The sequence below is a fragment of the Zea mays genome, chromosome 7 (genome assembly GCF_902167145.1).
Source record: "Zea mays cultivar B73 chromosome 7, Zm-B73-REFERENCE-NAM-5.0, whole genome shotgun sequence".
NCBI classification, from domain to species: domain Eukaryota; kingdom Viridiplantae; phylum Streptophyta; class Magnoliopsida; order Poales; family Poaceae; genus Zea; species Zea mays.
The window spans coordinates 166,758,523-166,830,611 of record NC_050102.1 but is presented as its reverse complement, the minus strand read 5'-3'; the positions used below and the strand labels follow the sequence as shown (position 1 = coordinate 166,830,611).

Below are 72,089 nucleotides of genomic sequence, written 5' to 3'. Positions count from 1 at the left end.
ACTCAAAGAAAACTAGCGCTAAAGGCTTATTTCCAGCAAATGTAATCTCGATTATATTTTTGATTTTCCCGTAATAGCAGGCTTCGTGTCCTTCCATGTCGGTTGCCCTAGTAACGACTCCACTATTTTGAGTGGCGGCCATAGGATGACTTGATTCGAAAATGCTTGAACGAAAGCGATATCCATTGACGTCGTAACGTCCATAGCTTTTGGCAGTTACGCTTCCAATAGATAACTGACGTAAGTCATCATTCAAATTCATTTCCTCCCCAAACTGTCAATCATGCCACAAAGCATTAGCAAATTCTGTAATATTAGTTAAATGAAATTAGCTCTCGGAGCCACATAATTAAGACTTACACGGTCCCGAAGCCACATAATGAAATTAGGTCGCCCATGCATACCATCGCGTCGCAATTTGTCTATGTCTCTCGCTGTTGGCCTACCGAGACACCTCATGTTTTGTTCATCAAACTCGCTGTCAAATATTATTGTATGACATGAGATATTTGATAACATAAACTAATTCACATATGAACAGTTTAAGAAAACAAGTCTTACACAAAGTATTTCTCCACCTCAGGCATATTTGTGAACATGTACAGTAAAGCAGACTTTCGTTCTTCCATACTGAGGTGATATGCCTTGGGTGGACCAACGGCTTTGCCGTTTGTCTGAAAAATCGAAAGATCACTACACGGAGGCATCTCTCGTTCATCATCATGGTACCTTTTCTTTCGAGCAAATACATTATGTTCTTCTGCAAAGTAACAACTTGTGAAGTGTGCTACCTCCTTTAGTTTAAATTGTTCCGCAATACATCCTTCAACTCTTGCCTTATTGCCCACCATTGCTCTAAGCTTCTTTAATGCTCTTTCTATATGAAACATCCACCTATATTGAACAGGACCACCGACCTTAGCCTCATATGGAAGATGTATAAAGAGATGCTGCATAGGATTGAAGAAACCCGGTGGAAATATTTTTTCCAATTTGCACAAAAGCACCGGTGCCTCTTTCTCCAGCTGTTCCATCACATCTCTTCTGATTTCTTTAGCACACAACTGTCTGTAGAAATAGCTAACTTCAGCTAACGTTTTCCACACAGCTTCGGAAATGTACCCACGAAACATTACAGGCATGAGCCTCTCCATAATTATGTGGAAGTCATGGCTCTTCAGTCCATTCATCTTCATTGTCTTCAAGTTCACAGATCTTCTAAAACCAGCGGCATAACCATCGGGGAATTTAATATCCTTCATCCACTTCATCACTTCTTTCCGTTGCTTAGATTTCAGACAATAGTCAGCTTTTGGTTTGCCTCCGTTTTCTCTAAGCACTTGGGTTGGACGATCACATATCACTGCTAAGTCCATGCGTGCCTTGTCATTGTCTTTCGTTTTATCAGGGAAATCCATGCATGTATTTATGAGGGCTTGGCAAAAGTTACTCTCTTGATGCATGACGTCGATGTTGTGCATCAAAATCAATGACTTAGCATAAGGAAGCTCCCACAAGCCACATATGTGAGTCCAGTTATGCTCCTCACCAAAACCTTGATACCTTTTCCCACTCTCGTCTAGGACAAGTTTCATATGCTCTTCTGTAATTTCTATCCCACTACGTCGCTTGGGCGGTCCCTTTGTTACAATGTTGCCCTTCCTAAATTCCTTTCTCTGCCTTCTGAAGGGGTGATTGAAGGGTAGAAAACATCTATGGCAATCAAAGTAACATATCTTGCCACCAGCACTAAGACGAAAACAATCTGTATCTTTAGCACAATAAGGACACGTCAATCTACCATGCACGCTCCATCCAGAGAAAATACCATACGCCATAAAATCATGAACCGAGAACAGATATGCAACACGAAGATTGAATTTCTGCTTCTTGAAGCAGTCATAGGCTTCCACACCTTGCCGTAGCTTCTTTAACTCTTCAATCAGTGGTTGAAGCATCACATTGAGGCGTACGCCAGGATGCTCAGGCCCAGGTATAACAAGACATAGGAACATAAACTCATATTTCATGCAAAGAGCAGGTGGAAGGTTGTACGGTATGGCAATGACAGGCCAACATGAATACGACGCAGCGGTCATATTGAACGGCGTGAAACCATCAGTTGCCAAGCCGATACGAACGTTTCTTGCATCGCTGGCAAAATCTGGATCAAATTTGTCAAGAGCCTTCCATGCATCACCATCTGACGGGTGCACCATTAACCCATCTTGTCTGTCCGTACAATCTTTATGCCACCTCATGTGCATAGCGGTCTTCCTCGAGAGAAACAAATGTTTCACTCTAGGAGTGAGAGGCATGTACCGAAGCTGTTTATGTGCAACCTTGGTTACCACCTTCTCCCCATCTTCATTTACAAGCTCCACGTACCTCGACTTCCCACATTTTAAGCATTTCTGTTCTCTGCCATGTTCCTTCCAAAAAAGCATACAGTTGTCTTGGCAAACATCAATCTTCTCATACTCCATACCAAGACCTTCAAGCAATTTTTTGGACTGGTACATGTCTTTGGGCATCTTGTGACCCGTAGGAAGAACCTCGCTAATCAAATCCACAAGCTCCTTGTAACAATTAATTGAAAATGCAAACTTGGACTTGATTGACATCAGTCGGGTCACGAATTCGAGCACGGTCACGTTAGTGTGCCCGTGAAGAGGCTCTTCTGACGCTTTAAGTAGGTTGAAGAACTTCTGAACCTCCGGTGTAGGTGAATCATGATGATCTGGTGCCAGTTCAGGCTGCAGATCCTCAAGCATCTGGTCCATCCTATCAACATCATCTTCACCGTCATCAACTTCTACTTCTGCTGCTCGTTCAGCATCTTCACCATGGAGATACCAGACCTTATAGCCTGGCACGAAACCATGCGAGCACAGGTGTAGTGTGACCTGCCTCTTGGTGTGGCTCGTCATATTTCTACATTTATTGCATGGACACCTAATATTATCTATTTGTGACAAAGCAGCTGCATGGTCCAGAAACATCTGCGTCTTGGCAAACCATTCACTTGTGTGACACCCACCCTTCTTGAAACCTTCATACATCCAATCACGTCTATCACCCATTATTGCGGCTGTGTGTACGAGTAAAGAGTGTGTGAGACAATATCACGTTTCTAAACGTAACACATACATCTATAGGTAAGTAGTAAAACTATATATATATACATAAATAACTATATATATACATAAAAACTATATATATATACATAAATATATAGTTATATACATAAATAACATTAAATTTATTCAATAAATAACATCAAATTCAACAATTTAAACCTTAATACAACCTAATATGATAAGTTAAATCTATTCAATAAATAACATCAAATTCAACAATTTAATAGAATAAGTTAAACTTATTATAATAATAGAATTAATACTTATACGTAACATCAAGGCACACATGTGATATTAAACTAACTCTATGCACACTCTAATCACATGTTATATTAAACTAACTCTAATTACACTCTAATCATACCCTAAACTAACTCTAATCACATGAAAGTTAACTCCCGTCGGCCATAAAAAACCGACGAAAATAAACATTTATACACACATTTAACAATATCACTCGCATTTATATTAAATAATTCAAACAATAATATACCTTAACGGTCCGGGGCGGCTGCGGCACTCCGCGGCGGCGGCGTTGGTGGCGGCGAGCAGCGGGCGATGCTTCGGGGGCGGGCGGCGCAACGGGGACGGGCTACAGACGGCGCTCCGGGGCCGGCGGCGCGGCGCACAGCGCTCCGGAGGCGGGGCGGGCGACGGTCGTTGCTCCGGGAGCGGGCAGCGCTCCGGGGGCGTGGGCGGGCGGCGGGCGGCGCTACGGGGGCGGAAGCGACGCGGCGGGCGGCGCTCCGGGGCGGTGGCGGTTGCGGGCGGCGCTCCCGTGGCGGTGGCGGCCGCCGGGCGCGCTCCTAGGCGGTGGCGGGCGCGCGGCCGGGTCGGTGGTGGGCGGCGGGCGGCGCCGGGGGCAGTGGTGGGCGGCGGGCGCGCGGCCGGGGCGGTGGTGGGCGGCGGCCGGCGTCGGGGGCGGCGTTTCTACGGCGGCGGCGAACGAGCAAGGCTTGGAGAAGAGAGAAAATGAGTCGCGCGGGTGACCGCCCGGCACATAAAGCATTAACTCCCGTCGGCTGGCGTCAGGGCCGACGGGAGTTAACTAATTCCCGTCGGCTGGCGGCTGAGCCGACGGGAGTTAAACTGAAGCCCGTCGGCCGGCGGCTGGGCCGACGGGAGTAACACTAAAGCCCGTGGGCTGGCTTTTAGCCGACGGGAGTTACTTAATTCCCGTCGGCCCGCGCAAAGGCCGACGGGAATTAATATAGCCGACGGGAATCTTCTTGATTCCTGTAGTGATCCTTCTCATTCAAGGCATCAATCAATTCATTGATTTTATCAATTTTATTTCTATCCAATCCCTTGAACAAGCTAGAGTAATCTATTTCCTCATCGCTAGACTCATCATCACTAGAAGAATCATAAGTATTACTGTCTCGAGTACATACCTTCTTCTCCTTTGCCATGAGGCATGTGTGACGCTCGTTTGGGAAGAGGGATGACTTGTTGAAGGCGGTGGCGGCGAGTCCTTCATTGTCAGAGTCGGAGAAGGAGCAATCCGAGTCCCACTCCTTTCCTAGATGTGCCTCGCCCTTGGCCTTCTTATAGTTCTTCTTCTTCTCCCTCTTGTTCCCTTGTTCCTGATCACTATCATTGTCGGGACAGTTAGCAATAAAATGACCAAGCTTACCACATTTGAAGCATGAGCGCTTCCCCTTTGTCTTGGTCTTGCTTGGCTGCCCCTTGCGACCTTTTAGCGTCGTCTTGAATCTCTTGATGATGAGAGCCATCTCTTCATCATTAAGTCCGGCCGCCTCAATTTGTGCCACCTTGCTAGGTAGCATCTCCTTGCTTCTTGTTGCCTTGAGAGCAAGAGGTTGAGGCTCATTGATTGGACCGTTTAGAGCGTCGTCGACATATCTCGCCTCCTGGATCATCATCCGCCCGCTTACGAATTTTCCGAGTACCTCCTCGGGCGACATCGTCGTGTACCTGGGATTCTCACGAATATTGTTTACGAGATGAGGATCAAGAACGGTAAAGGATCTTAGCATTAGGCGGACGACGTCGTGGTCCGTCCATCGCGTGCTTCCGTAGCTCCTTATTTTGTTGATAAGGGTCTTGAGCTGGTTGTAAGTTTGGGTTGGCTCCTCTCCCCTTATCATTGCGAATCGTCCAAGCTCGCCCTCCACCAACTCCATTTTAGTGAGCATGGTGATGTCGTTCCCCTCGTGAGAGATCTTGAGGGTGTCCCATATCTGCTTGGCATTGTCCAAGCCGCTCACCTTATTATACTCTTCCCTGCACAAAGATGCTAATAGAACAGTAGTAGCTTGTGCATTTCTATGGATTTGTTCATTTATAAGCATAGGGCTATCCGAGCTATCAAATTTCATTCCATTTTCTACAATCTCCCATATGCTTGGATGGAGAGAGAATAAGTGACTACGCATTTTGTGACTCCAAAATCCGTAGTCCTCCCCATCGAAGTGTGGAGGTTTGCCAAGAGGAATGGAAAGCAAATGCGAACTCGAACTATGTTGAATACGAGAATAATCAAATGAAAAGTTCGAATTGACCGTCTTCCTGTAGTCGTTGTCGTCGTCCTTTTGGGAAGAAGTAGACTCATCGCTGTCGTAGTAGACGATCTCCTTGATGCGTCTTGTCTTCTTCTTCCCATCTTTGCGCTTGTGGCCCGAGCCCGAGTCGTTGGACTTGTCATCCCTTGGCTCGTTGACGAAGGACTCCTTCTCCTTGTCGTTGATCACCATCCCCTTGCCTTTAGGATCCATCTCTTCGGGCGGTTAGTCCCTTTCTTGAAGAGAACGGCTCCGATACCAATTGAGAGAACCTAGAGGGGGGTGAATAGGTGATCCTGTGAAACTTAAACTTATAGCCACAAAAACTTGTTAAGTGTTAGCACAATAATCGCCAAGTGGCTAGAGAGAAGGTCTTGCACAATACGATAATCACAAAGAATTCAACGCAGAGAAGACACAGTGATTTATCCCGTGGTTCGGCCAAGTACAAAACTTGCCTACTCCACGTTGTGGCGTCCCAACGGACGAGAGTTGCACTCAACTCCTCTCAAGTGATCCAATGATCAACTTGAATACCACAGTGTTATGCTTTTCTTTTCTTATCCCGTTCGCGAGGAATCTCCACAACTTGGAGCCTCTCGCCCTTACACTTTTGATGTTCACAAAGAATCACGGAGTAAGGAAGGGAAGCAACACACACAAATCCACAGCAAAATGCGCACACACACGGCCAAGAATCGAGCTCAAAGACTATCTCAAAGTTCTCACTAGAACGGAGCTCGAATCACTTAGAATGACAAATGAATGCACAAAGACTGAGTGTGGATGATCAAGAATGCTCTAAGGTTGCTTGGTTTTCTCCTCCATGCGCCTAGGGGTCCCTTTTATAGCCCCAAGGCAGCTAGGAGTCGTTGAGAACAAATCTGGAAGGCCATCCTTGCCTTCTGTCGTCGGGCGCACCGGACAGTCCGGTGCACACCGGACACTGTCCGGTGCACGATTTCCTTCCTTAAATAGCGAAGCCGACCGTTGCAGATGCGGGAGCCGTTGGCGCACCGGACATGTCCGGTGCACACCGGACAGTCCGGTGCCCCCTTCCGACCGTTGGCTCGGCCACGTGTCCCGCGCAGATTGCGCGACCGACCGTTGGCCCGGCCGACCGTTGGCTCACCGGACAGTCCGGTGCACACCGGACAGTCCGGTGAATTTTAGCCGTACGTTGTCGGCGAATTCCCGAGAGCGGTCACTTCGCTCGAGCCAGCCTGGCGCACTGGACAGTCCGGTGCCCCAGACCGAAACAGCTTCTTGGTTGTACACAGCCAACTCTTCTCTTTTCTTCTTCTTTCTGTTTCTGATACTTAGACAAGTATATTAGTACACAAAACCAATGTACTAAGACTTAGAAACATACCTTTGCTCTTGATTTGCACTTTGTTCATCCATGAGCATAAATTCACATTTAAGCACTTGTGTTGGCACTCAATCACCAATATACTTAGAAATGGCCCAAGGGCACATTTCCCTTTCAAATCCTTAGGCATAAATGTGTAATGCGGGAGGTGAATTAAAGAATGAATAGGACAGAGATAGGTCAAGGGACACTTGCCTCCACCAACCGACTGCTGCTCAGGGGCTTCTCCTGCGAGTTCCTCGGGCTCTTCGACCGGATCGTTCTCTATGCGAGCGCAAACATACATACATCCACATATTTAATACAAAAGAACAGTACACCATACAATAGAATGCAATAAGTAAACAGACGTTCCACGCGGGCTCGCGAGTACGGTTAAGAGAGAAAGAGGAAAAGACAGTCGAGAAACGATCACGTTACATGATTATAAATTAACCACTCGCTTAATGGAAGGAAATTTAATGTAGACACTATGTTCAGCGTAAAGTAAAGTCATGTTTCATGTCTAATTATTATAAGCAGGTGGAGATAAATAAAAAGAATGGTCGCGCGGCGAGACGCGCGACAAAGCACTCTAAAACAAATTAAAAGCTAGCGACTCGTCGCGCGACCGAGCACGCAATGAGGCACTTCGCCTTAGTTATGAGGAGACGTTAAACATCGCGCGACGAAGCGCACGACGGCATACGTCGACTAAACTGAGTCCAAAGTGGAACGTCGCGTGAATGCACACGCGGCGTTACACCTTAAACAACCTGAGACAAAAATGGATCGTCGCGCGACGAAGCGCACGACGCAACACACAGATAGAATCTGAAATTAGACAAACCGTCGCGCGGCGAAGCGCGCGACGCAGCACGTTAACTAACGAATAATCACCGCGAGCGCGGGCGAACGGGGACACGGTCGGGCGAGGCCGGGACGGGAACGGGCGGCCGAACGGGGGGGAGGGCGGTTGAACCGGCCCAGGGGCGGTTGAACCGGCCAGGAGCGGTTGAGCCGGCCAGGAGCGGCCGAGTCGGCCGGGGCCGCGCCGGGGCCGCGCCGGGGACGCGAACCGGCGAGCAGGGGCGGGCGGGATCGCCGCCGCGGGGCCGGGGGACGGGCGGGGGGCGGGCGAGGTCGCCGGGGTCGGGGGAGGGGAGGGGGAGGCCGCCGGGGGCCGGGGAGGGGCGGGGGAGCGCCGCCGCGGGCCGGGGAGGGGCGGGCGAGGCCGCCGGGGTCGGGGAAGGGGAGGGGGAGGCCGCCGGGGGCCGGGGAGGGGCGGGCGAGGCCGCCGGGGGCCGGGGAGGGGCGGAGGAGCGCCGCCGCGGGCCGGGGAAGGGGCGGGCGAGGCCGCCGGGGTCGGGGAAGGGGCGGGCGAGGCCGGCCGCGGGCCGGGGAGGGCGGGGGAGGCCGCCGGGGCCGGGGAGGGGGCGGGCGAGGCCGGCCGGGGGCCGGGGGAGGGCGGGAGCCGCCGCGCGCGCGAGGGGAGGGGCGGGGAGGGTCGCCGCGGCCGGGCAGGGGCGGGGGCGCCGCGCCGCCGGCGAGCAGGGGCGGGCATGGGGCGCGCGCGAGCAGGGGAAGAAGGGGGCGCGCGTGGGGAGAAGAAGGGGGAGGGAGAGGGAGAGAGAGAGAGAAGAGAAGGGGAGGGGAGCTCACCTCGGGGTCCAAAATCCGGTGATCGCCGTCTCCAAACCCTAGGGCACCACGGGGAGAGAGAGGTGGGAGAGGGAGAGGGAAGTTGTTGCGCGGGAGATCCAAATGAGAGAGAGAGGAGAGGTGGGGGCGCATGGGGGGGGGTTGGGCGCCAGGGGCGCGCAGGCCGGGGCGGGCCAGGCCGGCTGAGCTGGGCTGGACTAAGCTGGGCTGAGCCGAACCACTTCGCGGATCAAAAACCCACGACGTGTGCGACCACTAAACGGAATTGAATCGCGAACCGAAATCCGGAACGGAACGAGACGAACACTCAACATCAGACAAAGAAATGTGCTCGGCATGATGCAACACCCATGACACTTAGGTTTTGGTTTATACATGACACGAACACTTGTCACTATACTGGTTTGAAATTGGGAAGAGGGAGCAAACGGGGAAAGAGAAAAGAGAGTAACGCCCGAATTTGGTGAGAGAAAAGAAGAAAAAAATTCTACCCCCAAATTCAGGGCGTTACACCGAGGCTGGGCCCGGGCGAGGCGAGATCGTGTCCCTTGAGTGGTCCGAACCTTGGCTTAATCGCACCCCATCAGGCCTTTGCAGCTTTGTGCTGATGGGGGTCATCAGCTGAGATTAGGAGTCTTGGGGGTACCCCTAATTATGGTCCCCGACAGACGCCCTTGGCCACCTCCTGTAGCGACGAGCACGGCGATGCCCTTGGCCAACTACTTCCAGCTGCTCTGTGGCGACAAGCACGACGACGGTGTGGTAGGCAAAGAGGAGCACGAAGGCGGCATGGTAGGCAAAGAGGAGCGCGAAGGCGACGTGGTAGGCGAACAAGTGGTAGATGACGACGCCGCCCAACGGAGCTCCTCTGGCTCGCACACCATGCCTGCCTGGGATTTGGTGGTGGAGGTGGCGGGCGGATTGACGGTTGGAGACGATCCGCGAAGTAGAAGCCGTCGGCGGTGCAGCAGATGGCAGGGTGCCCCGGCTGCTCCCCCTCCACGATGCCGACGCCGCCCAACGGAGCTCCTCTGGCTCGCACTCCATGTCTGCCTAGGATTCGGTGGTGGAGGTGGCGGGCGGATTGACGGTTGGATATGATTGGATTTGGAGGAAACGAAGAGGGGAAGCAGTGGCATACAGATTGGGGATTTTCTCGCGCTCTCCTCTGGCTTGTCGCAATTGGGATGAGGCTGGATGACCTGGAGGTGGGGGTGGGGCGGAGGTCGCGGTGGACATGGTGCAGGGCACCGAAGACGGGAGGACAAGGGCGCATAGGTTTCCTTGCGGTGATTCCTTTCCGGATCCTGATGGAGTCGATGCACATCTTCCGATCGGGCGCGGGTGAGGCCCCGGCCGTGATCCGGGCAGCGCTGGCCTTCTTCTCGGGGCGTATCGTGGAGGGGGAGCAGCCGGGGCGAGAGAGCTCGCAGATTTGGAGACGACAGAGAGGAGATAGCGGGCGGGTCTGGCAGCAAGAGACCGTGCAGATTTGGAGACAGCAGAGAGGAGATGGCGGGCGGGTCTGGCGGCGAGAGACCGCGCAGAGGGGAGAGCGGGGGCGCGGAGATGGTGGCGAGAGAGCGCGTAGATGGCGGGCGAGAGAGACAGTAGAGAGGAGAGCGGGGTCGGAACTTGCATGAAACCACGCGGACCTTCCCTGGTTGGAGATTCCCCTTCCATGATGGCGGACGAGAGAGCGGGGGCGGGTCTGGCGGCCAGATTTGGAGATAGCGGCCGACAGCAGAGAGCGGGGGCGCGAGAGAGGGGAGCGTGGGTGGGGACGACGGAAGAACCGTGCACCAAAAATTGTGAACGCCTACACTAGAGACTTAAGTAGCAGTAGAGATTAGTGCTACGAATCTATGTACAGTTCAAGTTGACTCCTTGATTTTTGTTCTTGCCATATCAGACTGAGCTAAAATTCCATTTATTCAATCGTGATGCAATGTAGCAACATTGCTGGACTTCAGCATTTGCATTTGAAACTTCAACATTACACAATGATGTTATTTACTGTCCATCTCTGTCCAAATCCATGAAATGCTTTCATTCGTGTTGAGATAATGTGTACTTCGATTTATATGCTGTTTACTATCCATCTTTGGCCCTATCCATGAAATTATACGATTCCTGATGATATAATATTCAAAAAGAATGTTGTGTAAGCACCCGATGCTCTAATTTGAGTTACTATCCAGTTTGCCACATATTAATTCAACCGTATCGTTTACAAGACTCGTGTAAATCGCGAGCAAAGCTACTAGTATACAAAGACCGAGGGAGTACAGATTATTCATCGGGGTAGTATAGGTATGGGTACGAGTACGTATAAATTGTTTTACATGTGTGGATACATGTATTTAATATATATAATTTTATATCTGGTTGCCATCTTTAATTCGGACCCAGATCGGTTAATAACATCCATATAAAAAAAGATCAATTGATGTGAAAATGTCGATGATTATTGAAATCCTAGTTCCAAATGACATAGTAGTATACTTTAGCCAGTGTGAGCTGAGCAAAAATATCTTGGCTTAATCGTGGTTAGGTGTCACACCCGGGTTTCAGGGGCACCAAGACCCGGGCGCGAACATAATCACCAGGTGTGCTGGGACCAAGTCTCACACATATGATGAATCATGACACAGGATCGAATGTCACATCTTTACTATATAATAGGAGTTCTATACAAAATAAATAATTACATTATAAGGAGACAACGGTCCAGCAACCCAAAGTTGACTGGGAGACGACGACCTAGACCTCTCACGAACACATCGCAGCATCCTCCACGCGCCTCATCCTGCGGTACCTGTTCTTGACCTGTGGGGGGGGGTGTGAGACAGCAAGAGTGAGCTCACATACGTTCATCGCTCAACAAGTTGTGGGGAATAATGTGCATGAACTCGCCAAAGGTGGGAGCTCACGTGAAGTGTAAGGCTTACCAAAGAGGATGGTTAGAGCTGAGCATTGCTTTTAAAGTTGGTCAAAATTTTATTAGCAATTACTAAGTATAAGTAAATACCAACCCAATTAAGTAGTAGAACAAAAGTAACAACATCACCTGCGATGCAATGCATATGACAAATTGAATTTAGTTCCATAAATTAATCATGTGAGGGTCCGAGCTGCTCATGACCGTGAGCACGGCTAGTATACCAGTTTTACACTCTGCAGAGGTTGCGCATCTTTACCCACAAGTCATGTTACCCATCTGCCAAGGGATCGCGACTTCCCATACACCTCTACCGAGGAGGCGAGGCAGGGTAACACTACGAGGCCTTTACAAAGTTCCACTAGCTTCAGAAAACCCGCTACAGTTTATAGGAAGCTCCAATGCAGGAATCCCTTGCAGGACCGCCATCGCAGCAAAATCCTCCCGAGGGCCTCCCTACACTGACCACTCCCCTACTGCCCTTGCCCCTTTCGGGTAAGGTAGTCCTCCACTAGCTTTCCTAATTAATCAGCCAAGGGCGTCCCATTAAACCCTTGTGGTAGCACTGTTTTCCCGGGTGGTCGCTCCATGTTCCAATTAACATAATGATCTTATCATGAACGATAAATAACAACGGATAACAAAAGTATAATCATGAGTAATGTATCTTCATACCCAAAACCACATAAAGCACTAGCAAGTACTACCCAAAAAGTTCAGTGGTAACAAGGTATAAAGATAATCAAACTAGGATAACCTATTGGGTCCCATCAAAATTAACCTATGCAGATCATTATGATTAATCAGAACATGGCTGGGTAAAAAGAAGTGATCAAGGGCACAACTTGCCTGAGACTTGAGATTCCAGGTACCAACTTGCTTTTCAGATGACACGTGTCCTCGCTCTAATCGTAGCAATACAAACAAACATTGTATAGGCAAAATTAACATTACACCAAGCATGTAAATAGAATACACAGTAATAATCTAGACATTAAAATAAGATCACAGGAACTGGAATCATTAAATTTGGAGGTATAGATTTTAAGTTATGGATTTTCTAATGTTTTATGTGCTTAATACAAGGTTAAGTGCTAGATAGATTTTAAATCATCATTCATGTCAAAACAGTGGCACAAATGGATAGACAATAATATTATGAAAATTTAGGAACTGGAATGGTCAAATTTGGAGTTCATATGAATTTTCTATGAATTATTGAAGTTCTAGCAATTATTTTTCTATTAAAACTCCATTTTCCAAATTATTTATTCAATTTCAAACTGCACTGGATTGGGCCTCAAATTCCAGAAAGCACAGGGGCCTATCTAAGAAAACTCCCCAGACTCAGATGCAACCCGAGCTGGACAGCGGGTTGAATACTGGAAACCAGGGGGTTTTTTATGTAAAAGTCGCGAGGCCGAAGGGGTATCGGTTCATATCAGCCGCACAATCTAGAATCAAGGGCTCTGATTAGATTTAGGCGAACCGGAAAACTCAGTCTGAGCAGCGCCGGCCGATCGGACATCCGTGGTCCAGATCATTCAAGGCGAATCGTTAGCCCCATCTAATCTGGACTGCACATCTAAAGATCCACGGTCGTCACATGCCCTGGTCGAAACGTTATGCACTTCTAATCCCAGCCGCCCAAAGCCAATCGGACGACCAGGGGGTTTCCTTCCCCGTCCGACGGCCAGGCACGGCGGCGCGCCCAGTGGCCACGGCGAGCCATCGCCGGAGGTGGCTGTTCTAGCATTATCAGAACCCAATATTTTGACCGAAAGGTACTACACGATGCTACAGAGATAGCGAAGCGGTCGTTGGTGTTCTTACCAAGGTTACGACGGTTGTGGACACTGGCCCCGACACGAGGCGGATCCACGGCAAAAGCCCCAACCGGTGAGCAATTCGCGTGGTTTCTGTTGATATCACCGCATGGAATGGCCATGAACGTATGCAGGAGGCCCCAGTGACACGCTATGACCATCCAATATGCCTTAAGCAACGACAGGGCCCAGATGTCCGTGCGGCGGCGCGCGATGTTCGGCCAGCAATGGTGATGGCTAGATATGCGGTGACCGGCAGTGTTCATGTGCTGGGGAGGGAAAGGGGAAAGCCGAGTGTGGCCATGGGGAGGCGGCGGAGAAGTCTGAGCGCAGGAGGGAGCTCGCCAAGGAGGACTGGCCGAGCGGACCTGGCAGGGAGCCACCCGCCATGGAATGAACGGCGTTCTGCGCAGCCATGGGAGACGTTGCTGGGGAGGGAGCGACCTGGGTTTTATGATGTGAGTGTTGCCCGGATTTGACCCGATCTCCGTAATCGTGTGCCCAGAAATCGGTCGATTCAGTTAGGTCCGCCCCGATCGGGAGCTGGGAGGGGATTCTGTTCAGGCCGATATGTGCGGTGTTTCCGTTGGAGTTCACGTGAGGTGAGTGACGAGACTGACGATCCGGCCCCACGAGTCGGAGACACCAGGCATCCAGCGTGCGACCCAGTGTCTGATAGCGTGGGTCCCACCTGTCAATGTGACGCCAAGAGAGGAGGAGCTGGGCTGCTGGAGGAACAAATGGGGAATTGGGCCGGCGTGAGAGCACCACGTGCAGCAATTTCGGCCCAGGTGAGGTCTTTCTGTTTCTCTTTTTCTTCCAGTTCATTTCTCCAATTTCAAACTTCAAATTCAATTTAAATCTAGCTTTAAAATTCAAACTCTTACTCAAAAGCACCAACAAAATTCCAGTATGCAAATGCAAAAATATATATTTGCTTATTATTACTCTTCATTAAGTAGATGTTCCAAATCATATAAATTTATTGTTTGTTTTAGAAGAAAGAAATATGATGAGTGGTCGTTAATTCAAAAATGAATATTTGTTTCTTACTTACTTTGAGTGGAAGATATATATATATATATATTATATTTATTTACTCTTATGTTTACTCAATTCCTTAGTATTACTTCCTATAAAAGACACAGAAGAAATAAATGAACTCATAACTTATTTTTAGGGTTTACAAATCCTACCCCCCTTAACAGAAATCTCGTCCTCGAGATTTGCAAGAAAAAGGGATGAAGAAGGATTGGTTTGCAATTCAGCTTTCAGTTTCTAATTGGTTCCAAAATCAAGATTTTTTTTAAGGCATGGGTATATATATATATCTGTAGCTATCGAATGTGTAAGAAAAAAATGTCTTTAAAGCATGGATAGGCTTGGGTAGAACATAGTAGGGTAAGGAAAGACTCCATCCAAAATTGTGAATCTTGGTTCCTTTGAAGATCCGGCTTGAATCTTATCCTTCTTGATTTGATGAGGTCGATCACCTTCGATCTTCGTTCTTGAGGTTGTTATCCGAATTAGGGACATGTAGTTAAGATAAAGTAGTAGGTGGAGCAGCTAGTTTAGTAGGTGGCTATGAGTTAAATGAGATTAGTCAGAATCTGGTTTGGATGTTTTGCTTCTAAATGGTTTGGATAGGTTATGTAACATATTATATAGGTCATGTTGTTGTGTATGACCGAGTTGATCTAGGATCTCAAACTTGTTTATAGGAGTAGGGTCTAATGTATTTCACCAGGATTAACTAACTTGTTAGGTCACTCTCTTTAGATTGGATCGTAGTAGATTAGATGGGATCTAGATTAGATCGGTACAACTAGGTTAGACTAGATAATGTCTAATTACTTTGGATTAGATCATGGTTGTTACACTAGTGTGGGGTAAATATGCTTATTAGGGCAAGATGAATCCATAGGGATAAGGCAAAATCTTTTGAGGTCAGTTAGTTCTATTAGATAAGATAAAATCTTTTTCAAGATAAGATAGATTTATTAAGATAAGAAAGAATCTTTAAGATAAGGGAGAATCCGATAAGATAAGGGAGAGTCTTTTAAGATAAGATGTATATGGTTAGGCTAGATATTTTAATGAGAGATAATCTAGTTATTTTGATAAGTATTTTTTTTCCTATATGTATATGCAGATGTAATTGTGGACATTACTCCACAACTCATCACACTCAATCAAAGATCCAAATCAGACAAGTATCATAAGAACAAACATTGCAGCACATAGATACCTAAAAATAATTTTGTTTTTGTTCCTAAAAGTAGGTCTCCTATTCCTAAAAGTCACTTTAGGCACAGGATTTCAAAGTGTGAAATCCACATTTGTCTTTGGAAAGAAAGAGGTAAGAATAATCAGAGTAAAGCGGAATTAGATGAGAATAGATTAAGGTAAGTTTAGAAAGAATCAGAGTGGCAAAGGTAAGTAAGTATTGGTTGTTCAGTTCTATCTAGGTTTCGTCCTACAGTCAACATTCCTCTGATACCACTTCTGTCACACCCGGGTTTCAGGGGCACCAAGACCCGGGCGCGAACATAATCACCAGGTGTGCTGGGACCAAGTCTCACACATATGATGAATCATGGCACAGGATCGAATGTCACATCTTTACTATATAATAGGAGTTCTATACAAAATAAATAATTACATTATAAGGAGACAACGGTCCAACAACCCAAAGTTGACTGGGAGACGACGACCTAGACCTCTCACGAACACATCGCAGCATCCTCCACGCGCCTCATCCTGCGGTACCTGTTCTTGACCTGTGGGGGGGGTGTGAGACAGCAAGAGTGAGCTCACATACGTTCATCGCTCAACAAGTTGTGGGGAATAATGTGCATGAACTCGCCAAAGGTGGGAGCTCACGTGAAGTGTAAGGCTTACCAAAGAGGATGGTTAGAGCTGAGCATTGCTTTTAAAGTTGGTCAAAATTTTATTAGCAATTACTAAGTATAAGTAAATACCAACCCAATTAAGTAGTAGAACAAAAGTAACAACATCACCTGCGATGCAATGCATATGACAAATTGAATTTAGTTCCATAAATTAATCATGTGAGGGTCCGAGCTGCTCATGACCGTGAGCACGGCTAGTATACCAGTTTTACACTCTGCAGAGGTTGCGCATCTTTACCCACAAGTCATGTTACCCATCTGCCAAGGGATCGCGACTTCCCATACACCTCTACCGAGGAGGCGAGGCAGGGTAACACTACGAGGCCTTTACAAAGTTCCACTAGCTTCAGAAAACCCGCTACAGTTTATAGGAAGCTCCAATGCAGGAATCCCTTGCAGGACCGCCATCGCAGCAAAATCCTCCCGAGGGCCTCCCTACACTGACCACTCCCCTACTGCCCTTGCCCCTTTCGGGTAAGGTAGTCCTCCACTAGCTTTCCTAATTAATCAGCCAAGGGCGTCCCATTAAACCCTTGTGGTAGCACTGTTTTCCCGGGTGGTCGCTCCATGTTCCAATTAACATAATGATCTTATCATGAACGATAAATAACAACGGATAACAAAAGTATAATCATGAGTAATGTATCTTCATACCCAAAACCACATAAAGCACTAGCAAGTACTACCCAAAAAGTTCAGTGGTAACAAGGTATAAAGATAATCAAACTAGGATAACCTATTGGGTCCCATCAAAATTAACCTATGCAGATCATTATGATTAATCAGAACATGGCTGGGTAAAAAGAAGTGATCAAGGGCACAACTTGCCTGAGACTTGAGATTCCAGGTACCAACTTGCTTTTCAGATGACACGTGTCCTCGCTCTAATCGTAGCAATACAAACAAACATTGTATAGGCAAAATTAACATTACACCAAGCATGTAAATAGAATACACAATAATAATCTAGACATTAAAATAAGATCACAGGAACTGGAATCATTAAATTTGGAGGTATAGATTTTAAGTTATGGATTTTCTAATGTTTTATGTGCTTAATACAAGGTTAAGTGCTAGATAGATTTTAAATCATCATTCATGTCAAAACAGTGGCACAAATGGATATACAATAATATTATGAAAATTTAGGAACTGGAATGGTCAAATTTGGAGTTCATATGAATTTTCTATGAATTATTGAAGTTCTAGCAATTATTTTTCTATTAAAACTCCATTTTCCAAATTATTTATTCAATTTCAAACTGCACTGGATTGGGCCTCAAATTCCAGAAAGCACAGGGGCCTATCTAAGAAAACTCCCCAGACTCAGATGCAACCCGAGCTGGACAGCGGGTTGAATACTGGAAACCAGGGGGTTTTTTATGTAAAAGTCGCGAGGCCGAAGGGGTATCGGTTCATATCAGCCGCACAATCTAGAATCAAGGGCTCTGATTAGATTTAGGCGAACCAGAAAACTCAGTCTGAGCAGCGCCGGCCGATCGGACATCCGTGGTCCAGATCATTCAAGGCGAATCGTTAGCCCCATCTAATCTGGACTGCACATCTAAAGATCCACGGTCGTCACATGCCCTGGTCGAAACGTTATGCACTTCTAATCCCAGCCGCCCAAAGCCAATCGGACGACCAGGGGGTTTCCTTCCCCGTCCGACGGCCAGGCACGGCGGCGCGCCCAGTGGCCACGGCGAGCCATCGCCGGAGGTGGCTGTTCTAGCATTATCAGAACCCAATATTTTGACCGAAAGGTACTACACGATGCTACAGAGATAGCGAAGCGGTCGTTGGTGTTCTTACCAAGGTTACGACGGTTGTGGACACTGGCCCCGACACGAGGCGGATCCACGGCAAAAGCCCCAACCGGTGAGCAATTCGCGTGGTTTCTGTTGATATCACCGCATGGAATGGCCATGAACGTATGCAGGAGGCCCCAATGACACGCTATGACCATCCAATATGCCTTAAGCAACGACAGGGCCCAGATGTCCGTGCGGCGGCGCGCGATGTTCGGCCAGCAATGGTGATGGCTAGATATGCGGTGACCGGCAGTGTTCATGTGCTGGGGAGGGAAAGGGGAAAGCCGAGTGTGGCCATGGGGAGGCGGCGGAGAAGTCTGAGCGCAGGAGGGAGCTCGCCAAGGAGGACTGGCCGAGCGGACCTGGCAGGGAGCCACCCGCCATGGAATGAACGGCGTTCTGCGCAGCCATGGGAGACGTTGCTGGGGAGGGAGCGACCTGGGTTTTATGATGTGAGTGTTGCCCGGATTTGACCCGATCTCCGTAATCGTGTGCCCAGAAATCGGTCGATTCAGTTAGGTCCGCCCCGATCGGGAGCTGGGAGGGGATTCTGTTCAGGCCGATATGTGCGGTGTTTCCGTTGGAGTTCACGTGAGGTGAGTGACGAGACTGACGATCCGGCCCCACGAGTCGGAGACACCAGGCATCCAGCGTGCGACCCAGTGTCTGATAGCGTGGGTCCCACCTGTCAATGTGACGCCAAGAGAGGAGGAGCTGGGCTGCTGGAGGAACAAATGGGGAATTGGGCCGGCGTGAGAGCACCACGTGCAGCAATTTCGGCCCAGGTGAGGTCTTTCTGTTTCTCTTTTTCTTCCAGTTCATTTCTCCAATTTCAAACTTCAAATTCAATTTAAATCTAGCTTTAAAATTCAAACTCTTACTCAAAAGCACCAACAAAATTCCAGTATGCAAATGCAAAAATATATATTTGCTTATTATTACTCTTCATTAAGTAGATGTTCCAAATCATATAAATTTATTGTTTGTTTTAGAAGAAAGAAATATGATGAGTGGTCGTTAATTCAAAAATGAATATTTGTTTCTTACTTACTTTGAGTGGAAGATATATATATATATATATATTATATTTATTTACTCTTATGTTTACTCAATTCCTTAGTATTACTTCCTATAAAAGACACAGAAGAAATAAATGAACTCATAACTTATTTTTAGGGTTTACATTAGGCCAGCAAACCCTCGCACCATGACCATCGTCATTGTCAAACCACAGAAATAAATTACTCTGCTCATAAACAATGGAAAATTGAGAGAGCGAGAGAGAGGAAGCTAGCGAGAAGGTCAAGCCGCGAAGAGAAGAGACGCACGTCACAGATCCCTCTCCACTGTCTCACCCTTTCTCTCTCCTCGACCCTCCCGACGCGGCAAAGCAAAAACAAAGGGAGGAGAGGAGGGAGAGAAGGGAGAAGACGAGGCCAAAAATCCCCTCCCCCTCCCCAAATCCTAGCCCAATAATCTCTCAATCAGGGGATTCTTAGGTCTGATCAGGTCGGAGGATTCGGCAGGGCGCAGCCATGAACGAAAAGGCGTCCGTCTCCAAGGAGCTCAACGCCAAGCACAAGAAGGTCCGCATGTTGATTCCTGCTCCTTGTCCTTCTCGGAGTTTTTCTTAGATCAGGACCGCGCGCTGCTGCTTCGATTGGTAGGAGCCTACGAGGAATGAGAATCGGTTGATTGCCATGTCCTGAGTTGGGGATCGGGATCTAAGGTTGTGCCGGGCCTTGATTTCCCGTGCGCCGTTGTGCTGACTTCTATGATTGCTTTGCGATTCCTCTAGTGAGTCGATGCAAGGTGGCAGATCCGAGCTCTGCTCCGTTCCGTTTTGCTAAGGAGCCATGTGGGAACCAACCACCCGACGCTTACTGTTCATGAAATTTAGGGCTTTGCGGAATTCATCTGACCCATACGAATTACGATTCGTCGGACTGAATCCCGAATTTTCTAACCAGTATCCTTGTCTTAGACTTCTACAACAACTACAAAGCTTTTACAGATTTTATTATTTTTCTCTAGTCGTGTATGATGATTGATAATGAAAAACAGTACGTGGCTCCTTTTTGTTTAGTTCACAAGTAAACTCACTAGCTGTCTCTATTATCAAGCTTAAAACTGGCCATTTTCTTGACACGCATAGCAGTATTTATGTTGTGTTAATCAGACTTCTATGCATGTTAGCCTTGTTTGAAGCTTCTATTCTTTTTTTAACTATGACTATATTTTCTTGTTCCAGATATTGGAAGGTCTTCTACGGCATCCTGAGAATAGAGAATGCGCAGACTGCAAGTCAAAGTGAGTGGAACTGTGCCATTTGGTTGTTTCAAACGTGGAAAATGGTGCATTAGGCATAGCTACATGTCAAATAGCTGTGTTACAAGTGCCACCAGCTACTGCTTGAGGACATGACGTTTTGATATTTGATACAGAGGGAGCACTATTTTAAGTCTCAAAACATCTACCATTTGTTTAGGCATATATGTTACATGTACAAATAGACCTTTAATTTCAGGAGAAGGGCTTAAAATGGATTTTTTTATGTCATCTGAGAGGAGTTAAATGGAGTTGGTGGTTTGTACTTTTAGTTTTATCCTAGGTCCCTAGTGAATGTAGTAAAGCCTCCTTGGCTGCTTTCCATTCCATGACTATGTGTAGATACTTCTCCTTACAACTTATGTTCATGCTGACACTCCTGTATGTGACCATATTGCAGGGGTCCTCGATGGGCAAGTGTGAATCTAGGTATCTTTATATGCATGACATGTTCTGGCATTCATAGAAGCCTGGGGGTGCACATATCTAAGGTCAGTGAATGACCATGCGCTTGAGCTCACTGTTTATTTTTCTAATTCAGCATCACCACCACTAGAGAATTTTTGTTATTTATAGATGCCTCAGTGAATTGATTTGAAGCTGCAACACTGATGCCTAAGGTCGTCTGCTTTTGTGGACAATTTGCTAGCTGTTGATCTGTTTTACAGCGTCAAATGTTTACACTTAAATTGTGTACTAAGTTCCCTACATTAATTTGCTGGCATCATGTCAATTATGCATCTCTACAACACTACCCGAGCTTGGAGTATCAGCTTAAATGCTTAACTATCCGTATCACGCAACAATCTTAGCATTTAACTTTGCTTATGATTTTTTTGTTGGTTACATTTCTTCTATATTTGTCTTATTGCATTAAAGTTTGTTTAATTTTGTGGATAGCAAAGTGTTTGTTAAAGCTAGAGAGAAGACAACAGTCCTTTCGATGCTTTAACAAACACATTTTACTTTCTTTTATGCTGTATTGGCTAATACCTGGTTACCAAATAAGCCACCACTTTTACCATTTAGTTTACTAAAGCATTTTCTTATGCAGGTAAGATCTGCCACCCTGGATACATGGCTGCCAGAGCAAGTTGCATTTATTCAATGTATGGATTACTAGCTGGTGTGAAACTTGAAGGACATTTTTTTTAGTTGTATAAAACTAAAATTACATTTCTTATGATGACTATCCATCTTGCAGCAATGGGAAACGAAAAAGCAAATAGCTATTGGGAAGCAGAGCTGCCTCCTAACTACGATAGGGTTGGAATAGAGAATTTCATCCGTGCAAAGTATGATCCTTTCCAGATCTTTCAGTACCTTGAATATATCATTCTTTATTCTTATCCTCCTGCTTTTCAAACCCTGATGTCTATATGTGACTTATATTATGTCTGAAAATGTAGATATGAGGACAAGAGATGGGTACCAAGGAATGGAACATCAAAATCTTCGTCCAGTGTTCGAGATGAGAAGAGCCAAGAGTCTCCGGCTAGTGCTAATAGGAGTGGACATGGTCATAGATCTTCATTTGAGCAAAACCGTGCTTCACCAGCTCTTCCGAGCAAAGTTGCACATGCAGCTTCAAGGATATCCTCTCAGGTAACCCCCTCACTACCAAAACTTTCCTAAGCAATAGTCAGTTCATCATTGTGAAACTAGCGGATGTGTCTTCATACATAGCTCTTTTGAAGTTTTAGCCCTTGTTCTTTAACTCAGGCTGAGTAATCCATATTGCAGAATTCTTAATTATGAATCACTTTAAGACATCAGTAATAACCACTTCTAATCTGGCATGATTGCGTTTGAAGTAGGCATCACCTCAGCCCCCGAAGGTAGAAACACCAGTTCCAAAGGTGGTTTTACCTCCTCAGTCACAGAAATCCCCCGCCAAAGTTGATGCAACACCGCCTAAAGTTGAGAAGCCATCGGTTACACCACCTCCTAAAGTTGATTATGCCACTGATCTCTTTAACATGTTGTCAATGGATGGAACAACAGAGAAAGAGTCAGCGTCATCTTCAAACGACGATAATGGCTGGGATGGCTTCCAGTGTAAGTTATTGTAACTATTCAACTGATGAATTATTCTATTTATTTACGTGGGCACTTTATTGTGCCTTTCTCACGTTCTTGGAGCAACTATGTTAGTAAGATGTTGATGGGTTTCCATGTCACTTTTTTTATTGTTGATCATGGAATATTAAAAAATTTCAGCTGCACAACCAGTACCTAGTTCAGAGAAAAAAGATTCTGCCAAACCAGCAGAAAGCAAGACCCAGTCTACATCTGGAATGGAAGACTTATTTAAAGACTCACCAGCTGTGCCATTATCCTCAGCTCCAGCTGTTTCCCAAGTAAACGCTAAGAATGATATCATGAGTTTGTTTGAGAAGGTGAGCAGTAGCACTCTTTTTAAAACATCGTTTGTGAAAAATGGCTCTACACAAAAGGTAACACACATCTAACGGTCTATCTAAGAAATAGCTATGTTTTGCAGTCCAATATGGTATCACCTTTCGCTGCCCATCAACAGCAGCTGGCGCTCATGTCTCAGCAGCAAGCTCTTCTAATGGCTGCTCTCAAAGCTGGAAATGCACCACAAATGATGATTCCAGGGACTGCCAATCAGCTAAATGCTAACGGAACCTTGCCTTTCCAAAACTGGACAAATCTTTATCAAAATCCTGGGTCGACTCCAGCAGCAGCACAGAATGGTGCCACCAAGGTAAAGGGACTTGAAGACTTTAGATGTATTTTTTTGGCGTAATAACATCTGAATAATATCTTACCATGTGTTGTATCTTTTTTTGGTTTACTGTTTGACAGGTTGCTAACAACAATCAGGACTTCTCTTCTGGTACCTTCGGTTTTGGCACACCTGGGTAAGCTGACATTTCTAGTTTGCAGAATGCGGTCGCTGGAATTTCATGCTCCGCCAAATTGGTTTCGTAAACAAAATTTAGACGTTTATTGAACTCAGTAGTTGATCATAGGTCCATTTTGCTGACATGTCTTGTTAATTGCAGGGTGTACAACATTAGCCCAACTGTCCCAGCAAATGGGGCCACGACAGCAGGTGCTATCAACAACGGCACTGCATCAACTGCCTCTTCTACTCTCCCCTCACAATCTGGCAAAGACTATGATTTTTCGTCCTTAACTCAAGGATTTTTCACCAAACGATGAGCGCCTAGTGAGCTTGAAAACCAAACAGACCACAGGATCATGTTGGACGAGGCATATTGATTTAGGGAGCACAAGGGGCTTACACATGCTTATTTCGAGGCAGATTTTCTTCTGGTGGATATATTGTTGTTTCATGACCTTGTAGCTGTCGGACAATAAGAGTGGAAATATGCCGCAAAATAGCTTTGTTGTTTCTAAAAGCGAAGAATACATTGCCGGTTATGTCAACGGCTTTTACTCGAGGACCACCTTGTCAGTTATACAAGTCTAATGCAGTCTTTTCACTATGTTGGTCTTGATTTATCTACGACGTCGATACTGATTACAGATTGTTTTGTATTGTATTTTACGACAATTGGATTTTATTTGTTTCTACATTTGTATATTGTTTGTGAGATGGGAGAAACCTCTTCAAGGCGTTGAACCAAACGTACTTTTCCAACATTTCATATATATCTTAAATAGTTACATTTACCACTTGTCACCATTGAAACCATTTTTATCAGGAATCTCTTGGGAAAAAAATACTCCATCCCAAAATATTAGTCCTTTTAATATTTTACTAGATTCAAACAATATATATATATATATATAGATTGTATATTAGGAACCCTGTGCTTTCAATAACTAAAGGAAGTCCGGGCCAGACAGTGCAATCCGGTCGAGTCGGACCACATCCGGACGTCTATAAAATAGGACCCGGAGTGCTAGGGTTCAATTTTTCATGCCCCATCTCGATTCATTAGCGACGGCGGTTGCCCGATAGCGCGCGCGCGGCGGACCCCGGCCAGTGGCTGCGGTGGCCGTGGCTCCCCGACCTCGACATGCGGTGGCGGTGGTTCCCAGGCCGGCGGTGGCGGCCCCCGATCCAGAGGGCGAGCGGCGGCGGCGCCCTTGTGCGGCGACGACGGATCCCAGGCCGGTGGCCGCAACTCCAATACCTCGACGCGCAGTGGCGGAGGTTCCTCGATCCGCAGCGAGGCCCTTGTGCGGGCAAGCGGCGACGTCCCCGAAGCCCCGAGGAGGCGGCACTTCCAAGGCCGACGAGCAAGCGACGCCCGTCGACGTGCGAGTAGCGACGGTGACGCATGAGGCGCGATGTTCGAGCGAGCGACGTCACGGAAGGGGCGAGATGCGCGCAGCGATGATCGCGCGTGACATCCTCCGATCCGACGCATTTTTCTTTTCGTTTATTGTGTTTTATGCCTACCACATGTATTATTTACGCTAAAAACTGTATGATTTTATGCTTTAACACAGAGTTCGTATATCAGTTTACTACATGCACATTGGAAAGACAATTCCTTGATTTATGCTGTTCTTAATTTGCGCGCATGCAATGGAAACTCCCACGATTTTGCCATAATTTTTGGATCTGTATAAAAATAGAAACCGCATGCATGCGGCTGCCATGTTTTTCGGATCTGTCATAAAAATAGGATCGTAATAACAACCTACTAAAGCTATCAACCTCTAATTGACTCGGTATTTACGCTTATAATTGAGGGATTTTATGCTCAAAACTTAAGGTTTTACGCTCCACCCGGAGATGCGTCCACCAGTGAACAACATGCCAGATTTTTTACGCAGTGTAAGGAATTGCATAAATACCTACACCGTGTAGTGTAATTTGTTTCAGTATACATCATAAACTAGTTCTAAAGCGTTTAGTTGCATGGATGTTGGAGGGATCCTATATTTATGAAGCAAATAAAACATTAAATGTGATTTTTTGTTTCTATGCATGCAATTCATTTCCTTTCATTGCATATTCTTTCCATCATAAATTCGTGTGCATGCAGCCTGTAGCAGATTTTTACGCAGTATACCGAATTGCATAATTATCTACACAGTGTAGCATATTTAGTATCAGTATATAGCATAAAATGGTCATTACGAGTTTTAGTTGCATGTCTGTTGCAGCGATCCTAAATTTATGGAGGAAATAAAGCATTTAAAATAGAAACCGCCACACATATCTTTCCTAAATTTACGCGCATGCAAGGGAACGTGTTTGACTCATGCATGCATTTTGCCATAATTTTAGGATCTGTATAACCGCATGCATGCGACTGCCATATTTTTCGGATCTGCCATAAAAATAGGATCGTAATAACAACCTACTAGAGCTATCAACCTCTCACATTGGCTCGGTATATACGCTTATAATTGAGGGATTTTATGCTCAAAACTTAAGGTTATTACGCTCCAACCCGGAGGTGCATCCACCAGTGAACAACATGCCAGATTTTTTACGCAGTGTAACGAATTGCATAAATACCTACACCATGTAGTATAATTTGTATCAGTATATGTCATAAACTAGATTTAATGTGTTTTAGCTGCATGGCTGTTGGAGGGACCTTATATTTATGAAGGAAATAAAACATTAAATACGATTTTTTGTTTCTATGCGTGTAATTCATTTCCTTTCATTGCACATTTTTTTATCATAAATTCGTGTGCATGCAGCTGGTAACAGATTTTTACGCAGTATATCGAATTGCATAATTATTAACACAGTATAGCATATTTAGTCTCAGTATATATTATAAAATGGTCCTTACGCGTCTAGCTGCATGGCTGTTGCAGCGATCCTAAATTTATGGAGGAAATAAAGGATTTTAAAAACAGAAACTGTCGCACATATCTTTCCTAAATTTATGCGCATGCATTGGATCGTGTTTGACTCATGCATGCATTCCTTTTTTTGCGCTAACAGACGTGGGGCAGGTGGCGCACCCGACAGCCTGTTTGGACGCGCTGGTTGAACCAGTTTGCAGGGGTGGTCGGCCTGGGCTTCCTTTAACTATTGGAAGCCCAGGGCTCATATATATATATATATATATCTAAATTTATTGTCATCCATTTGAATATAAACAAAATCAAGGGCTAAAATAACTAATATTTTGAGACTAATGGAGTATAATTTAATACTTTAGACCTTGTTTGGTACAATTATACTCATGGCTTCATAAGCTGTTGGGAGCTGTTTTTTCATCAAGTCGTCTTTTTAAAAACAGTTATATGGGTGAAGCTTTTTTTCATAAAGAAATGGGTGGTATGAAACTAAAAAGAGAAATTGTTGTGCGATCAAACATCCTGTGCTAAGAGATAAAAAAGAGAGTTCTATTGTTTTTTTATTCGATATCTTTTTTCTTTTTATATCTTTTAAAATACTTGAAATTTGTAGGTTGATATAGTATATAATAAAAGTACATCTATAACTTTTTTAATGATTTTGATAGTCAATATATAGTATATAATGATGTATATCTATACATTTTTAAATATTTTTTTATGATACATTGATTGTAGGATAGTTGAAAAAAAATGATTGCACGATAGTTTAACCGCACTAAAAGAATTGCTTATTACAGTATGTGTGCGCTCCAGCGTGTGTAGATCACAATTGCCTCTACGAGGTGCAACTGTCGGACGCGAGTGGCCATGGTGCCTGGTGGGCTGGTGGTGCGAGCGAGATGCAGTGGGGCGCCGGCGGCGCAACCATTTGACGCGAGTGGGACACCGTGGGCGCTGGCGGCCAGGCACAGGCACAGCACAACACATCTGACCTGGGTAGAGATGGCAATGGGTAAAAACCCGCTGGGTATTACTTGCCCAAACCCATAACCGCGAAGAAAAAATACGCCCGCTAAAAAACCCATACCCATGATGGGTATAAAATTTTGCCCAAACCCATACCCATGCGGGTTTCGAGTACCCAACGGGTTTCCCATACCCACTAACATCAACATAAAAAATAATTCATCATGTAAATGACAATCAATACTTTAATAAGCTAGCATAAAAGGAACAAGTGATAACTAATTTTAGCCTAAAATTTCTTACATGAAGTTTATTTTAATTAGAACATATTCAATTAATAATATTATGAGACATATTTATAAGAAATGTTGATTTTAAGGCGGGTTTTAAAAACCCATGGGTTTGCGGGTATGGGTAGTGGAAGAACAAACCCATGCCCACGTACCCGTTGGGTTTCTATTTGAACCCATTAACAAACCCATGGGTAGAGAAATTGACTCAAACTCATACCCTAATAGAGCAAAAACCCACCGGGTTTCGGGTAGCGGGTACCCATTGCCATCTCTAGACCTGGGTGGCTGGGTAGGGGTGAAAAATAGGTTGGATACCTATCGACAGGATACCGATGGTATAAATCTCCGTTTTTTAATACAAGTTCAGATATTTTTATATTCTTAGTATAGCTTCAAATATAGGTTAGATTTGGAGTAAGAACGACCCAATAAATATCCATATATTTAGGTAAGATACAGATACCTAGACCTAGGTTTCGTATACCTTTTTTTACAATATTTTTATAAAATAATAAATTTTAGATATAAACTCGTATGAAGATAAAGTTTATATAAATATGGTATAGCTCAAAAAGATATAATTTTATAGTATAACTCATTTTTAACACATTGATATCAAAATTATTAAAATAATGTCTAAATGTATATCAAAGTAATATAATATATATTACATGTATAACTCCAATACATCCAATACGCTGTAGCTTATTAATGAACTATATATCTATACTACTATATTAAGGCTGTAAGGGGTAGGCTGCCTCCACCTTGTTCTGCCTCGAGCCAATCTGGATCGTCCATCTATATCCATCAAATCAGCACCGTTCGGTCCGTGCGCCGCGCCTCCTCCCCGTTTCCTCCGACTCTTCTCCCGCTATTCAGTTTGAGCCACAGGAATCTAGACCTAGGAAACAAACGCACCAAAAGATACACGAAAGGCTTACATCTTCCTCTCCTCCCTATCGAAGATGGCAGATTTGAGCCGCCCTAGCGACGCCATCGCAATCGCTCGCCTGCCCGCCCGCCCGCTTGCCCACTGCGCGTCAGCCTCGCCTCACCCCTGGGCAGTCGCGAAGGGCGCTAGAACACGACGACATCCGCGTCGAACCCTAACCCCGCTACGCGTACGCCTTGGGACCCCACCCCGGCGCTCGACCTCTGGGACGAGGACGAGTTCGAGGGCATCTCCGTGCTGGAAGCTATCCCCTCCGACGACTCCGCCGCGCCGGCCGAGGCCGACCAGTTAGATCCCTCCGCCGAGGCTCCTGCCGAGACGATTCCGACCGCGAAGAGGAGCCCAGCTGAGCTCCTCCGCGCATTCTCCGTCGAGATCGCGTGTGTCAGCTTCCTGATCTGCTTCGTGCTCAACTACTAGGCAATGTGCTGAATTCCTTGAAGCAGTTCCAATTTTTATTCTGAACTACTATTATGCGATAAAGGGTTTTCAACTTGGAAAAACTTTGTTACCAGGAACATTTTTGAGGAAGTTTTTAGCGACTTTATAGTTAGTTCAATTATTCCAGAGTCATCTGAGCTATTTGATTCTGATGTTAGTGATATTAATCCCACTTCATGCAATGGCATTATGAAGTTTACTGATGAATTGTTCGCGAAGGTATCACTAATTAGGCTATTATTATCTCCTAGGAAATCATTGTCCAATGAAGTAGCTTCGGAGAGGGAGTCCAAGAGGGTGCACAAAGCAAAGCTAAATTTTATTAGCATACTGGTCAGAACTATGGATAAAATACTCATGAATTTCCCATCGAGTGACAATATCTTATCACTCTCTACCAAGGAACGAAAGGTCATCTGTTTTCTGGAATATGTATTTCTCTAGAATTTCATTGAACTGTCTTCAGAGATTCAAAGCTATCTAAATCAGCTGAAATTAATACCTTTCCTTGCTCAATTCATCAGATCATCCCTCTTGTATAGATTCAATGATCCTGTCGCAATAAAAGCAATTCGATGTATTCTTGTTGTGCTATCACAAGGAAAGTTCTCAGCTGATGAAATTCTTGAACTTATACTGGGTCACTCCAATTTTGTATCGACAATAACATGCAATGAAGTTTCTGAGTATCCATCTGCTTGTAACACCACAGGGGATGCTACAGCCAGCTCCAAATATTTTGAAATTAGTTGATTTTTCTTTCATGGAAGAAAATAAGGCAGATATTTCTATTGCAGAAAAGAGAAGAGTTGAAACCATCATATTACTAAGGGTATTGTATGATATTAAGAGCAGACAACAGAATAATAGCCAATTGAGTGGATCAAGATAATTAGTTTTCTTGCTTTTGTCTGTTTATGGTGCAGCCCTTAGTGAAACAGATTTGGAGATATTTCACCTTATGAATGAGATAGAGTCACCCGTGTGCCAAACCATTACTGAAGTTGATCATCTGTGGGGAGCTTCTGCTCTGAAATTTAGAGAAGAACTGAAACTAGATTTTTCAAAATCAGATACACATAACACAGAGAATGCTGAAATTACTGAAAAGAGAAGGGCGCTCTTTCGGGAGAACATACCTGTTGATTCCAAGCTCTGTGCAAAGACATCTTTGCTATATTGCTATAAAAGATCTACAAGGGCTTTTGTTTTCTCACTGGAACAACTTCAACGGGATAACTTTGCTGATAGTTTTGAGGTAATTTCTAGAATAATAGTGTCAACTGAAGTTTGGATATTGTTCTAGGTTTTGTGCTTTCACAGTAATGTTATTTAATTTTACCTTGCTGATCTATCTTCATCTGATTTTGGTTGGCAGGTAACATCTCAAAAAAATGGCATCCAGCAGCTGCCAAGCACGTGACCCCGTCGTTCACCTCAGCCTGCTGCTGGATGCCACCTCGCCTCCCTCGGTGCGTCGTTGCGCGTGCCTCGACCATGGCGACGTGCCCAAGCACGTGACCGAGGCCAACCTACTCGCCTTGTTCTACGAGGTCGCCACCGTTGACGAGGTCACCATCATCAAGGACAAGGCCACCAAGGTCTCCTGAGGTGTAGATCTGCCTGGCCCCAGATCTGGGTCGCCGCCCTCCCTTCCCCATGCCTGCTCCCGCTCGGTTCGCCGCAATGTTGTGACCTTTACTGCTCGCTCCGGGGAAGTTTTGCTCCGCTCGGGGTTGGGTTTGGGAGCAATGCTGCCTGCCAAGGAATCTCAGTTTTTTGGGCTAGAAAATTTTGTAGCGTTTTTGCTTGTTTTTTCTCCGCCTGTGTGATTTCGATTTTGCTGCAATTATGCAGAGAGATCTCGCGTTGAGTCCTCTGGTTGCTTGGATTTTAGCATGGATTCCAGTTTTTATTTTGCTAGGCATGAATTGCGGTAGCTTACTAGCTTAGTGTATGTATTTGTTTCATTACGTGTTTTGAATATCTTTCTTTATAATTTTAACTAAATATATATACAAGAAAATATCTTCCTTTATATTTATATTACATAATTAGTGCATCCGATAGATTTTTGGTTATAGTGCAATGCTTAATTCACTTTGTTGTGTATCTGATTGTGACTATGTTTTTGGTGCCCCTGATTTGCAGAAGAAATATTGCTCGAAAATGTAGAGCTGACTCTTGAAGCCTTTGACTACCTGCAGCTGCCATTCACGCTGAAAGGTGGTATCAATTTTTTAATCCGATTGCATTGATTATCCTCTTTGTTAACCATTGCATGGTTGTAAACTTATACTTTTGTTCTACTGCTTTACATGACAAATTAGGAAGCTAAGCATCTAGATAGGAGAATTTGATTGGTTCGTGTCAATATTTTAATTTCTTAGCTCACTCTATTCGTGCCTTTGTGGTTCATGGACAACTCCTACTACGTGCTCCCTTCCCCGACAGCGCATTCTAACATGGCATGATACACCAGCAACTGGAATGTCGTCAACATCAGCGACGACGATGACAATGCCACATCGAGAAACAACAACTGTGGGCCAGGGAGCACAATCCCGTGGTGCGGCGACTTGCCCATGTTTGCCATGCTGCCTTGATGCATGGCGCATCAACAAGAAGAGCACCAGTTTGGAAGGCTAATTCCGAAGGAATTGAGGTAGCAAATTCAGGCCTTGTTTGGATGCTCTCGTATTCACCTCAATCCATGTGTATTGATATGGATTGAGGTGTAACTTATAAACTAAATTACACCCCAATTCACTTTAATACATGTGGATTGAGGTGAATATGAGAATATCCAAACAAGGCTTAAAGGGGTATACATATCCAAACAAGGCTTAAAGGGGTATACAGGTTAAAGAAGGATTACTTAATTAGATGTTCATCTCTAACTGTATAATGTATTTGCTAATCATTCTATATATATAATATTTGTCAAAAACATTCTGATCGGTCGCCATAGACCCATGTTGTCAACAATATTTGGTTTCTCACAATATCTGAAAGGATTGCACTGCTGCAGAGTTTCCGGTGAATCAAACTGGATAAAAGTGGAGCAAAAGTTGGTTGCTAAAGGAACCAATAGAACCTCAAGGCTTCAAATAACAACTAACAAGAAAGGAGTTGTCTGGTTTGATCAAGTATCACTCATGCCTGAAGACACATACAAGGTATATTACATTAATTGTTCTTGATTTTGATGGTGGAATACACAAATAAGAACAATAAAACACATGTATGAAATATTGATAATAAATATTGATTAAAAAAGAATCTTTGTGTAAGAAGCTCCAGTCCTTGGGCTGGGTAATTCGATCATGTGCAAGTGGCAGCGACTTGGCAGCAACATTTTAAGAGAAGGAATAGTGTGGATCCTGCTCACTGCTTTGGCTTGTTTGAAGATATAATCACCGATGGGTATTTCTGATCAGTACCCTCTTTTGCTGAATTTATATGTTGATTCTTCTGTTTAGTTTACTCAGTGCTTGTCGTGCAAGGGTTAACCTGAGTATTTAACAAAAATGCTTCTCTGCATACACACAGGGACATGGCTTTCGCACAGAACTTATATCCATGATTTTGGATTTAAAACCACGATTCTTGAGATTTCCTGGTATGCTCCGTGTTTTCTTATTTAGAATCAGGTCCCCAATGCTAAGATGTATATGATATATTGCAATATATTAATACATTTAAGGATAATGGACTAGATTGCATGATGCTATTGTAGGAGGCTGCTTTGTAGAAGGTGACTGGTTAAGAAATGCCTTTAGGTGGAGAGAATCTATTGGTCCATGGGAAGAGAGACCTGGACACTTTGGGGGTGTTTGGCATTACTGGACTGATGATGGCCTTGGATACTATGAATTTCTTCAGGTGCCACTTTATACTGCTTCTGTTCGAGCTTTCCTTCCCTGTTGGTGTCCTCACTGACAACAATTAACTCTGAAATCTACATCAAAGCTTGCGGAGGACCTGGCTCCTAAACCAATCTGGGTATTCAACAATTGTAGTTGTTTTCAGGTTTGTTAAATCATTTGTCACTGTTGGCTTCTTATTGACAGAAAGTTCCCTCTTGTAACTCAGGAGTCAGCCACAATGATGAAGTTGATACTGTTGCTATTGCTCCTTTTGTAAAGGTATGTTTTGATTCCATAGTTATTTATCTAGCAGATTAAACATTCCTTGATATAGAGGCATAAGAACCTTCACAATTTTTAAAGCTTCATACTTTGTACATCATTGTATATCAGAACACTAGATTTCTTTGAACTATTGGTTAACAAAATAATTGAACTCAGTTATTCATGTTGTTTTCACTGTTGTTGTTTTCACTATTTTTCTTGTTAATTTTTGGAGTGGATTGTTCTTCTTTCTCTTTATCTTTGCAGATGTGCAGAGGGAGATGAAGAATGTGGAGAAAGACATAAGGGTGGCTACCAAGCGCAATGACATGTTATCTGCAAAGGTACGGTCAGTCTGATCTTGTTTTCTATATAAGTGTTCCTCTCTTATAGCATGGATTGCTAGGATTCTGACAGTAGCACAGTTTGTCAAGGTGAATCTTGGAGTAATGTAGATACAAATCAAAGTTATCTCCTGGTGCTAAATAAGGTTTTAGAATTGATGTTCATCTTCTTGTCTAATGTGGATTGGGTGCTATTACATGAGCAAAAGAAAACCTTAAAGGTTGTCTTAGTGTATAAATAATAAACAAGGCAGGAGCAGAACCGGAAGAAAAAACAATATCATAACCTTTGCACATCTCACTACAAATTTAATATGCTGATGTCATACATATGATGTACTATTACTTTTGATATAAGTTACATACCTGTGCGGAGAAGTCGATGACGCCACTAAGCGGCTTGTGAAGGTGTCGTACTGCATCTATGTTGTTCTCTCTTCTATCTAATTATTCCCATAACATGTCATGTGAACCTCCATCTGGAGAACCAAACTTTTTTGGTCTATAATAAAAGATCATTGAAGAATGCATGATGTGCAGCATATCAGCTTGCAAGCACGGCGCTAGGGTATTTGGCAGAGCATGCACATATATTTTGACCATTCTATTGATGACAACCCTTTAGAACTGCTTTTGAATCGAACATTGCTTCAAGGTACCTGCTGACATAGCATGCATATTTGTGATCCAATATTATCGGCTGTCAAAAGGGTTTTAAAAAAAACTGATCTTGCCTGCTGCTTCCAGGTCAGAAAAGCAAGCACACAACCATCATGGTAAAATTCCTGTTTTGCTCTTAAATTGCATGTAGACTTCATTTTTCGATTCTGATGGAATCTCTGTTCTTGTCAGCCCAGCACTCTAGACAACCTCCTCCTGAACTCAAACCAAGAGCTTCTTGTACACCGGTAAGCTGGTGAAGCATGGTGGCATGTCGTGTTCCATATTCGACGACTGGGACCTGGTAGAGCGTGAGGTCCTACCGCCATCGCTCTCGCGGGTCGAAGATGTCGCGTAGTGGGAAAGAGCTGTGTATGCTGGCAAAAAAAGAAATGACTTCTATTAACAAGTCCTCCCTGAAGTCCAAACTGTTAGAACATGAGTCTAGATATGCCCCTAATCATCAGTTTCTGGTTCATGTACAATAGCAGTACAGGACTAAAGTTCGGGTTATGTCTCTTGCATTGGACTGGTTGCCAACACACAAGCCTTGCCTCGATCTGTTTTTGTTTGGACTTTGGAGTCATCAGTTTCTATGATATTTTTTAAGTTTTGAGGTCGGTCCATATTTGCTCAGGTTTTCAGCTGGAACTTGACATTGAGGGTTGTTTTGGTGGTAAGGGGATCACAGGGGGTTGGAGGGGATTGTGGACAAATAAGAAACTTTCTCGGTTGTAGATATTGACATGTCAATAAAAGTGGGATGAGTTAAAAACTAAAATGAAAATGAGCCCATAAATATAATTAATCAACACGTGCGAGTGGAGCTAGAATATGTCTGTCTACCAAGCAATCAGATGTATGTCATCATCCAAGCTCTTTATTGGAGGTTCTAGCCTGTTTATAATTTGTATCTCCTTTGTCAAAATTTTCTGTCCTTTATAATTTCCTGATAGATGTACATATTATTTTAGGGCTTTCTTATGAAACTGATGATCACAGTCTCATAGTCGAGTTTGCCAAATATGGAGATGTCGTTGAAGGTACCCTATTCATTGCTGCACTTGCATTGGCTCTACTTTTTGCTGACCAGTTATGCTTCAATTTGTCTAACTAGGATTATCATTGATCGTGAGTCTGGGAGGTCTAGAGGTTTTGGCTTTGTAACTTACACATCTTGAGGAGGCTTCAGCTACCATCACTGCCATGTATGGAAAGGTTAGTTCCTACTTTGAAGGATTGTGATTCATCTGTTTTTTATCATAGTGGTGATATTTGATCATGTCTGAGTTAGGCTATTGCTTACAGCTGGCTAATTCTTGTAAGATTTGCATCCTCAACATTAATTTGATTATGATTATGGCTATGTAGGCTTGAGTTCACTTCCACTGTTTTTTCTCGGGAAATTGCTATGCTATTAAATCTCCATTGAATTGTTTTGTCTTAAGTTCTTGGACATGTGCCCGTCAATCGGTGGTCACATAAATAGAAGAGAGTGATTCCTGCATATCTTCACTGTTTGACCTTGGAAGCAACACAGTGGGAATCAAGGAGCCAGCAGCTATCACTTGCACCAAAGCTGTTTTTTTACCATAAAGGCCAGGACTAATCTTTCCTACTCATGTGTGCTGTTGGACCCACAAAGCACTGATCAAACTTGAAGGTTTGGTGACGTCACGCATGTCAAGCAGCTTGTATCTTGTATTTGAATACATGGAGCACGACCTTGCAGGACTTGCAGCTACACCTGGCTTAAAATTCTCAGAACCTCAGGTTTACCCTCTTAATTTGTCCTTTGGCATTCCATTTGTATTGAGGTTTAAGTTCTCACTTCAAAAGATGGTCATTTCAGGTCAAGTGTTACATGCAACAACTACTTTGTGGACTTGATCATTGTCATAACCGTGGTGTTTTGCATCGGGATATAAAGGGTGCAAATCTCCTACTTGACAACAATGGCATTCTTAAAATAGCAGATTTTGGTCTAGCTACATTCTTTAATCCCAAACAAAAACAACATTTGACAAGTCGTGTAGTAACATTGTGGTACCGACCTCCTGAGCTTTTGTTGGGTGCTACTAACTATGGTGCTGCTGTTGATCTATGGAGTGTCGGTTGCATTCTTGCTGAGTTGTTATCAGGGAAGCCTATCATGCCAGGACGAACTGAGGTACTGTTTGGCTATTTTTGTTGTGATAAAACTTGCAGATGGTTACATTATAGGAATAATGCAGTATTCTCTGTCTGCAATAATCCAAACAATGCTATAATATTTCTGCAAATCTATCATTTCTGTTATTATACTATTTGTTAGAACAAATTCGGTGCATAAAGGGTTTAGGAGATGAATGCTCTTGAGTTGTTTTCAGTACATGCCAGTTGGCATAGTGTAGGGCATGTTCCATTAAGAATCTGAGAATGTCAAGTAGTTTATGGCTTTATGCACTAAGAGACCATTAGTGTTTTAATATGTGTGTCTGACAACATATTCTTTTTATTAACATGCATAAAGGTTGTTTGACAATAGGCCTATTTTTACTTTCCCGTGGACTTATACCAGTTTGAAGTAAATAATATTATCTGTACCTTTTTATCTTCATGATAAATGGTTACTTTATTTGCGATATATCCTTGTAGTTTTAGATTTTTAAACATCAATATGAATTTATAATGGTTGTTCTTTTGTGTTCACTTATACAGGTGGAACAATTGCACAAAATTTTTAAGCTCTGCGGTTCACCATCAGAGGAGTTTTGGGCTAATTTGAAGTTATCCCGAGCTACCATATTCAAGCCTCACATCCGTACCGCCGATGTGTGAATGATGTATATAAGGACTTTCCTACTACTGCTTTAACACTTTTTGAAGGAATCTTCATCGGTGCCTCGAGTAGCATATAAAGGCGATCATCACTTTCGACAAGGTGAATTTTATTACTTACTATTTCCTCCTTTCGATTGTTTAGTTGCTAGGAAGGATTAGTGCAAACGAAAGAGTATGCATCAGTGAAATGTCTAAAAAGTCTGTCCTTCACCAAAATATATTTATAACTGGTGGAATTATATTGAACTTTTGTTGGTGGCATGCATCAATGGCTATTTATTTTTTAACACATATTGAATGTGGATTTTTGACGTCCTGGATCTGAACATGAAAGGTAGTATTCAACACATGACTCTGCCTTTGTGCACCTGACCCATACTTAACTGTTCTAAGAATTTGTGTAGATTCATTCAAGGCGACCAATGTTGAAGGCATGCTCATGTACCAGAGGTTGTTCAGTGCTCTTGCCCAAGCCAGTCTTTCTGCATTGTCACATCAACTTTTATAGCTTCATATGATTCATCGTACCAACTGTTGAAGTGTTAAGTTACTTTTGTTTTGAGGGGAAGTATTGCAGATCGTTACAATATTTCTACTCTTGTGAGAAGCCGAAATAGGAGTGCCATTGGATGGGTTCATAGATGAATGCAATAGGCATTTGTTATTCTCCTTTTATGTTCAAAGATGACTGCAATAGGCATTTGTTATGGGCAACTTTATATTCAACATGATTAGGATTTTTTTTCAATTCACAAGTGTGGCACCATACATTTGTGCTGAAAGTTGAATATATTATATAAATTAGTTCCATGGCATTTCTTAGCTTTTAAGTACTGCACTGTCCAAGCCCCTACTAAATCATTTTTTGTAGGTCTTTACAATGGGCGTTTGATAATAAACTTTACCTCCTGCTGTATGGGAATGTTTATGGGCGACCTGGGTAGCATCTCAAAATATTATACAACTTCTCTTGATGTTTTTGTTACTCAGTTGTTCATGTAGTAGCAGTCCATTTTGAAGTTCCTTCTTTTCTGCCTCAACTTTACATAATATTACGTGTGTGTTTCCTCCAACACTAGAAAGTGAGCTACTAATGTGAAAGTAAGCAGGTTTTACTTGTATGTCATATCTTTGATCTTATATCAACTACATGTTCAGTTAGCAATTGTGTGAGCTAAAACAATCATTTTATTAAACTTCTCTTTTGGAGGACTTACAAATTTGTATGTTCAGGATCACAAATTGATTATAAAAATTTTTCTCATAACAATATAATACACATTTTATATATAAGTTATCGTGATATTATATGTTCCCGTTGCAACGCACGGGCACTTACCTAGTAATATATGAAACTAAACTATTTTTTTCAGAGTGTAGGGCTAGGACGCTGACGATGGAGGTGGGGCACAAGGTCGGGGACGCTGCCGTCAAGGAGCAGCCACTGCGGGGAGAGCGCTGAGCAGGCATTGGCATCAGGAGTATGGAACATTGGAACGCTTGAGGGAGTCATTTTTTCTACATTCATGTTCTTTCATGGGGATAAATCCTCGACAGGTATCAGCATCCTCGTTTAAATTATAATTAGGACATATATTCTTTGTTATTAACGTAAAATATTTTCACTTATACTCATTATAAGATGTAAGAAATCATTATATGTGTGCAACAAAATGAACACATTTATACAATGATTGATCTTTTGGCAAGATATTTTTTTATTAACTAGTAGATGAAAACATCGTTATGTGCAGGTTTAACGGGTCCCCGCGGGAACAGGAATGGTGAATATTTTCGGTCTCATCCCAGTTTAACCGTCGAGGGAAGAATTTTCCTAGTTTATATTCCCGTGGGAATTTTTTTTTCATCTCCATCATCTAATGAAGGAATTTCCCACGTGAAATCAGAGTACCGTTGCCGTCTCTAATCGGGACAGAAGAAAAGAAAGGGCCGGGATGAACCTGTTTTATATAAAAACAGCTCAGCTTCACCGAAAAGTCGCTTGTAAAGCTAAAACCGGAAAACAATTTCACTAATGAAACTAAGTTGCATCAAACGAGATCTTAATTGTCTTAAAAAGTTTTGAACAGATTTGTTGGAACATTTCTTAAAACAGGTACCCATAAGAAATATGATATTCGGCTATCCCGCAAGGATTCTTGGGCCCGTTTGGAAATTCGATAGAAAACGTACAGGAAACAGTTCAATTTCATAGAAAGGAATATAAATCAGTTCAGTTTGACAGGGAAAAAATAAGGAACATGAATCCAAACAGGCTTGAAACAAACTATGTTGGAGTTTTATAACAGATTTTTTTTTTAAAAGGATGAGAATCAAATTTATACTGTAGAGTACAATTGGGTGCCTAGTGGATTTGGAACATAAATTTTACAAACAATTTTATTCTAAACTGCAGAGTATTGAAAACTACTGCCTGCATAGCAAGTTTATAGATTGCCTCACGTCCTCATTCTTATTCATGTTCCATTCTCACATTCTTCCTCAATTCCAAATTGTAAGCCGTTCTAATTTTTTTCTAAATAAATACTACGTAGCTGTTAATATGTACTCCCTAGCATAATACATTGCACAGCTGGCAATTTGAAACCAGTGATCACATGTCAATATATTTACGTAATGGGTTAAAAAATCTGTACATTGCACAACTGTCATGACAAGGCTATCGCAACAGCATTACGCTACAGGCGTACAGCACTGGTTAAAAATCAGATGGGCTCGCGTTGGTTAAGTTCAGCATCATCACCTTGTAAACTGGCAACACAGCAGGCGGAGTCCCTCATTACCGGGAGCACCCTGTGCACAATCACCAGGCTGGAAAACCAGGTGATATTTCGGGTGCTACCTCATGAAACATCATTTCCCATCAAGTACATACAATGAGTGCTGGCGAAGGGGAAAAAATCCTTCCTTTCTTTGGGTGAGAAGTTAAGGCAGACAATATCAGGCCTGAAATGTTGGGTAGTTTCGCATGGAGGTGAGCTGTTGTGCATAAGTTATTTTTGAGATTACTTCCTAAGGACAACCAAATGGATCTCCAGCAAATGTAAAATCTACCTGCCAACTACCAGTGCAGTAGGTGTACCATTGTTATTTGCAGCTCTGCAGCCAATGTGAAGCTACCAACACATTAGTAGAACATCCATTATGTCATTTTGCATGCCTAAAAAGACTTGGTCAGCAAATAAAAAAAACTAAATAGCTTGTACCAAAAGGACAGGTGAGTAATGAGTAAATGATGCAGCCATGGTTTTATTGTAAAACATTAAAAATGACACATATTGTTGTTCATGGCGAGACAGAAATACTTTGTTCTGTACTGCAGTACCATCCTAACAGTAGGTACCAGTCAGCGGTAATCCAATGTGCCAGCACCCAATGTGAATGGAAATGTTAGAGAGCCTGCAATGCACATAATGCATTTATTGGGTGGCAACAAGTATTTATATGGAAAGAAAACCAATACTTCAACACATACCATCAGTGGAGCCACTAAGAAAATTAGTATGACTTTGAATGCCTTCAGCGACAATATTGTCAACTGGATTTTGTGTTCGATCACAATTAGCACCAATAAGATCAGCTATGTCAGGGGGCCTGGTTTGAATAACTTGCTCTATTTGATCCATCAGTATGTTTGACTGGTTTTCCATATATGCAAATGATTCATCAGAAGTTGCAGCTCTAGCCGCTGCTACACTGAACATACGACACAAAAAATTATAACGTTTTATGTGAGAAAAGTCAGGGTCACCATCAAACAAGAAAGCACAACCACCATTTGAGGATCCTGATTTGGCATCCTTCCTCCACCTTTTCATGATGTACTGGGCAGGAAGGTCCTTGATATTCCTCATGTCAAGTACCTTCAGCATATGGCGACATGGGATGCCAATAAATTCAAACGTCTTACAAGTACAATTCATCATGGAATTGAGTGAATCAAATTTAACGAAGTGATCTCTTGACTTGTCCTCAACACTTATTCTATACTCGAAAATTGTGCTCATCTCACCACAGATGTAGAGCATGCAATCCATGTACAATTCAAATTCCCTCTCAAACATTTTAAAGGCAGAAGGTGTATATGCATTGGCAGCTTGCCTTAACATTCGCATAGAAGGTGGCTTCTTTGTACTCTGATTAGCATTCACATCAGCCTCCATCTCTGCAGACCGACGATCACATAACAGTCTTTCAAACTGCTCAAAGAAGTTCAAAAGGTCACATTCCAATGATAGATGTTTCTTCAGCTCACTTGTCAAACTTTCCTTTTGCTGGACGCTTTTCATATCAGCATAAAATGCATCGCGGCCATATGCCAGTGCCCATTTCTCCTTTATTGAGAACAAATCTGCTAGCCATTGATTATCTTCTAGGTCATACTTTTCCAACATTTCCTTCCATGCTGTCACAAACTCATCCTCATCCTCACAATCAAATAGGCATCTCTTGAAGTTGCATTCTAGAGTTTTTGAACCATGGAAAGCTTGACTCAGCTGCTGCAGAGCATTTTGATAAATTTGCCACACACAATAACGATGGGCTGTAGCAGGCAACGTGGCTGCAACAGCTTCACTTAAGGCAACAGATCTATCAGTTAACAATGTCTTGGGATGTGTTCCGTTCATTGCCATCTTGAAAGTATCTAATAACCATTGGAAAGCTTCTTTACTTTCATCATATATAATTGCAGCACCAAAGATAACTGTCTGCTTATGATGATTCACACCTGTAAACAAAGCCAATGGCCTATCATAGCCTTGCAATGCATATCCTGAATCAAAACAGACTACGTCACCAAAATGGAAAAAGTCCACAATAGATTTTGAATCTGCCCAGAAAAAATTTGTGAAGTTCCCATCATCATCAGATTTTACAGCATAGAAGAATGAAGGGTTATCATGTTGCACCTTTTGCAGGTATTCTAGTGTAGCGCCAACATCACCTGAGCGTGGAGTCTTTGTATACTTGTATCTTTTGCAACTTCTACCTTCTAGGGAACTCAGAGTGGTACTTCCATAAATCAGATTTTGCTTGTGAACAGAATCATCGGGTGATCTATCTGCCTGATCAAATCCATCATCTTGATCATTTTCTGTACTCCCAGATGCCATGACAAGATCAGAAGCTGCTGCAGCTCCAAGCTGGTGATTGTGGCAGGTAACAAATTCTGTGACTTGATATTTCTCGTTAGTTCCAAGCCTGATGACCATACATGCCGGACAGCCAGTTCGTGTTTCTGGTCGAGGTTTCTTTACTCTTTTTGCTCCTCTTTTCTTCTCACGGAATCCTTCTTTTGAACAAACAAACATTCTTCTGGTTATAACATTCTCATTATTCACCGTCATGCTAGCCCTGCGCACGCTGAACCCAATTTTCCCCGCATACATGCTGTAAAATTCATATGCCTCGTCTTCATTCTCAAATTCTGGTGTACTCACGGTATCATCTGCCAGGTTTTCTCTCGCAGCCCGTGCTTTGCGCCTGATTTTCTTTGTTTTCAGCATATGAACTGTAGAGGCTGTTGCCAGCTGATGGTTATGATTCGGCACAAACTCTGTCAAACGGTACTTGCCATTAGCAGTAAGTCTAATGGTCAAGCTTGCAGGGCATCCAATTCGTGTTTCGGGACGTGGGCACTTTGCTTCCTTTGCTCCCTTCTTCTTCTCCCGAAACCCCTCTCTCGAGCACACAAAAGTTCTCCTAGTGATTATGTTCTTTGACGTCGTCCAGAGCGTTGACCTTCGGACAAAGAAGCCCACCTTTTCCGCATATGCATTGTAGAACTCATACGCATCGCTTTCACCATCGAACAACATATTCACCTTGGGCAACATCTTCTCGTCACAGCTATCGATCGCAGGGTTAACATCTGCTGCAGCCACATCCTCCAGAGCATCCTGCCCATCAATAAACAGAATAAGAACAGTAGGCATTGTTCCTCATTAACAGAAAGGAGTTGGAATCGGGTCAGAGAGCGAACCACATTTTGGTGCGGAAGCAGCAACGGGACTGGCAAATGAGGAGGCCAAGCTGCACAAGGGCGCAGGAGTACTACATGGCCAGGCCAAGACGGCTGCGCCAGCCTCGGGTCTATGGCAGGACTTCCTGTTGCATTGACAGGCGTGAGAGTCTGCACCAGAGGAGGCCCCGTCGCAGGCCTCGGTATAACTTGTGGATCCTTCTCCCCAGGTGCTGATGGCATCAGGGTGTCTTGAACTCCCAATTTTTTGGTAGTAATTTGAACGCCCTCAACACGGAACCCAAGCCCTCTAGGGACAATTGAGAGTTCGAGACCGATCCTTGAGCACGAGATGGATCACCAGCTGTCACTGAACCCAGAAAATAAAACGGACGCTCGATTGGACTAGCACCTACGCCACTGATGGAGGAGCGGAAAATCGGATGTGATTGCTCCTCGGGAACAAGGAAGTTAGGGTTCCTTACCAACAAACAAAAATGAATTCTGAATCTCCAGTCAACACGAACCTAATACCAGTAGCCGGACAGTGGGCCGATTAATACAAGTACGACTGGAAGAGCTCACTCGGGTGGCTGGTTTCTGCGGCGGCGCCGGCCGACGGGCAAAGAAGAGGACGGCGATGACGGAGTCAGACTCTTCGTTACTGACTGAAGAAGGCTACAAAAAAAGGGGGGGATGGGCTGGGCTGGCGCAACGGACGGACGGCATTGCATTTGCATCTGATGGATGGACCAGCCCGCACAAAGTGGACCGGCCGCTTTCGGCCATTTTGCCAGGCCGTTTTTTTGGGGAGGGGGGGAGGGCGTGTATCAGGTACTTCCTGAGTTAATGTCATGATTTTAAAGTTTACAAATATAAATTAAACAAGTTAATCCTTTCCTTCTAAATTGTAAGATTTATTAGTATTATATACTCGCACTATATCTAGATATGCAACAAAAGCAATATATTTTAAAAAAGGGAAATTTGGATCCATACCATTAAAAGATCACCACTTTGGATCCATACCATTACTATCTCACTTACATGTGAGTCCACATGAGTCAATGACATGTGGGGTCCATGATATATATCTAAAGTTTGGATCTTTTAATGGTATAGATCCAATTGTTCCTTAAAAAACCAAAACATCTTCATGTAGAACAAGGAAGTACCTCCGTCAGCTCTTGGTTGTTTAAACTACCTCTCCACAGGGGCTTGAAATGGGTTTTAAGGTGGTTTTTATTTTTATTAAAAATCAAGTAAATAGATAATGGTATTTTTAAACCATAATCTCTACTACTTATTAAGTAAGCAATAGTAGTCTGCCTCTGACATGTTCTGCCACCAATCATGTTCTGCCGTTCTGCCACCAGCCGCACGCCCGTACAACAAAATTCTAACACGGCCGGTTGCGCAACAAAATGAACAGTACTCATAGGTTTATAAGTCGCATTCCATCTCTCTTAGTGAGCAACATATGATACACAACTGCGCTTATAAGCCATGTTCCGTCATTCTGAATGGTCGATGTGGTACTAATCAAACAAATGCCATACCAGCGCGCCTGTGTCTGTGGTTTGTGCGGCCCAGTGATTTACGTGTAGACCAGAGGCCCATCGTAGCCCAGTGGCGCCCAGCGTGCGGCCTCGCATCTGACCTAACCACCGCTGCACACGCTCGGCGTGCGTCGCCGCCCCCCTGTTAGCGCCCTGCCTCCCGCCCCCACCCCTCTGTGCAAGCCGCCGCCTGCCTCCCATCCCCACCTCTGCGCATTCGCATCCTCCGTCGTGGCCTCATTCTCGTTCGCCTCTGCCTCCGCGGCGACGTCTAGCGCCAGCCACCCCGCCATCGAAGCCTGAGTTGCAGGGCACGGCAAGCAACCGCTCTCCTCATGACCTCCTCCCCCAGGTCAGTGGACTCCCCCCTACCCCCACCTCTTTATGTGAGCGTGAGGGGTGAGGAAGGAGCAGCCGGAGCTGGATCTCTCTCTGTCTCGGGGTTGCAGCTGGCCAAGACCCTCCCCTCCTCCGCCCTGCATCATAAGTCCGTCTCTTCTTCGATTCGTGTGGGAGTCACTCACGCAACGGCAATCCTCGTCCTGCATCCTAGGCCGGGCCGCCGGGGGACGAAGAGCCGCCACCTCTTTCCGTTTAGATTATCGTTCCTCTGTGTGCGTGCGCGCGTCTCGTTACTGTTAGCCGTTCTCGTGGCCCTTGACCAGGGCCGGCCGCCGATCTCTGCATTGGCCCTTCGTTCTGCTGCACAAGTTTGGCCATGGATTTGGTTCTGGTTCTGCCCACTGCTCTTCTTCAGGGGAGATGGGGGAATGCGTCAGGATTTTCCTTTCCTTCCCGTTGCGCTTCTTGTTCTTTGGGAAGGAGAAATGCGACGAGTTCGTCCTTCTTCTTTTTTGGTAGTTTCTGTTCTGGACCCCATTTCGCCCCCACAGATATCGCCCGGTGAACCCCACTGTGTTGTAGGAAAATGCCTTGATTTCTGCTTTCCTTTCCTTGCGTCCATATTCGTACCGTCCTCGTTGGCAGCAGCAGATGGCGCCCCTGCCTTAGTAGGATTTAGAACTCGTTCGTCCTAAAGATTGTTCATTTCTTCCCATTATTATTATCATCCTCATTGGAGCTCGTCTCCGGTCTCCACAAGCAGCATCCAGTTCATGAAATGTTGCGAGCGTTGTGATTTCCTCTGGCTATTACTGCAGGTGTGGATTTCTGCCCGTGCTCTTCTTTTGGGGAGGCGATCTTAGGCCTGGGGTGATTGGTCCATGGGCGTTCTCTCGTCTTTATTGCGTTAGTTGGGGGCTTCTTTTCACTGCCCTCCTTTGCCCTTTCTTTTTTTTCTTTGCCAATTCTTTAACCATTGTCTGATGCTCCGTTCGCACTAATGAAGGTTGCTTCCGTTCTGCACTGACCTCGTTTCTGTGCCTTTGTGTAGCAAGATGGTACAATATTCGAGCTGTTTTTGAGGGTAGGGAGTAGGGTTCTGATTCTTCCCCTGGAAGTATTTTTTTCCCCAATAACTTTGGGTCTTTGTGGTGGCAAAACTTGGGTAGTTTTTTTCTTTCTTTCTGTTCTTGAACTGCGTCCACCTCCGTAGCATCTTCAGCAAGGACCTCCTCACGCACAAGCAGGTCATCTAGCTCACCAGGAAGATCAAGGACAGCATCTGAAGTACTCTGAAGTTTGATGAACAGCAAGGACATCCTCACGCACAAGTTTTATGAACAGTAAGTACTAGGAATGTAGCACCAAAGATGCCCTTCTTACCATTTATTTACAGTCAATAGATGCCCCCTTCTATATAGAGTATAGTCAGAGTGAGACCTAGAACAGAATGTGATTGAGATTTCTTTTTTATATTCTTTTTATAAGGAAAAGAGAAAGTGAAGAACATGACTGACATCAACTTCACAACCACGACATGCATCTATTGATCGTGGAACTAAGGATGATGCCCAAGCTTTCGCAGTAGGTTTCATTACCTCATTTTTATCGAGCTTTGCGTGGTTGTGGGAACTAATTTTAACTGCCTTCTTGTCTCTGTTTGCTCTTGCAGTATATCAATTCACTTTGGGGCTGAATATGTTGTTGAATCTTCTGATGTCTTTACAATGACTGATAAAGCATTAACACACTTAAAGGTTTGTGTGTACCAGACTAATTTGTAACAATGTTATCTAATTAACTAACTGCATATCTTTTCGTATCGAAAACATGTTGATGTTTTTGTTGTTTGTTTACAGAGTGGTGCTACAAAAGTGGTAACATATGCAGATGCTCCAATGTTTGTAGTTGGAGTTAATGAGAATATCTATGATCCAAAGATGAATGTTGTTTCTAATGCAAATTGCACCACCAACTGCCTTGCTCCACTTGCCAAGGTCATTTTTTATTTCGGCTTGTTTATCAGTATCCAGTTTCTACCAACCTGGATATTTGGGTGAGCTTTAAAGGGACATTAGTTAGGTTGGGATGGAAGTGGGGTTTCATTGGTGCAGGATGAGAGCAGTACAAATGGCGTGCAAATTAATTTGGCTTAGAATTTGATGGCAATCTTACAACAGTTGTAAATACTCAATTAAGCAAGATGTCTCATGGATTGTTTTCTATCAGGCATATAAAGAGAAGCAATCAAAGAAGCTGCAGGGTCGTGAAGTAAGACTTGACTTCGCTAAGGGAAGAAGTACACAAACTCCTTGCAAATTAATTTGGCTTAGAATTTGATGGCAATCTTACAACAGTTGTAAATACTCAATTAAGCAAGATGTCTCATGGATTGTTTTCTATCAGGCATATAAAGAGAAGCAATCAAAGAAGCTGCAGGGTCGTGAAGTAAGACTTGACTTCGCTAAGGGAAGAAGTACACAAACTCCTTGCAAATTAATTTGGCTTAGAATTTGATGGCAATCTTACAACAATTGTAAATACTCAATTAAGCAAGATGTCTCATGGATTGTTTTCTATCAGGCATATAAAGAGAAGCAATCAAAGGAGCTGCAGGGTCGTGAAGTAAGACTTGACTTCGCTAAGGGAAGAACTACACAAACTCCTCGCAGTGGGTAAGATGATCTTAATCTCTACTACTTCTTAAGAGCAGAGTGTAGGCGTCCACGGTGCACGGTTCTGCCCGCCCTACCCTAATCCCGCGCCTCGGCTCTGCTCACTGTGCTCCCGCGCCTCGGTTCTGCCCACTGTACTCACAGTCGCCCTGCCTTAATCTCGCGCCTCGGCTCTGCTCACTATGCTCCCGCGCCTCGGTTTAGCCCACTTTGCTCACAGCCACCCTGCCCTAATCACGCGCGCCTTAGATCCACAGCTCTCGCTCCATAATCCGCCCGCCGTAATCACGCGCACCTTGGATCCACAGCTCTCGCTCCATAAATGCTATCTATTCTGTTTTTATTTTTCTTACAGCTAAGGTTTGATCATTCTTTGAAGTGATACCTTGACTAGAGCACAATTAATACCTTGTGTAACTGAACAAGAGGCTATGGCCTTGTGTAATTCATGTAAAGTTTGTCTCTTCCTACTAACTGAACAATGGTATTAACTGTTAAAATTGTGCATGTAAACCAAGAACAAGTTTGTGACGATCCATTTTCAAGCACTTAACAAAGTTCTGCAATTTACGTAAAGGAACAAATGCTTCAATTTTGGTAACGCTTCTGAACACACAAAGGCTTCATCTGAAAACTGGACTGTTAAACAAACTGTGCTACAGTAAGCTAACACAAGATGCTAACACAAGATGACAGGACTGAACAGATTTCCATGCAGTAGCTACCCAACAAGATGTTTTATTTTTATTTTGGTTAATCATGCTTTTCCTTTTGCTTTCTGTACAATTTCCTGTTCAACTGCGGTGAACTGTGAAGCAGCACATAATGACTAAAAAAGGTTTCAGAGAACCCACTCGATCATTGGTTGGCTATTAACGCTATGTCTACTTGCAGTTTTGTCAAAGTGACTGTCCGTATGAATAATAGTCATTACCATCTCACGAAGAAAAAGGTTAAAGATGAGAGGCCAATAGTTTAGGATTTGGCTGTGTTTAACTTCAGCATGGACACTATTTGAATGGAATGGATCATGCCCTATAGATGAAAATCTTATGTTAGGCCTGAGTTTCAGGAAACGGAATGCTTGAAATACAAGGGGCAAGAGGCACGACAAGGATACTTTCTGGCCAGAGTTTGTTAGGAAGCATAATTTGGTTTTCATAACTTTTTTCTTGGACATCCACTACTCATGATATAGTAGTATCATAACAGAGCAGAGCAGCACACGTTCTGATTGAGCTGTGTGCCTGTGTATAAAAGGGCATCACTATAAGTTGGGAGATTGGCAACCCAAACATCTATTAACTAACCTCTGAAGGTAAGAGTTGTAGGATACCGAACTCCTGCTTGCATAGTGAGAATTATCTAAATGCTCATTAATCTGATATTTTTCTAATTATATGTTTCTGAGCTGAGCCAATCATCTTAAATGCTTTTTGGGTCCTTTTTTGTGAATGCAGTTCTAGAGATTCAAATATAATATCTTTTTTTGTTGCAACTGAGTTTCTACTATTTCCCTTTTTACAGCCTTTCTGGAAGGTCCTTCAAGAAGGATCTAGCAGAGGGAGAAGTGTGGTTGGTGAGTTTCATATGTTTAGTATTGCAACTATTGTTATTCATGTTATCTCTTCCTGTGATGACAAGTGTCAAAATTTAGGTGTACTTGAAGTAAATTTTATTGAACCAGCACATTACAAACAAGATTTTGAGAGGAACCCATTGTTTATTTGGATAGAAACAAGACTAAGACAAATTATTATTGATTTTTGGTAAGTGCTTCGCTCAGTTCTTTCCTTGTGCACCTGAGGATTCGGGCAGTTTGTTCCTTTGATGTTAATTGAAAACAATTGAGAATTCGGGCAGTCTGTTCAGATCTATTAAGTTGGGTGATTTTAGGATTTAGGGTTTATTCCTCTTCGATGTTAGTTCACTGTGCTTGCTTTTCATCCATCCAAGTTGATTTTGCAAATTGGTTTATGTAGAATTCATTGAGTGATTTTAGGATTTAGGGTTTATTCCTCTTCGATGTTAATTCACTGTGCTTGCTGTTCATCAATCCAAAATATATAGCCGGTACATTTGTGTAATTCATGCAAAGTTTCAGAATTCCTACTTTTGATCGATGGAACACATGCTAAAATCACTTAAAGAATTCAGTTATGGAACATGCCTCTTCTGTTCATTGAGTGATTTTACTTCAGTGTGATTTATTGAATCAGTTATTTAATACAGTTCTGCAATTTACGGCAAGGAACAAACAACCATGTTTTTTTGCGCAAAGGAACAGACTGCCCGGATCCTCAGTTATTTTGAATGCTATCTATTCTGTTTTTATTTAATACAGTTTTATTTTTTGCGCAAAGGAACAGACACATTTAATCACTTATTTTAGTTGAGAACTTAAAGCAAACTCAGTTTCCCTACATGTAATTTAAGCAATCCATCGCACTAAAAACTCACCAGAATGTTGTCCAGATAATGACTTGGCCAAGTTCTAGAGTCATGTTATCTCAATGATCTTATCCTTCTCCATTATGGAATTAGCACAGTCCAAGTGCCCTGGGTGGCTTGGATGAATGTGCACAAGAGCATTTGCAAAAGCCTGAATTAGTTACAATGTAAGCTGATGTCATTCTCCATAGTTCTCTATTCAGAAGAAAATAAGTGCTGAACTGACTCGCAAAACCTTTCTCTGTTTTGTGCTTTGTTTTTAGGTTGGCAGAGTGAAAGTCGCCTAGAGGGGGGGGTGAATAGGCGGAACCTGAAAATTAAAACTTTATCCCCCAACTAGATCCCTTGATTAGTGGTTAGAACAAGATGAACAATTATCGGAGTATAAAAACTAAGTTCTTGCTAGTAAAGAGTATAGCTTTCAAATAATGCGGAAGTGATAAATCAATACAACTAATAAGTCTATGATAATAAAGCAAGAAAGCTTAGATGAAAAGAGCACTAACTCAAGTTCTTTCTTGCGGAGCGTTGCTTCACTTAAATGAGAGTTTAACTTGAAGCAACACCAAATGATATGAGTAAAGAATAGTGCAAGAGAACTTAGAGTAAGGGAAAGCAAACAAATCACGAGCAAAAGCACAATGAACACGGGTGATTTGTTTTACCGAGGTTCGGCCCTCGAAGGCCTAGTCCCCGTTGAGGAGTCCACTTAAGGACGGGTCTTTTTCAACCCTTTCCCTCTCTCCCGATCACACAAGGATCGGCGAGCTCTTCTTCTTCTCAAAGATCACTCTCGATCCCACAAGGACCACCACAATCTTTGGTGTCTCTTGCTAGCTTTTACAAGCCTCCAACACTTTGGAGGAAGTTCGAATGGGAGTCAAAAACTCCACGCGCAAATGAACACAAAGATGTAGCACACACTATCTCTCAATGAATCTCACAAGGCGCTAGGGCTAAACTCAATTGAGTAGCTCTCAATTGCTTGCTCTCTCTTTTGTGGCACTTGTGTTGGTTGTAGTGGACTAAATCTTGTGTATAGGATGGATCAATGAATATAGGTGGTTGGGAGGGCTTGAGTATGTCAACTATGTGACTTGGAATGTTGCTTGGGCTCCCTCACCTTGAAGTGGCCGGTTGGGGTGGTATTTATAGCCCTCAACCACCCATATAGCCGTTGGGGCGCATCTGCCAGAAATTGCACTGGCGGACGGTCCGCGGCTAGGGCCCGGACGGTCCGCGACCCTCCAACGGTCGATTCTGACATCTTCAACGGATACTTCTGACAGATCAACGGTTAGATCAACGGCTATCTGCCTCGGTGACACCACGCGGACGGTCCGCCCTTAGTCCGGACGGTCCGCGCCAGCTATATAATTCCTTTTGCTCAACTTGTCACCTTCGGGCTGAACCAGGTCTTCACCTGCGGACTGTCCGCAAATTATAGCCGGACGGTCCGCGCGTTGTAGCTGGACGGTCCGTGGTTTACTCGGACTGTCCCTGATTTATAGTTCCTGGTCGAAGTCAAAGCGGTGACGCGGACGGTCCGCCGCAAGGGCCCGGACGGTCCGCGCGTGGTCTCGGACGGTGCTTGCTCTTCCATCGGACGGTCCGCAGTAGAGACACATGTTCTTGCATTGGTTCTGTCCGAGGTTTATTTAGGTGTCGCGGACGGTCTGCCGCAAAGACCCGGACGGTCCGCGCTTGGCCTGATTTTCCAAAAAGCTTCTCCTGTCCGGAATAATCTACGGTATTCCGGACAGTCGATTTAGTATAGTTGTAGATGAACCTTTGGCACCTGTAGAGCATATAATCTAGAGCAAACTAGTTAGTCCAATTATTTGTGTTGGGCAATTCAACCACCAAAATTATTTAGGAAAAGGTTTGAGCCTATTTCCCTTTCAATCTCCCCCTTTTTGGTGATTGATGCCAACACAAACCAAAGCAAATAAATAAGTGCAGAATTGAACTAGTTTGCATAAGGTAAGTGCAAAGGTTACTTTGAAATTAGACCAATTTACATTTAATGTTTTAGACCATGCTTGCACCAATTGTTTTGTTTTTGCAAACTCTTTTGGAAATTCTTTTCAAAATGTTTTGCAAAATAGTCAAAGGATAAATAAATAAGATTTTGAGAAGCATTTTCAAGATTTGAAATTTTCTCCCCCTGTTTCAAATGCTTTTCCTTTGACTAAACAAAACTCCCCCTTAATGAAATCCTCCTCTTAGTGTTCAAGAGGGTTTTAAGATATCAATTTTGAAAATACTACTTTCTCCCCCTTTTGAACGTAATAAGATACCAATTTGAAATTTACCAATTGAAAATCATTAGTTTTACCAATTTGAAATTAGGAGGTGGTGGTGCGGTCATTTTGCTTTGGGCCTAAAACTTTCTCCCCCTTTGGCATGAATCACCAAAAACGGATACTTTGAGTGAAATATAAGCCCTCGAATAACTACTTTCTCTCCTATGGCAAATAAAACATGAGTGAAGATTATACCAAATACGGAGAGACGGCGGGATACCGGCAAAGAGTGGATGATACCAATGGAGTTGAGTGGAAGCGATGTCTTTGCCGAATACTCTATTTCCCTTTCAATCTAAGACTTAATACATGAGATGCTCATGAAAACATATTAGTCTTAGCCTTGGCACACAATGAAGATAAGAAATATGCAAATGTACCAAAGGAAAGAGACATGATTAAAAAGGATATGTCAATTAAGATTAAACAATTCTATACAATATAGATTGCTCCCCCTAAATATGTGCATGGAGAGGAACATATATTTTGGCCTTAAATGCCAATTGCACATAATTAGGTTAATGAGAACATATCTATATTATACGGAATGTGAAGTGCATTGTGTAATATTATAAGTGTGATGCTCAGGTCAGTTGATGCACTTATGAAAACATGTTGTAAACATTTCAAGCATTTTCCCTTAAGGATTTCAAAGAGGCTTAAGGACCATCCACCTTTGGAATAAAGGCAGCTTATCCTCGTTACAAGGTTAAGCTTTAAGCTCTTTGACAGTTAAATCACTTCATCTAGTTTCAACAAGGATGCATTAAAGCATGAATGAATTTTTGAGAAGTTAAACTAGATATGAAGCAGGGATAATACATGAACATGCTTTCTCTTCCTTTTATACAAGATATGCAAAGAATGTATAGAAAAGGAAGATTTAGGTACAAGTTTAAATGAAAGGAGATAGTTTTACCTTTATGTACCTTTACATAGGGACGCTCTCTTCATTGTGCTTGTCCTTAGTCTTAGATGCTTAAGACCAATTCTTAATGACAATATATGGAAATATTTTGCACAAGAGAGAGTTCTACAACTAGTAATCTTTTCAAGTTCTTGTTAGCATATATCAAATGGATCATAAGTTGCATAAATGTATCATGAATTATCCTTTTAACTTAGTGCATATCAAGATAGATGTCGATTGAAATTACAAATTGAAATCAAATTGAAATTGCATGAGGCACTAAGTAGCATAAGTGATAATTGAAGTTATTCAATGATCAAACAACAGATGCGATCAAAAGAATAACATAGGCATTAGATTTTTAACTAAGCTCAAAAATAGGAGAATCCAATAAGCAAGCTACTTTAGCAATGAAAGCAACAATCATTGATAAAAGCGATATTATTTTAACAAGTTGGATTGATGTGAAGTAGCATACTTTATGAGAAACATTATTCTCATGTAAGAGACTATATGAAAACAATAGTCTCAACATAATCAAAATATAGGAATGGACTCCCCCTAAAGATATGCATCAAGGAATTGAAAGAATTGATTTCGATGCATTCACTTTTAAAGACATAAAGGGAGACCCATTATACATCTTGATCAAGGCTTATAAAATTTGCAATAAACAACTTAAGCCTTGTATTCTCACAATGAAAAAGATCTAGAATGCTTACAACCACACCATTGATTGTTGTGAAGACCTTATTGTCCAAGTAGGTGTTGTTGTTCTTGATGTTCTTCCTTTTTCATCTGAGTGTCCTCCCTTTGTAGTTGTCTCTTTTTCCTTCCAAACTTATTGAAAATACTCAAGAGAGATGTCAATAGCGTAAGGGAGTACATGATGAATGATGATTTCTTTTTAGAAAATAAATATGAACAATTCATCATCCATAAGTCACACAGACATGAAGTAAAATCCTTAGCATTAGTGCATATCATAGGAAAAGAGGAATATGCACTATTTAACCATTTGATCAATCATAGGAATTTACTTCTTCATATTGAGTTTATTAATCGTTACTTTAAAAACAAGTCAATATGAGAACATTTATAGCAAAGGTATGAAATAGATTCTAATGGATAAGTGCATTAATGAGAATGAGATTGAATGCATATCTTAGCCAATTTAAGTTTAACAAAGAATCTATTTCTTCACAAAGATATAATTAGAGTGAACAATCATTGATGGGAACTAAATTTAAGAGATGAGTTCTCATACCTTTGCTTTGACTTTTCTTCCTTTTGGGTGAAGAGTACCCTTTTGAGGCTTGTGGCTTTAATCTTGCACTTTCTCTCTTGTAGATTTTCATAAGTAGGCTCAAGAGAAATGTTAATAGCAACACAAGCACTAGTTTCCCTCTTTGTAAACATTTTGATAAGGAATAAAAAGTGAATTACTAAACCATGGAAGCTGTATGATATGAACTAGGTTATTCCATGATGATATTATGCTCAAATTTTAACTAGCAAAAACAAGCATAGTTAATTTAAGATTATAGGAACAAATCTAGTTCATAACATGGAGAGTGATAAAAATAGAAGAATCATATCCAATTTAAGCAATAGGTAATACGTCATATACCATTGGATTGATTTTTCTTATCATGTTAGATAGCACATCTCCAAAGAGAAACACATTCTTTAGAAGTGAGACTACTTAGGTTACTTGGAAAAAAAAAAAACATTAGTCTCACTATTTTAGACATAAAGAAAGATTCCCTTTTATAAGTGTCCTTAAGGATTTGAATTCCTTACATGACACCTTATTCTTTTAAGAACATGGAATCTTTATTTATATCTAGATTATGGCAATAATAGGATAATTAAAGTAAAACATGCCATGAAGTATTTCCAACAATTTAAAAAACATGTAGATTGTCATAATATAGAATTTGATGAATACACAATCTACCATATGAGAGGAATTCTCTTCAAAGAATGATGACATAATTTTTTAAAACATCCTTAAGTGCTTTCTATTTCTATGTGACTACACAAGATATATGACAAATTAAGATAATTGCACTTAAGAATATAAATGTTACCATCCCTTGACTTTCCTCCATGTTGTAGGCTTTGATATTCCGCACATGATGATTCTTTATTTCCTACAACATTAATATCTTGCCGAGATGATATGAGTTTTGAATACAATAAACTGAAGTAACCTTGGGTCAATCTTGAATATGTAGATCATTTGAAGATTGATAGCTTGAGTTGATAAGAATTGAATTAACTCTCTCAAGCACCCCAAAGGTTCATACCATCTCCTTCTCCTACAAATCTTGTCAAGCACATTTTGGTACCCATCGCTTGATGGGTCCGTTAAAGTTAGTAAACAAAGATCTAGGAACCCAAGTGTCCTTTGTGCTAGCGCTTGGTAAACTTGTTACCTCTCTAGCACAAGTTGCAATCTTGGGTTGCCTAGTTATATATGAATCAAATGACAAGTTAGGAGTGAGATTTTTACCAATGGGACAATCTTTGCATTGATGTCCCTTCTTTCGGCATGTGTAGCATAGGCGTTTTCCAAATTTTGAAGATTTCTTCTTTCCTTGTTTGTTGCCTGCTACATGGTTAGTAAAAACCTTCTTTTCTAACCCTATGCCTTTTTGTTTTAAATGGGGACAAGATCTAAGCAAGTGTCCCTTCTTGGAGCATTTAAAACAAAGTCTATCATCCTTGTTAATAATCAAGCCATTTTTAATGTAGGGACATGACCTAATCAAGTGCCCCTCTTTAAAGCATTCACTACACCTCTTAATGTGAAGTGTGGCTTGATCATTACCTTGGATGTTACCTTTTGTGGAGGCGTGGTTGAGGCTTTTGGAGGAGGTGTTGAATTTTTTCTTTTGTTTATTCCTTTTGGCAATCCTCAAATCCTTGACATTTTCTTCAAGGGATGTAGTGCATGCCACGGTTGTTTCCGTCTCAAGCTTCTTCACCATGTGATCACGGTTATCTTGAGAAGGTTGGGTAATGCATTTCCCTTTAAGTTGTGTCAAGCTCTTCTTTAGCCTCTCATTTTCTTCTTTGAGTTTTTGATATGAATCATCATTTGTTCCTGCAGATTCTAGCTCAAAAGAAGATTTGCTTGTCGACGAACAACAAGCATTAGCACATGGTAATATAGTATCAATTTGAATACATGTGCATGAGTGAGGTTGTTGGGATTTTAAATTTTCTATCACAACCTCATGAGCAATGTTTAATATGATATGATCATCTATAAGATTTTCATGAGAACATAGAAGCATATCATATTTATTTTGAAAAGCTAGATTTTCAATTTTTAGCTTTTCTATTTGGTCCTTAAGCAAGGTATTCCTATTTACTAATTGAGCGATACAATGTAAAGCGTTATCTTGCTCAATTGAAATAGTTTCATACCTTTGGACCAAATCAACATGAGAGCACTTTAGCTCCTCATGTTCTTTAGTCAACTCGTCAAGGTGTTGCATCTTTATGGAGAGAATATCTTCTAGCCTTTGACGAGCTTCGCTTTGTTCTCTCGCTCTTTCTAGAAGTTTGCGCATGACCGCCTTATCTTCTTGGCTTAGGCGAGCGTAGAGATGCACAAAGCTTCTTTCTTCCTCCTCATCCTCATTGGTGCTTCCGCTATCATTTTCATTAGCCACACAACACATGTGGGAATCAAAATGGGAAGACAAACCTTTTGGAGAGGTGGATTCATCGTTTGGTCTCCATCGTTCATTTTCTCCTTCTTCCTTGCAAGGGTTAGTATCACAAAAACTAAAGGAAGTAGAGGCATCAAATGAATTATTATGTTTGGACTCATCAAACTTGATTTTAATTCTAGTCCAAATATCATGCGCATCGGGAATGGATTCGTCATAGTTTGATATGAAGGCACGATAATCTTCTTTGCTAAGAGAATTGTTTAAGATGTCAAAAGCTAGGTAGTTTAAGCGATAACATCTTTGATCCTCCTCGGAATTAATTTTTCCATTAAAACTAGAGGGAAAAATACTCTTGTCAATAATTTGTTCTAATTGAGGATGTATGGTTCTAAAGGCATTTATCACACTAGTAGACCATGAATCATAATTAGAACAATCATCAAGTAATATCTCAAGAGTTACCTCCTTTTGAGTTGCGTTCGTTGGAGGAGTCTTCTTGTTCTTTTGGGATCTTCTACGAGCCATCACTTCGAGTTGTTAGACTCAAGATGAAGTGCCTACCTTTGATACCAATTGAAAGTCGCCTAGAGGGGGGGGGTGAATAGGCGGAACCTGAAAATTAAAACTTTATCCCCCAACTAGATCCCTTGATTAGTGGTTAGAACAAGATGAACAATTATCGGAGTATAAAAACTAAGTTCTTGCTAGTAAAGAGTATAGCTTTCAAATAATGCGGAAGTGATAAATCAATACAACTAATAAGTCTATGATAATAAAGCAAGAAAGCTTAGATGAAAAGAGCACTAACTCAAGTTCTTTCTTGCGGAGCGTTGCTTCACTTAAATGAGAGTTTAACTTGAAGCAACACCAAATGATATGAGTAAAGAATAGTGCAAGAGAACTTAGAGTAAGGGAAAGCAAACAAATCACGAGCAAAAGCACAATGAACACGGGTGATTTGTTTTACCGAGGTTCGGCCCTCGAAGGCCTAGTCCCCGTTGAGGAGTCCACTTAAGGACGGGTCTTTTTCAACCCTTTCCCTCTCTCCCGATCACACAAGGATCGGCGAGCTCTTCTTCTTCTCAAAGATCACTCTCGATCCCACAAGGACCACCACAATCTTTGGTGTCTCTTGCTAGCTTTTACAAGCCTCCAACACTTTGGAGGAAGTTCGAATGGGAGTCAAAAACTCCACGCGCAAATGAACACAAAGATGTAGCACACACTATCTCTCAATGAATCTCACAAGGCGCTAGGGCTAAACTCAATTGAGTAGCTCTCAATTGCTTGCTCTCTCTTTTGTGGCACTTGTGTTGGTTGTAGTGGACTAAATCTTGTGTATAGGATGGATCAATGAATATAGGTGGTTGGGAGGGCTTGAGTATGTCAACTATGTGACTTGGAATGTTGCTTGGGCTCCCTCACCTTGAAGTGGCCGGTTGGGGTGGTATTTATAGCCCTCAACCACCCATATAGCCGTTGGGGCGCATCTGCCAGAAATTGCACTGGCGGACGGTCCGCGGCTAGGGCCCGGACGGTCCGCGACCCTCCAACGGTCGATTCTGACATCTTCAACGGATACTTCTGACAGATCAACGGTTAGATCAACGGCTATCTGCCTCGGTGACACCACGCGGACGGTCCGCCCTTAGTCCGGACGGTCCGCGCCAGCTATATAATTCCTTTTGCTCAACTTGTCACCTTCGGGCTGAACCAGGTCTTCACCTGCGGACTGTCCGCAAATTATAGCCGGACGGTCCGCGCGTTGTAGCTGGACGGTCCGTGGTTTACTCGGACTGTCCCTGATTTATAGTTCCTGGTCGAAGTCAAAGCGGTGACGCGGACGGTCCGCCGCAAGGGCCCGGACGGTCCGCGCGTGGTCTCGGACGGTGCTTGCTCTTCCATCGGACGGTCCGCAGTAGAGACACATGTTCTTGCATTGGTTCTGTCCGAGGTTTATTTAGGTGTCGCGGACGGTCTGCCGCAAAGACCCGGACGGTCCGCGCTTGGCCTGATTTTCCAAAAAGCTTCTCCTGTCCGGAATAATCTACGGTATTCCGGACAGTCGATTTAGTATAGTTGTAGATGAACCTTTGGCACCTGTAGAGCATATAATCTAGAGCAAACTAGTTAGTCCAATTATTTGTGTTGGGCAATTCAACCACCAAAATTATTTAGGAAAAGGTTTGAGCCTATTTCCCTTTCACAGAGCTGCCGAGCAGTTTCTGGGAGGCGGTCCAATCTAGGGAGGGAGCCTTTTTGGCCCCTACAAACTGAATAATACAGTCAAGCACATACAGCTCAACACAAACACATGATGCCACGCAGACACAGGAAGCCACGCTCTACCACCCATAGCACAGGCACAAGAAACTGAACAATACAGTCAAATTCTATAATGTTAACTACATCTAATTTCTTGCTGTGATCTTTTAAAATTCAAAAATACTTGATCTGTTCTCTGCATATTGTGATCTTTTAAAATTCAAAAATACATGATTGTTCTATGCATATTGTGTTCTTTTATTTATTTATAATGCTACAGAAATCCTCTCAAAATGATTACAAATTCTTGCCTCCAATGAATACAGTTAAAATACCTTGCATTCTCCTCGTACATATTAGTGTTTTGGACTAATAAAGCTTCCTTTACTGCAATCTTTTATCGATCTGCAAATGCAAATTCAGTTCTCATTCCCAGATCATGATTACAAATTCTATCATGATTGTATTCATGCTGTGATCTTTTAAAATTCAAAAATACTTGATCTGTTCTCTGCATATTGTGATCTTTTAAAATTCAAAAATACATGACTGTTCTATGCATATTGTGTTCTTTTATTTATTTATAATGCTACAGAAATCCTCTCAAAATGATTACAAATTCTTGCCTCCAATGAATACAGTTAAAATACCTTGCATTCTCCTCGTACATATTAGTGTTTTGGACTAATAAAACACCCTTTACTGCAATCTTTTATCGATCTGCAAATGCAAATTCAGTTCTCATTCCCAGATCTGCAAATATAAATTAAGTTCTCCCTTTACTGTAATTAAGTTATAAAAAATAGAATGACTATGCATGAGCTATGTTTATCTATTAGTTCATAATATGTCTATCTTCGGTTTACAAGATTCAGTTTACAATCTTTAAAATAGTCATTATGCACAACACCAATTTTGCTTGTCTCTTCAGCGGTGACGGCAGTCAGGGTGGCGCCTGCTCGAGTGGTGGGTGGCTTTTGGCAGCGGCACGCGGAGGCGGGCTACGATCGCCGTCGTGGCGGGCATCCCTACAACACCACCACCACCCGGTAAAGCTTATGCCCAATTACATTGTCCTAGAAACAGTAAAGCTTATGCCCAATTAATTTTTTAGTTGTAGGAGAAATAATGAGACATCCTTGCTTTGCATCTGTTTCAAGTCATACTACCAACTCAGTATGTTCGTTCTCCTGGTGCCTTGTGCTGTTTCCAGTTGCAGTCTTAACTTTGTGCAAATTGAACACTTCAGTGTGGATGACTGTTTCCAGTTGGCTTCAGTTTGCACACTTCTGTATATGTTTTAATCAGTGCTCTGTTAGACGACCTTTTCCTCAGTTACACTGTAGTTGGCTTCACTATTCCTCTGTTTTACTTCTAAATCATAACCATGATGTAAGCATACATGTATCGTTTAATTTACTCCTCGGGAGTGTGTTTTGTTGTATGCGTCTTTTAAACAGATTGGTGCTGCGTACTTGACATCTCGTGCTGATATCATCCTAAATTCAATGCAGATTAAGCGTGAAATTTGTATCATGAAATTAGTAAGGCACCCTAATGTTGTTCGACTGTTTGAGGTAAGATCCAAAAAACTACACACACTTCATGATGTATATTCTGCTCATGCCTATGCTCTAATACTATTTGGATGAAATTTTGCTTTCTACATCAGGTGATGGGAAGTAAAGCAAGAATTTTCATCGTTCTGGAATATGTTACCGGCGGAGAGCTTTTTGAAATCATTGTAAGTGGAAACCCATAGCAACAGCCCCGCGGGTTTAATTTTCATCGTTTGAATCCCATGCTCATGCTTCAGAATTTTCATTTTAATTATTATGTCTATGTTTTTTTTAGTTCAGAAACCCATAGAAGTTAAGGTTGTACTTTCAGTTAGTAGGTTCGGTCCTTGCTATTTATTTGAATTTTGTTTTATCATGACGATGTTTGGAGCTTTCCGTCATTGCTATTTTATATTACTGTGAACATGTCATGGTTGTGTACAAATATTGTAATCATGTTGCTGTTATCTATGCTTAATATTTTTTATCAAATAATAGCACAATGGTATATAAAATTTATTTATCGATCATGTCTACTTTACAGGATGCTCTCAGAACTTTCTTATTGAGAAGGCTCAATAACCTCACCAAAGAGGACAAGATGCAGACCATGATGATTTCAACTTTGGCTACTGAACTGTACTTAGACAAGGTGCCTGCCATTCTGTTTTCCAGCTTTCCAGATCTTATTCATTATTGGGTTGAGATCTTATTCATGCTTCACAATTTCGAATTTCTTTGGCTCTCAGAACTTTCTTGTTATGGTGATATTTGTCACACGGATTTTGCATATCATAGTGATATTTATCGTTCTATATCTATGTTTATATTAAATTTTAACTCTTGTGGCAACACACAGGCACATACCTAGGCTGACATCACATTATTATTTCTAGGTACAATGTTTCACCATTTCAGTATGCTTTTGATGAATCTGGAGGAAGTCTGCAACTTGACATTGTCAACAGAAAGTTGAAGTGGCCAGCAGGACCCAAACCTCCTTATCCTGATACACCACTTTGATATCTGGATGCTTCAACCTCGAGCTGCAATGCCCCATACATTTATAATTTAGTTCTTCATGTTGACAAGCTCATTGCAAAATACATTCCATAGACCATCTTATAGTTTTGATTGTCTCGTTTCTTTGTTATACAGTACAGAACGAATATGATGTAAAATTGGCCCATGCTTGATGGCATTCAGTCCTTGGATAAGCTCAACATTGATTCTTTGTAAAACTTTCAGGCTAATACGTACTTAACAGTTGTGGAGAGTTGTCGTTTTCTCTCTTGTTGTTGGCCACTTTGTTTTGTCGGCTATTGCTATTGTAGCAATAGCAGTCACAGCAAGAGGCAAAGAGAGATAGAGATTGTTTTGCGATGCTACAACTGCAAGAGAAAGATATTTACTCCGTAGCAACGCACGGGCATTCACCTAGTATATCTATAAACTTCTAATATTTTTGACAATTTTATGATCATTTATTCCTTTCCAACAAAGTCATCTATTTTTTATAAATTATCATTTAATTACACCAATCCAGATGGGGATTAGAGGGGTTTAAATCCCCTTCTGGATTGGTGTAACCGAACATGCCCTAAAATATCTCATATGATCTCTCATTATCCATACTCACAGATCTATTTGGTTTGGTCATTAATAGATCAACCTTCTAATGATGTACCTTGTCAACTCCCTAATATGCAGTGCCCAAATTTCCTTGGCCACCTCTAATCCAATGACCTTGTTGTACTCATATCCACTTAATGCATTCAACAAGGCACTAATAGCTTGAGTGTTGAGATGGATGTGGCGGTACCCAATAAGAGTCAAATTGCTTGGATCTTTCGCTCCATTCCTTATTATTATCTATAGTTCGGATGTAATCTTACAACACATGTCTTCACCGTATGTTTCCATTTGGCAAAGTTAATCTTTTCAAATTAAGGTAACTTTCCAACTCAAACATTTATTGGAGATCTAGAATAAATATCAGTCGTAGAATTATTATAACTAAAGGATAAACTCATGTATGCCTTCTTGTTCTTGTGAATGGTGACTTTCTTGCTATTCTTGGAAGTTTGATATGATTTATAATCATCAACATCTTCACTGCTACTTGTCTCATCATCGTCATTTATCTTTTTTGCCATCCTTCTTTGTGAACCTTTTCTTTTCTTGTTCTTCTGTCCTTGTTGTTCCTTCTCTTCTCAGCCTTCTTTATTTCCAAGGGTAAGAAATTTAACCATCGACTTATATGGGGAGCAATGATCTTGAGCAGGAAGAGCAGGCTTATGAGCTCAAATCTCTGACTTAAAAGCCCTAATCTTTTTAGGAAGTTTGATTGCACTTACATCTAATTATCATCAAAACTCGTAATTAGAGATTGATTGCACTTACATCTATTGACCGTGATAGGGTAAAAGTGCACCTCAAATGTAAGGGCCAACAGAACAAGTAGTAGTGAGTTCGAAGAAGAGAACGATGAACAAGCTCTACGAGACCAGCTTGAAGATGAGTCAAACAAAATTGTACGCTCACCAAGTCGGTGATCAATCGTCGAGAGTGAACAATGTACAAGCTACCTGATGGCGCGGCACACACATAAATAAAAAAAAACTGCCTTTGCACGGGAGCAGATATGACTGGCGAGGCATGTCACGTGATGATGAAGCATCGTCGTGGTGCTCCTCCACTCCACCTAGCTAGCCAGGTCAGCACAAGGAGCTACTTTAAACAGGCGTGTGTATATGTGGGGTTGTGGGCGGACCGGTGGGGAAAAAGGATCCCTCCAGCAGTTTCCCCTTCCTACCGGGAGGCGCACGTGGCGGTGATCGATCAGATGGACGCAACGATCGGATGGACGCAACGACGTCGACCTCAGCCACGCACTCGGCATCCATCTTCAGCAAAAGGATCGATGGATATGCAATGCAAGTAGTGCAAGGCGACCACACGAATGAATATTCGAAAACGACACGAATGCAAGTACTGGTCGGTTCACTCACATGCATGACACGCTGCTCATGACTTGTGGTACAGTTGGTAGGTACAGTAGTTAGGTCAGTCGGTCAGATGGGACGCGTATATCCTTTTTATTTTCGCGGTCGCCGCAGTTTCCATTTTTGGCACGGCACTCGCGTCCGCGAGCCCACTGCACACTGCCCGGCCGCCCCTGCTGCGCGCATATATATACGGACTACGGACTACGGCTACGGGGGCGGGTGGCCTCGTCGACGAGCAACTAGCACATAGGATGGCAATGCAATCACGCGCCAATTGATGACCAGAGGCGAAGCTAGCAGTAAAATCAAGGTGGCGCACCATAAAATAAATACGTAAATATTCCATGTCATGAACATGGAGAACTTTTATATAGAGACGACCATAAATCTATATCTATATTATTGTATAATCCACCAATTTAAACTTTATAGAACCCATCTAACCAAATCATCCGGTCAGGCTACGACAGCTGGGCACGCGATACGTGCTTGCGTTGCTTAGCAGTAGGTCGGTCTGGATCCAAAAGTCGACGCACTAGCAGTAGCAGGTAGCGCTGCTGCGTTGGTTTGGAGACACGAACGAGTTCGCAGAAGGGAAGCAAGCGCCGCGAGTCCAATGATGCGAATGCTCAGTAGTTCGTGCATGGACACGTGCACTCGCCGGCGAAAATATAAATACGCCACCGTTGACAAACATAGCCCAGGTAGGCGAAAAATATAAATACGCCTCTGCCTCCGATCCGCGCTGCGCTTCCAGCACATACGCGTGCATCCGTGCGCTGCCCGTACCGTTGCCCGTACCGTACGTCGTCCGCGGCGCCGTCACAATAAGCTCTCGTTTTCTAATGCTAATACAATTAATTAACCTAAACAAAATACTGCGTGGCGGCGCACTGGCGCATGGGCGTGTGGCACGAGAGACGTCGGGAGCGGTGTTGAGTGGGATCCAATTCAAATCTATAATCTCTACAACTATTAAGAGTCTACTAGGTGTGTGCCCGTGCGTTGCAACGGGAGTATGCTGAGATGAGCATCGACACATCTAATCGGATCTTATATTTCCTTGGAAGTCTGGAAAAAGTTTGCTCGAAAGCCAAATATGTTAAGACCTGAGCATGTATTACCCTTGTGCCCCATCAGCACACTGTTCCGCGCTTGACGGCGACGAGGAAGGCGAGCAGGCCCGCGAGGCCGGAGCCATTGTCCACGGCGACGAGGAGGCCGACGAAGACGAGCACGACGAAGGCGTGGTAGGTGAAGAGGAGCGCGAAGGCGGCGAGGAACGTGGCGGCGAGCCTCCGCCAGACACGGGGCACGACAGAGAGCACGCGCGGGAAGGTGAGCGCGTCGCGCTTGGCGGAGTAGACGGAGGCGACGACGGAGAGGAGCGAGAGCAGGAGGAGCGCGAGGAGGTAGGCGGACTTGAAGAGGAGCAGGGCGAGCCAGTCGGAGGCGAGGCGAGACAGCAGGCGGCGCTGCGTGTCGGTGCCCGGGGAGGATGCGTCCAGGGCCGTGTCGTCGGAGTCGATGTGGGTGAAGAGTGCGTGGGAGATGGCGACGTGCAGGAGGAAGAGCGCGGAGAGGGGCAGCGATGCGCGCGAAGAGCGGGCGGTGCGGGCCTCGGAGGATCTCCGCGGAGAAGAGGTAGATGTCGACGACGCCCAGGAACTGCAGCTCCTCCAGCTCGCACTCCATGGCTGGTTGGCTGCCTGCCTAGGATTTGGAGACGGGGCAGATTGGCGCTAGGAGACGATTGAATTTGGAGGAGACGGGGAGGGAGGGGAGGCTGTGGCATGGGGATTAGGGAATGGGGATTTTCTCGCGCTCGCCTCTAGGACTGGGGCGGGGCACGGCGGCAGACACATGCGGGGGCAAGGGCACACGATGGCGGTAGGGGCGGGCACAAGGATACTTGGGAGGTGGTGTCGAGGGCGTGACGACGAAAATGGCGAAGGCGCGGCGCGATAATCCTAGGAGGCGGAGGCACGACAATCCTGAAGTTCGCGGACGGGCGGGGTAGGGAGACGGGGGCAGTCTACACTCCTCTCTTAATAGTTAGTAGGGATTTTTGCATTTGTACTATAGCTATTAAGGCGATAACCACTTTTTTACCTTTTAAGCGGAAAGATATAAGCTGAGGCGACACCTTACTCATATATAAACACACACTTATCATTTATCAACATATTTGTATAAGTTACATTTCCTTTCACTTTTTATTATGATGCTAGTGTTCTACAATTTCAATTTTTTTGTTCAGCAGACAAATACACGGAGTCGGTGTCAGAAGAAACTGAAAGCATATGACCTCTCAGCACTGTCCGAGTCCCTCCCAGAACCAGGTGCACCAAAGCAGAAACCTGAAGCAAAGCTGAACTGCAAGTCAAGACAGACATTAGTGTAATCCTCTCTTCACACCTTCTCCCTTGCTTCATTCAGGTCGTCATGTTTTTCAACTGTAGTTTTGGACTGTAAACCCAATTTTCTTGTCCAGGTTACGGGAGGCTGCTCATCTCAAGGCTGTGCTGGGAAAGATGCAGTTCCAGCTTGACCCATTTGCTGCGATCCATCAGCACCTGCTAGCAACACAGCCACCTGCAGCTGCAAAGGGCGATGCCGTGAAGGAGGGGAAGGACTCCAAGAACAAGAAAAGGAGGAGGAAGAAGGGTGCATCATCGAGCTCTCAAGCAATGGATATTTGATTGCATTCGTTCAGTAGTAACTTGGTCCAGAGCTATGGAGTTAGAACATGGCTGGAGCGAAGGGTTTACCCTTGCTTACAAATCATGACCATCTTTGAGTTGTTGTCATAGATCATGCTGGAGTGCTTGATTTCTCCTGATGAAGTTGCTCAAATATCTACCATTACATTAAGGAAATAAAAACTTCCAATGACAAATGTTACTTCTTTGACCATCATTATATTATATTTATTACAAACAAGTCCAATAAAAATCAAGGTTCATTTGTGTTTAGCCGGTTAGCCTTAATCATAAAAGTAAGATGCTCCCTTTGTTTTAAAATATGATGTTTAAGACAGGCAATTATTTCCTTTGTTAACTATTTAACCTGTCCAGGTGTCATACATTTAAAAAACAAAAACATAGGGAGTATTTAATAGATAAAGAAATAGACAACAGAAAAGGATACATAAGCATGCCTCACTGGTGAACGGAAGATAATTTCATCTCCTCCATTCAAGGTAATCTTGGCAGCCTTGTCTAAAGATTTCCCATTGACATGGACAACTTTGGATTCAAAGACTTCAAGGAGTGCACCTCGCTAGAACAAAATGTCAGAATAAAAGGGGAACAAATGCAGGGGAAAAATCATAATAACACAACTGCAGAGCGTGCACACTAAATAGAGGTATTTGCACTTTGCAGTATTGCACATAATCTGCTAAGCACAAATTTTATTAGCCATAAAAAACATTAAACTGAGTTCTTTTCTGCATAACTCTTGGTTTAGTAAAACTAATATGGTAATGAGATCTAGATTTTATACCGTAAAATTTAAGGATTGAATTAGGATTGAGCTCTATGTCGATTTATTTTTGAACTAAAATTAATTGAGGACCCAACTTATTGTAAAAAATTGACAATTGACATGTGGATCTAAAAGTAAAATGACATGTTATTATGTACCATATCCACTACTCAATGCAACTAACCTGGCATAGTAGCATCATTGACATTGGAAAGCAAAACTGTGTCATTGTGTTATGTTCAGATTTTTTTGCTGATGGTTCTGTTTACAGGTGTCCATTGTCGAGTTGAATCATAATACCCACTTGCCTTCCTTCCCACAATGATCTCTCTCCAATAACTACAAAAGCTGGTGGAAGTGTTGCCAACACAATCTGTGGGCTCTCAGTTGGTTTTGGAATACCAACTGGAATAATTGGAGCTCGTGGGGATGACAACCAGGGACTATTGTTTGTCAACAATATGAGTTTTAGTGGTGTAGCAAGTTTAAGGGCCAAAAAAGGGCACACCGCTCAGGTAGCCTAATATCTGAAGCCAGAATTTATTACCATTGTGCAGACCGACTCTAGTTAATACAAAGTTGGTGATGAAGACTATTGTGGTTATGACTATATCCTTGTAGGGCAGCTTTTAGAAGTTAGAATCAGCAACTTCGTAACTCACCAGCTATTATTCCTTACACCTCCGTCAGTTTCTAAACTTATATAACGAATTAACAGTAAAGTATTTAGAGCTGTTCAAACTACATAGCACGACCTGATACATTTTGTGAGTACCATAACATGGGCTTGCAATTTGATTGCTGAGTCAATTACCAAAAAGTTACCAAGATGTGGGGTTTCGATTGTTGTTCTGTTATCAGCTCACAGGGCAACTAACACTAATTGGCAAGTATGTATGGATGAGGTGAACCTGTAAGGAGCTGCTGTCCAAGTTACTAAAACGTATGTGGTGTCATGGTTTGAAATATGCTGGTCACTTTTTTTACCTAACACGCAAGAGTAATAAGAATATTTGCTGGCCAAATATTGAAAGACAAAATTTCAATTATATGTTTTTCTTAAATGTTTGGAGAGAGATTTTTGGTGTCGACTTTTGCAAAATTTTGCAGCTAATCAAGTAGCTATTTGGATGAGGTGAACCTATAAGGAGCAGGTGGGCTGGTTTGGCGGCTAGGAACCCGGAGGTCGGGCGGGTGGGGCTGGGGGCGGGGGCGGTCTACAATGAAGCCTTAATAGTTAGTACAGACTTGTCTGTTAAATATAGCCTTGTTTTTTCTGATTTAACCCTCTGCGACTTAGAAACAGGAAGCGACATTCAGTTTTGTATCCATGAGTTATCTTGTTGATATGCAGTGAAGTAACTCACATAGATCAGCACCTATTTGTTTCAATATTAACTTCCCTGTCTATAACAGTACTTTATGTTACAACTAAATGAGGGTTAATGTCAAATCTCTGTTAAGTATTGTGCCATTGAGGTGTATCGTCTAATGACTGAAGTTGGGTGTTTCTGATGTTATTACTTTCTGGAAGTAAGATTTTGGTAATATTTTCCTGAGATGTTTTCAAAGGATCACATGTGAAAATTAAATCCTTAGAATAAAATTGTGGGGATTAACAAGGATGCATACATTTTTCCGGGTTCATCTGTAAGGAGGGCCTTGGATTTGGATATGTGTAATCACTACTACTTCATCTTATGGCATTTCAATGTTTTTTTCACTATAAAAGGAAATCTAAACAAGGCTGTAGTTGCTTAGCCCAAATGTCAGGAAGCCTTTTAAGGTGCTAGCACTAAACCATTAGACTATGTACGTGGTCTCGATCAGAAAGCAAAACGCTTGTCTCTGGGAAGAAAGCAAAACGCTCGTGTATTCTCTATAGTTTAGGTGTCAAGGAATTGGGGAACAGACAATTTTGAGCTGTATAATTTTGTGAGATCAGATGAGTGTTGATTGTTTCAGTTTCGGCCAAGAAGGAAAAAAGAAGCCATGAATTTTGGTCTTGGGCGACCAGCTTAATTTGCAGGAGTCCTAGATGAACAAGGCTAAATATGCTAGCGTCGAAATGAACTAATAAATCTTGCAGAAGGATTGGAGAGAAAACCGACACACTGCCTCTGCAACCAAGTCAGCTATGGTGAGATGGTGGCATGCAACAATGATTTCTGAAGTTTTAGACATGAATTTGTCTTGCAGAAGGATTGGGAACCAGAGCCTTTTCCGAGGGCAGAACACATTTTGTTTTTCCCCTGTATATTTTCCATTCAGTGTCAGTCGTATGGTGGTGTTGGGTCTCTTTAGACAAACTGGGGACTGTTGCTTATCCTAAAAATTCGATTGTATTGTGTGGCATGAAATGATCGATGTCAAAGAATATTTTGAACATGTTGCCACCTAATTATACTTTTCATATGAACATCATAAGGAAGAAGTGATGTTTGCATAATGTGTTATGCCCTCGGAAAAGGCTCTGATTCCCAATCTGCTCCCATGACATTGATAACGATCGATCAATCCCTACTCTAGTTTGAGAAGCTTTTAATTTTTTTGTGCCTTTGACTGAAATAACTAAAATACTTGGATCTGTTTGGATCGTCTTCTGGACAGCTAACTAAGGATTAATTTTAATTGTGTTTGGGCAACTAACTAAGGATTAATGACAACGGGATCTACCTAGGGGTGGTAATGAGATATAGATTTTATACTATAAAATTTAAGGATTGAATTAGGATTGAGCTCTGGAAAGCAAAACTGTGTCATTGTGTTATGTTCAGAATTTTTATGTGCTAATGGATACAAACGACAAACATAAAGGATTTCCATTGGGATTAAAAGCTAACAACAGGTTCACAGTAGTTTCATAGAGATCAAATATTCATGTCAACACCAACCAAACTATGAGAGGAATAAAGAATTGAAACCAAAGGAAATGGACCGTACCTCAAGAGTATTAACACCTCCAAGAACAAAAATGATAAGAACAGATTGATCGCCAAAGGCTAGTTTAGACTGCAAATAGAACAAAACTTAGAACTCTGCAATTAAATGGAAACAGACAAAAAGACTGAGGAACTTACCTGTCCAATCCCGAATCTACTTAGATTAATAACCAGCCCGGATTGGATTGACCCTCCTTGGGCCTCAAGAGGGCCTCCAGCTTGTCCATGGCGCCGGTTAGTGCCTGCAGACCAGCCGTGTTGGGCAGTGGGCCCGCAACGGTGCCGACTTCTGCCGGCGCCACCGACGGCTTCGCGGTGTCTGCCTCCGTGCACCCAACCTACCACCAGCGAGATCGCAATAACAACAAAAACCAGATCAAAACCAGAGACCTGAAGGGGCTACATGCATGGGGGATGGAGGGAGATCCGGACCTTGGCTCGCTTCGGGGGCTGCGACGACGCGACATCGTCACTCGCCCTCGGACCCGCCCCCGCGTTCTCCGCGGGCGCCGATGCAGGCGATGCCGACATATTGGATTTTCAATTTCCGGGGGCAGGCGGGTAGCGGGGCTTGCGCGACGTCTGTGCGGGCGGTTCAGAACCGGAGGGTTTCGCGGCGGTGGATTTCGCGGCGGCGGCGGGCGTGCGGGCGTTCGGTTGCGGCGGGTTTCGCGGGGACAGGCAGCGGGGCTTGCGCGACGTCCGTGCGGGCGGTCCGGAGGGTTTCACGGCGGCGGCGGGCGTGCGGGCGTTCGGTTGCGCCGGGTTTCGCTGGGGTTGGGCGCGCGGTAGCGGGAGGTGTTGGGGGAGGGGCGGGGGCGGTCTACACTCCTCTCTTAATAGTTGTAGAGATTGTAGACTGCCCCCGCCTCCCTCTGCGCATGGCAACCCCACCCCCCACCCGCAAGCCCCGAGCAATCCGCCGTCAGCACCGGCAACCGCGTACCCCGCGCGCACCGCCGTCGCAACCCTGCCCGCCTACCACGCGATTCCAGTGCTCCAAATCCCTGCCTCCCCGCGCGCATGCCCCCGTGCAAGCCCGCAATCCCAAACCCTCTCCTCCTCCTCCCCCTGCGCCCCCACTGTCACCGGGCCATGGCTGCCTCCTCCTCCCGTGGCGTCGCCACCGCTGCCACTGATTACGACGACGAGCCCTACCTCCTGGGCTTCATCATCTCCGACGTATGCGCTACTACCGCGGCAAGGTCGCCGGCCGCGAGATCGCCGGCCTGGTCCGCCAGCCGCTCAACCGGTACGACAACAACGCATCGCCGTCTTTAACGCCCGCAACGACCAGGTCGGCCATCTCCCAGGCGCCCTCGCGGCAGTGCTCGCCCCGCTCCTCGACTTCCACCTCCTCGCCCCCACCCCGCCCCCTGGTGCCTAGATCGGCATTCCACGAGGCCGCGACTGGTGGATACGTTCCATACGGTGCCCAGATCCGTGTTCTACAAGGCCACCGCTGGTGGAGACGCTCCCCAACCCGGTGCGCAGATCAGCCGGCGATGGAGAAGCTCTTGGCGTCTCTGGACAACGAGGAACCCCGCCCCGACTGCTGACGAGCCTGTGTGTTGATGCTGAGCGCAGGATCTGGAGCACACACACTCCTGGATTAACCTAGGACTCGCTTCAAAGGTTTTGAGTGTCAACATCAAGGAAGGCGTCCACACCCTGTGCCCTCGCCCGCGCGCAAGCCTCCGCCGCGGCCTCGCCTGCCTGCGCACAATCATGAAACCACCCAGCCCCTGCCGCCCACGCCCGCGGTTCTGGGAGTCGGCTGCTTCTGCCCGACGACGTGGCTGCGACTTGGCCTATCAATGTCTGCGAGCTGAGGAGACGATGCCACAGGGTGGCCGATGGAGGCAATCCACAGGGAGGTGAAGCGAAGCCACGACGATAGCGTCGCCATCTACACACCTCTCTCAATTTATCCCCTGTCTCGACTTAGCAGCTACTAGGTCGTTTGGCTCGGATCTGACTTAGTCAGTTACAAGTATGGTACCTATTAACTTGTATCTGACTTAA

At 43.4% G+C, this 72,089-nt stretch overlaps 4 protein-coding genes and 1 pseudogene across 11 annotated transcripts; 3 read left to right on the top strand and 2 right to left on the bottom strand.

Moving 5' to 3' along the window:
- Positions 1-19,534: 19,534 nt before the first annotated feature.
- LOC100279757 (uncharacterized) lies at positions 19,535-24,064 on the top strand. The gene is given in 11 exon segments (NM_001152715.1): positions 19,535-19,754; positions 20,420-20,478; positions 20,897-20,987; positions 21,551-21,605; positions 21,701-21,791; positions 21,906-22,101; positions 22,314-22,554; positions 22,717-22,895; positions 23,000-23,227; positions 23,329-23,384; positions 23,529-24,064. Coding segments are annotated over 11 exon segments (1,407 nt in total). The 5' UTR covers positions 19,535-19,703; the 3' UTR covers positions 23,689-24,064.
- A 7,899-nt stretch (positions 24,065-31,963) lies between these two features.
- On the top strand, positions 31,964-32,907 carry LOC103634344 (alpha-L-arabinofuranosidase 1). Its single transcript, XM_020541183.1, has 3 exons — positions 31,964-32,105; positions 32,479-32,548; positions 32,666-32,907. The coding sequence occupies exons 1-3, from the start codon at positions 32,085-32,087 to the stop codon at positions 32,866-32,868; spliced, it is 294 nt and encodes a 97-aa protein (XP_020396772.1). The 5' UTR covers positions 31,964-32,084; the 3' UTR covers positions 32,869-32,907.
- A 6,579-nt stretch (positions 32,908-39,486) lies between these two features.
- LOC100381780 (uncharacterized) lies at positions 39,487-43,606 on the bottom strand. Of its 8 annotated transcripts, none has more exons than XM_020540616.3 (6): positions 43,355-43,571; positions 42,891-43,239; positions 40,383-42,807; positions 40,213-40,306; positions 39,962-40,067; positions 39,487-39,853 (listed from the first exon to the last, which is right to left on the bottom strand). In XM_020540616.3, exons 2-4 carry the CDS (start codon positions 43,110-43,112, stop codon positions 40,254-40,256), a joined length of 2,700 nt encoding a protein of 899 aa, XP_020396205.1. In that variant the 5' UTR covers positions 43,113-43,239; positions 43,355-43,571; the 3' UTR covers positions 39,487-39,853; positions 39,962-40,067; positions 40,213-40,253. The 8 variants fall into 8 exon arrangements, with proteins under 8 accessions (XP_020396205.1, XP_035816538.1, XP_020396203.1 ...); XM_035960645.1 differs by having other exon boundaries at positions 40,233-40,306; XM_020540614.3 differs by having other exon boundaries at positions 42,891-43,606.
- A 21,163-nt stretch (positions 43,607-64,769) lies between these two features.
- Positions 64,770-65,328, bottom strand: LOC103634342 (uncharacterized; annotated as a pseudogene).
- Positions 65,329-65,517: 189 nt separating this feature from the next.
- On the top strand, positions 65,518-66,335 carry LOC103634341 (uncharacterized). The gene is made up of 3 exons (XM_008655890.1): positions 65,518-65,523; positions 65,897-66,033; positions 66,128-66,335. Exons 1-3 carry the CDS (start codon positions 65,518-65,520, stop codon positions 66,333-66,335), a joined length of 351 nt encoding a protein of 116 aa, XP_008654112.1.
- Positions 66,336-72,089: the final 5,754 nt, after the last annotated feature.

Coding starts and splice junctions, on each gene's coding strand:
- LOC103634344 (XM_020541183.1), top strand. CDS start 32,085: ATGCCTGAAGACACATACAAG. Junction 32,106..32,478: donor TGCCTGAAGACACATACAAG/GTATATTACATT, acceptor GCATACACACAG/GGACATGGCTTTCGCACAGA. Junction 32,549..32,665: donor ACGATTCTTGAGATTTCCTG/GTATGCTCCGTG, acceptor ATGCTATTGTAG/GAGGCTGCTTTGTAGAAGGT.
- LOC100381780 (XM_020540617.3), bottom strand. CDS start 43,112: ATGCCATCAGCACCTGGGGAGAAGGATCCACAAGTTATACCGAGGCCT. Junction 42,808..42,890: donor TGCTTCCGCACCAAAATGTG/GTTCGCTCTCTG, acceptor ATTGATGGGCAG/GATGCTCTGGAGGATGTGGC. Junction 40,307..40,382: donor TCTTAGTGGCTCCACTGATG/GTATGTGTTGAA, acceptor TGTGCATTGCAG/GCTCTCTAACATTTCCATTC.
- LOC103634341 (XM_008655890.1), top strand. Junction 66,034..66,127: donor AAGTCAAGACAGACATTAGT/GTAATCCTCTCT, acceptor TTTCTTGTCCAG/GTTACGGGAGGCTGCTCATC.